Source organism: Dipteris shenzhenensis, chromosome 26 (genome assembly GCF_047967505.1).
Source record: "Dipteris shenzhenensis isolate YYH24624 ecotype China chromosome 26, Dip_SZ_1.0, whole genome shotgun sequence".
Taxonomy (NCBI): domain Eukaryota; kingdom Viridiplantae; phylum Streptophyta; class Polypodiopsida; order Gleicheniales; family Dipteridaceae; genus Dipteris; species Dipteris shenzhenensis.
In genome coordinates this window covers 24,479,813-24,551,901 of record NC_141621.1, presented here as the reverse complement: position 1 = coordinate 24,551,901, position 72,089 = coordinate 24,479,813, and the positions used below count along the sequence as shown (strand labels likewise).

At 44.9% G+C, this 72,089-nt stretch overlaps 2 protein-coding genes across 2 annotated transcripts; one reads left to right on the top strand and one right to left on the bottom strand.

Moving 5' to 3' along the window:
- Positions 1-12,684: 12,684 nt before the first annotated feature.
- Positions 12,685-54,222, bottom strand: LOC147884861 (uncharacterized). Its single transcript, XM_087397755.1, has 5 exons — positions 53,375-54,222; positions 52,967-53,170; positions 23,702-23,887; positions 14,368-14,664; positions 12,685-13,997 (listed from the first exon to the last, which is right to left on the bottom strand). The coding sequence occupies exons 1-5, from the start codon at positions 54,158-54,160 to the stop codon at positions 13,161-13,163; spliced, it is 2,310 nt and encodes a 769-aa protein (XP_087253881.1). The 5' UTR covers positions 54,161-54,222; the 3' UTR covers positions 12,685-13,160.
- Positions 54,223-64,220: 9,998 nt separating this feature from the next.
- LOC147884860 (cell number regulator 13-like) lies at positions 64,221-64,595 on the top strand. The gene has a single exon (XM_087397225.1). The coding sequence runs from the start codon at positions 64,221-64,223 to the stop codon at positions 64,593-64,595; it is 375 nt and encodes a 124-aa protein (XP_087253351.1).
- Positions 64,596-72,089: the final 7,494 nt, after the last annotated feature.

The following is a 72,089-nucleotide window of genomic DNA, read 5'->3' as shown; positions in this document are numbered from 1 at the left end:
CCCTATGAATAATTTCACTAGTACAAAAGGATGGGTAAAAGATGTACTCTATGTTCCGAAGCTCAGCAAGAACCTCTTGTCAGTAGGTCAAATGATGGAACACAAATATCGAGTCATCTTTGATGGAAGAATGATAGCTTTATCAAAAAGTTGAAACAAGGCTTATCTGCAGAGTTTAGCATGAAATATCTTGGACTTATGCACTATTGTCTTGGAATTGAGTTTTGGAGAGATTCAGACAACACCTTTATGAGTCAGCTGAAATATGTTGATAGTCTCCTAAAGAAGTTTCATATGGTAGATTGCAAGATTATAGCCACTCCCATGGAACAGAGTTTGAAACTTACAAAATATTTAGAAAAGCCTACAGTGAATGACACGTACTACAGGCAGCTCATTGGATCTCTTTTATATCTAACTATCACATGGCCAGATATTTGTTATGCAGTATTTTCACTAGCATAGTTTATGTCAAAGCCAAAACAGTCTCACTGGAATGTAGCTGAACTGAGATACATTTGAGGTACAGGACAGTTTGGAATAGAATACAGAGTAAGTCATCCAACGTTTCATGGATACTATGATAGTGACTATGCCGGAGATCATGAGACCAGGAGATCCACATAGGGATATGCAGTTTTCCTTGGTCATGGTTGTCAAACAAACAACCAACTATTTCTTTTTCTTTAACTGAAGAAAAATATAGGGCACTCAATACTACAAGTGCATGTGAGGCTATATGGCTTAGAAGACTATTGTAAAAAATAGACTACTTTGATGAATCAAAGCCAACAACAATATACTGTGATAATTAATCGGCTCAAGCATTGGCCAAGAATCTAGTATATCACTCCAGGACAAAGCACATTGATGTCAAAGAGCACTTCATCAGAGAAAGAGTGTTACTTGGTGACATCACACTACAACATTGTGATAGCAAAGAGATGCCATGATGCAAATGAAACAGAATCCCAAATGCTAGTCCCTGCAAGAGAGAATTACACCAAATACCAGGTGCACCCAAATGTGTATGCCACAATAGAGTGAAATATCACCAAAACTCAAAGCTCAAAGCATCAAAAGATGCATCTAACTCATGTGCATATACTATGCATCCATATGAGCAAATCTGGCCCAAAAGAAAATGCCAATAAGTGCCAAATGACTCAAGCATAAACACAGTCCACTGGCATATGCATCAATAATATCTCATCCAAGAGAGCATAGCACTATCAGTGCATCACCTGCAATGTGTCAAAGCGGTCCCTCAGCATAAAATAGCATCCATGTGCAAAGTGTCCATAAAAAATAGCATCCCACAAGGCAATTTGGGCCTATCAGCGCATCCAATAAGGACCGCAATGCATCCAAATGGCCTACAAATCATCCACTGCAACCAAATGCACTCCACAAATGAGCACACACTGCTCAAACTACAACCAGAGTGATCTACATAAGGTATGCTCAGGAAATCATGGTCCCACGGTAATGACTGCTACTGAAAATAGAACCTGAGATGCCTCAAAACATGGGCGCCATTGCATAATCGGACTCAACAAGAAAATTTGCAAATATCTCTCTTCTGCCAGAACTCCAAAATCCTAACCGATGAGTGAGAAATGGGAGTCAACACTTATCCACTGCCATGTGGCATAAATCTAAGGTTTCAAAACCTTAGTATGAAAAATGCAAAACAGAGAAACGAAATCGAACACACAGAGATCTATAACTTTGAAAACCCTCCACCGAATCGCGCAAGAACTAATAGGTAGGGGTATTTAGGCGTCCGAAATGCAATGGGACAAACGGTTTTGGAAACCGTGGTCTCAATCACTGGGTCCAACACACGAGCTGAAAAACGTTTTTTGAAACAGAGCTGTTTGTAAACTCCACCGAAGTGCGAATGATGAGCAACATAGAAGTTTTAGGACCTCCTGAGTCCACCGGAACTGACAAATCTACAAATGGTTGCTCCAAACTTGAGTTCCAACACCCGGGCAAAAAACGTAAAAACTGACACAGTGAGTCAGAAATCCAATGAAATGATCCCAGATTCAAGAATAAAGGTGTTTCCAAGCTCCTGAAGTGAAGTGAACACCAAAAGCAATCAATAGTTGCCTCTACAAGTCAATATGGAGTCTCTGTCATCGAACGGAACAGGGAAAAGTTCAAAAAACGACTTTTCTTTGAAAACTCTTAACAAGCTCTCAAAACCACTTCGCAAAGCCAAAGTAACTTTTCCAAAGGTTCCTCCAAGGTCTCTACACACTCGGATGCAAGTAAAGTCACCCACAAAGCTTCCCACATAGCTTCTCCTTCCTCCCACAGAGTGTTGAGCTTCCAAGCATTCACGCACACTCAGCTAGATCACCCGGGCTCTGATACCAGTTGAGAGTGCTCTCAACGAAAGCAAGAATGGAAGAAGGAGAGAGAGAGAGACAAAGAGCCACACAAGTTTTGGTGGGTGCAGAACCACCCTAATCTTCTTTTTCATTCATTTATATATGTGTTTGAGTATTGTACATAACCGGGGTAAAGGCACAATGACCTTTAACCCCCACAGTTTTGTCAACAACATTGTGATACCAAAGAAAACTAATTCCACCAAGTAATGGCAAGATGCTTGCGAAATAGATATCCATGAACCACAGGAGGAGATAAATCCCCTGAGCACCACTGTCAAGGCCCAAGAGAGAGCACATAGTCCCAAAAAGCTTGTGAGATTCAATCTTCCCAAAAGCGGGAGAGATGCATACTTCATTTCTTTGAGCTTCTTCTAGTACTTTTCACAATTTTTGTTTTGAAATCCCACCCAAGGTGAGGAGTACTCTCGTGTTAGGTATGGAAATATAATAATCTCACAAGCTTCAAGTCTCCTATCTATGGCTTCTGCTAATGATCCTAGTCGATTACTGTAAGACAAATGGCTTGCTATAAGGCAATGGTAGTTCGAGGCCTGTCATCTTGAGTTGATAGATACTTTTATTGAGATTATTTTATTTAGGAAATGAGGATAAAGACAATCAAAAACAAAGCCCAACGTATAATGCCCCTTGAGGATGTAGATCCAACCCCTAAATCATGGACATGAGAACTTCTGCAGATGTTGGGTCCCATCAGCTTCAGATTGTTTGTCATGTTCAAGATTCGAGCAAATCATGATAATGGAGTATGAGGCCAAGTGGAAAAGAAAGCAATGCTAGATAGCCATATTGAAGGATTCAATTATGCAACAGCCAAATGGGCAACTTAACGATCAAGAACGACATCAGATAAGTAATAAAGTGGCAAGATATCTTTTCATGGAGACATCTGGGATGGATACTCTTACTATAAATGACATATTTAATTGTTTGTGCTCTAATCCATCTCCTACATGTTTACAAGATAAAACTTGGGAAATATGAAGCTCAAGTCCATGAAGCGATTATGCGTAGGGTTTAGAACAGCTTGAGCATGGTGAAACAACCAAAGTCCAGTGATGAGATTTTTGTCAAATGACCTAGCATGGTTATGTTAATGAATGTAGGGTCAAGTGAGATACATTAGTTCAGTGTTCGTGTAACATAAAAAGCATTAAAAATTCATCAAAGGAACTTCTATGCAGCCCAAAGTAGGCTTAGTGGATTTGTAGGTAATTCATTGCCTTTGGATACATGTCAAAGGAAGGGCCAGATCAGCTCAACCAATATTAGTGTGTATGCTCCAATTAGCCCAAGAGATTGTTGTGAGTGCTAGATTTCTCTTAATTCAATTATCTCTAATGACAATTGGCTTTTGAGTGGGGACTAGAATTTTATGGAGTCCTTAGAGGACTAATCATATCCTAGTAGGGAGATTATGAATGCTAAAATGAATGCCTGAGAGGGATTATGGTTGGAATTTGGCCTTGTAGATTGCGTGGAGATGGATCTTGATGGTTTGAATAGGTTCTCGTGGTCCAATAGGAGAAAGGGGATGAATTTAGAGAGAAGTTGGATAGGATGTATGTATCTAGAGAGGGGTGGTGGCTTTGTGCTCCAATGAGGGGAGAGTATCTTACTAAAACAAGGCTATCTAATCATGTTCCTCTGATTTGTCGGTTTAGTCTCCAAATGAAAGTTCCAGGAAGATCAATGGGTGTGCCATTTAAGTTCAACAAAGAAAATTTATCTTCAAAATCCTTTTGCAAGAGGATAAGGAAAATCTAGACTCAATCCAAGACTCTTAGTTCTGATCCCATTACTAGATGGGGCTTGGCCATCAGGGCAATACTCAAGGAAGGCATGGATTAGGATAAAAGAGATAGAATGATGAAATGGAGCTTGGAAGACCTAACTGATCTGAGAACTTCTCTGCATAAGGTGGTTAATGAGTCAAAGGATTATTTCATTATGGATACCCATCTGACTGAATTGGAACAAGAACTACAGCATCAGAGCTGGAGGAAGTTGATAATGCCAAAATTCAAAGCAGACATGCCTTGAGTTGGGTGACTGTTAGAAAAAATTATTTTTTCAAGCTATAAAGAGTAAATGTCAAAGGGAGACTATTGATAGGGTGATTGATGCCTTGGGTAAGATTGAAACAAAGTTTTGGCACATTACTGAGGTGTTTAAGGCTCATCTAAGTGGACTGGTAGGTGCTCTTATGGTGCTAGATGAAGACTAGCCGGCAGAGGGTGTTGGCAATGGGAAAGGATTGCTGAGTCTTAGAGATGGCAATTAGCTTGGCCTTTTACAATGACGATAGAGCTATGGGAGTCTTTACTGAAGATGAAGAAGGATCGGGCCCCGAATTCGGATGGTTTAACTTCAAAATTCTTTGTTGAATTTTGGGAGGTGATGAGGGATGATTTGGTTGAAATGGATAATGCTGCTATAGCTGGAGGTACCTTGTCTGAAGATGTCAATACTGGCTTGATTAAATTGTTCCCTAAAAGACATAGTAAAATTAATGTTGGTGACTAGAAATCAATTACCATGCTAAATACTTCATATAGAATTCTAACAGAGGCCCTAGCATTGAGGATTAGGGAGATTATTGATAAGGAGCAGTGTGGCTTTGTGAAAGGAAGAGATATATTTGACAATACCCCTAACATTATTATAGCTCTGGATTATGCTTGTACCTCTTGGTAAAAAATTCTTCTTGTTGGCGATCTTGATCTGGGTAAGGTTTATGATAGGATTTTATGGGAGTATTTCCCAGCTGTGATGAGGAAATTGGGGTTTAGTGAACATTTTTCTAGAATGATAAAGATGCTATTTGGTAACGTGTCTATTGCTTTGTGCCTTAATGGGGGTGTGGTGGGGTTCTTCAATATAACTAGAACTATCTATCAAGGCTTCCCCATTGCCCCATTGCTTTTTACCATCACCTCTGTGCCTTTGATTCTGTTAGTAAAATAGGCTACTACCTCGGTCTAATTGGAGAGGGTGAGTAATTAGTATTACAATTGTTTCCAGAAGACCTGATGAATTTATGTAAGGAAATTCCAACAAGTCTGGATGCCTTAAAAAGGATTATATTGGTCTTCTACAAGGCTTCAGGGTCTCTCTATAGCTTGTCAAAACCATTTACTCTTAGGTGCTTCCTCAATCCACCTTGGATCTTGTGCCTGTGTGCAATGGATACCTCATGGTGAGATAGTAAGATCTTTGGGTGCACCCCTTGGTTTAGGCTTCACATAGTTAAATAGAGATTCCTTAGGTTTAAGGAGTAGATAAAGGCTAAGCTTAAAGGTTGGCATGGTCTAGCCCTAGGCTAGGATGCTAGGGCTCTAGTGGTAAGGCATATTCTATCAGCTACAACTACATATGTTGCAACAATATGGAACTTTTGAGATAGCCACTGGCTGGAAGTGGAAATATGCTTTCGAGCCCTTTATTTGGGCTGAGGAAGGGGGAAACAGGTGACAAAATATGAAGACGAGCGAGGAGAAGAGTCGAGATGAGGAGAGAGGGCAGAACTAGAGAGCACACCATAAAATGACTAACTGTACACTAGATTTAGTTGAAAATGTAGAATATATACAAACCCATTTAGGGTTAGGGTTAGGGGATCTAACCCTTTCCTTTATAGCACTCTATATGTGTTTGTGCTATGCACATGTAATCACATGATGTTTAGCATGGTCTCTCAACACCTTCCCTCAAGATCAACATCATGAAGTAGGCCTTCCCTCAAGATGATGATTCTGGGGAATCGAAGAAGGACTGAGCATTACATTCCATCACACGCCTTTAATGGCAATGTCCTTCCTCTACATTAAACCAAGAGTTTGTCGATGTTTCTCAAAAATCTCTTTACCGAGTGGTTTGGTAAAGATGTCTGCCCTCTTTCTTAGGACTTCCCCCTGAACTGTGATCTGCCCCTTTGCACATTTAAGGCTGCATCTTGCTTGTTGCCATCCATAGACTTCCATCTAATCTCCTCGGCTAACAAGCTACTCACAACATCATCAAACTTTAGTACTCCACCAGGAGCGGAGTTACTGACAGCTGTAAGAAAGGTATCCCATGAGGGTGGCAATGAACATAAGAGGAATATTGCTTTAGTCTCTACATCAAATTTCATTTTCTGAGCCTGAAGCTGGCTGAAAATAATATTGAATTCATTCAAGTGAGAAGCAATGGAGACCCCTTCTTTCATTTGCAACTCAAACAACCTCTTCATGAGGTAAACTTTATAAGAGGCAGTTTCCTTCTCATAGGTGGCACATAATTTCTTCCACAAATCTTCCATAGTCTGCTCATTTAATACTGTGAAATAAACTGACTCTACACGATGAAGTCTACTAGTAGACTTTGCTAATGCATCCAACTCAATCCAATCATCCTTAGACATATCTACAGGCTTATTAGCTTCAACCCCTACCAAGGGTTTAATCTGCTTCTTTTGAATAAGCACATCCCTTATCTGTTCTTTCCACAAAGAAAAATTTGTCTCATCAAACTTTTTAATGCTGAAAAACTCCTTTTTAGCCATGGAAGAGGATGCCATGATGCAAATGAAACAAAATCCCAAATGCTAGTACTTGCAAGAGAGAAATCACACCAAATACTAGATGCACCCAATATGTATGCCTTAATGAAGGATAGTGTTACCAAAACTCAAGGCTCAAAGCATCCAAAAATGTATCTGACTCATGTGCATATACTATGCATCCATATGAGCAAATATGGCGCAAAAGAAAATGTCAACCCACAATGACAAAACACAGGAAAATATAATGCCAACAATAAGAGCCAAGTGCCTCAAGCATAAACACTATCCATGGGCATAAGCATCAATAATGTCTCATCCAAGAGATCATAGCACAACTTGTGCATCCACTGTAATATGTCAAAGATGTCCCTCAGCATAAAATAGCATCTGTGTGCTAAACATCCATCAATAAAGCATCCCACAAGGTAATCTAGGCCTATCAACGCATCCAACAAGGATCACAATGCATCCAAATGGCCTATAAAGCATCCACTGCAACCCAATGCAAACCACAAATCAGCACACATGGCTTAGACTACAACCAGAGTGATCTGCATAAGGTATATCCAAGAAATCACAGCCCCATGGCAATGACCGCTAGTGAAAATAGAACCTGGGATGTCTCAAAACATGGGCATCACTGCATAATTGAACTCAGCAAGACAATCTACAAATATCTCTCTTCTACCACAACTCCAAAATCTCATCCAAGGATGGAGTAGGAGTGAGTCAACCCTTGCATTTACTTGCAAAAAATGAACCTTGGGAAACTTAACCTTAGCCAAAATGCCACATGGCAATCAATGAGAAGGTCTTGGAAACTTTGAGAAATTTCCTTCAAAGAGACGACGAAAAAACACAGAGAATCACAACTCCCTCGATTTTTCACAGAATAGCAAGCAGCTTTGTAGACATATGTTTTAGGCAGTCTCGAATCCAACAGTACAGACAGCTCTCCAAATGGAGGCCCAAATGTTGAGTTTCCACTCACACAAGAAATGACGGAATGAAGACCTTGGAGTAGACAGAACTTCATTACAGCTTCAGAACTTCACGGAATCGGAAGTAGCTTCACAGGTAGAAGTTTTGGACTGCTCTGAATCCACTGGGAGTGTCTGAACTGCAAATTGTGGCCTGGATATAGAGATCCAACACATGAAATCCACGAAGGAAATTGAATTTCGTCACTTTTTGTAGGAGCTGTAACTTTTCACTGGAAACACAGATGACAAAAATGTAAAATGAAAAATGAAGTACTCAAAGTCTTCTATACCTTTGCTTTAGATCTCAGGGTGAGATTCAGCTTCTAGAGAAAGAAATCTTCATCACAAGACTCTTAGGTCTAAAATAGATTGTATTTTTGCCTCCAAAACCACCTGCTGGCTTGCAAAAACCACTTAGAGAAGTTTCCAAAGGTTTCTATAAGGTCTTTGCACATCAAGGTGTAGGTAAAGATACCCAACGGAGCTTCTCCTTCCTCCCACAAAGCTGCAACAGTAGACTTCGGGCTCCAGGCTCACACTCGGGCTCAGCTAGAACACCCGCACTCTGATACCAGTTGAGAGATCTCAACAGTGGAAGTGGAATGGAAGAGAATGAGAGAAAGGAAGAGCCAAAAGAGAGAGCCACACAAGTTTTTGGTAGGTGCAGAACACCCTAATCTTCTATGCCATCCATATATATATGTGTTTGAGTATTGTACATAACCAGGGTTAAGGTACAGTGGCCTTTAACCCCCACACTTGTCTTAGTCCATAAATCCTTGAGCATCTCCTTTGGTGTCACCAATTGTTAATCTACCATGTGAATTCAACTTCTCCAACTTGAGCTACCATTGGAATTCTTTTGGGATTGTGGAACCTCCATCAATGAGCACTCCCTTAATCATGTGGTTCTTGACATTGGTGTTGGTCATTGGAACTCATCATCCCAATCTTCATCTCATTCACTCTACTCCAGTGATCAATCTACCATTGGTTGCTTTGCTTGCTAGGAAAACTTTCTATAGTTGGACGTGATTTCCAATAATTTTCCTATTGAGATCATTACATTTCTTCAAAATCTATTCAAAGCTACACTGATCATATTCTACTTCAGGAGGGTGTCTTATATTTCCTCATCACTTTCTAGCATGTCTCTGCTTCATGTTAGGCCTGACTACATTCTACCTTCTCCACATGCTTATTCATTTGCTAACTAAATTTGATCTCTTCTCTTAGCTCTACCAAAGGATCTTTCTACTTCAATGTCTTGGTGACCTCAATTGCCATCTTCTTCTTTCTTTCCAACAAATCCCTACCTCTCTTGGCTTCCATTGATGCATTTGGTCCTATGTTTCTTGTGAACTCTTCATCATATTTTCTTCAATATTGGTGATTCCTAAGTTGTATGCCCTTTATAGCATGCCTACCTACAGTTTTCATAGTCTATAGCTCTTCTTCCAATGACCTTCCTTCCCATGCAGAAGCCGCATGCAATATCAGCATTCTTAGGTCTACCTATTCGATAGGGCCTTTTTCCCTTGCTTTCTATTTGGTGGACCTCCGTTGTGCATTTTTTTTTGTTGAACTAGCACTCCTTTAGTCGTGTGGCCCAAACGATTGCATATGTTGCAGTATCATCCTACCTAACATGACCACATGTCCATCACTTTGCACTTGGTGCACCAAACTTCTCCATTTTCAAACCTCCTCTTATTCCCATTCTTTGGGACGATTTTTTAGCTCCACTTTTTCTATCTTCATCATGCCTTTTTTGAAAGTCAACTCGTCTCCTTCATCTTTTTTGTCCACACCAATGAATATCACTTTTTGGGTTCTTTTGGTTTCATTAATGACCCCCTTCTCAATCACAATTTTCTTGTGCATGAATTCGTCATATGTCCTTATTGGATTCGTAATCTCCATGTTTCCAGACTTTGCAGCAAAGGTGAGGCAACTTAGTAACTATGAACAAAGTGCCATTTCATCATCGACAATCACCATTTTGTCCTTGGAGGTTACTAGCTGATTGGTGCACATCTTCGTTCAACAATTTCCAACAACTAGGAGGCACATAAGCCGTAACCAAGTACTCTAGCATGACAAAGCAACAATTCTTGTCACACCAAATATACATAATCTCTTTAAGTTTTTAGAGATTGCCAACAAAAAGAAAAATAGATGTTGTACATAGACCCTGGATATGTTGAAATTACACAATTTGAAATAAATTCAAAGTGACAACTCGTGACATGTAAGAGAAAAATTAGTCAGGGCAAGCTTCAAAATCATAGGTGAATGCTAGAGCAAGTAGGCGAACAAAACTTACATAAGCATAAGCAATACATGCCTAGTCAGTGTAGACCACTCAAGGTGCAACACACACCTTGATGTGAATTATTGCATTAATGCAAGAGCAGATATACGTCCTTGTCTGGTCATCTCTTTAGGAGGGTATGAAAAGAACCAAAACATTGATTTTATCCATTCAAACAAGCAGAATAGATTGAAATCATTCCATGCCAAAGATCTTTCATATGTGTTCTCTAACTTGTGCATTCTCGACAATGTTTTCTCTATCATCACTTGTGATGCCTCTCCAACCACATGCAAGAAATCGCAAGCGTGGGTCAGTGTTGTTGTTCTAGAAGGCATAAGTAGTGGAGATGAGGACAACGTGGAATATTGATGAACATGTAATGCCATGGAGGGATTCGATGATGTTCAGTGCTTAGTGAGGAGTGAAATGCACATTGTGATGGACCATCATAAGATATGCATTTTTCTATGCCAAGCCTTGCTCAGTTGTGCTCATGTTTCTTTTGTTCCGTTGCACTTGTAAGGCATAGTATGATTTATCTCAATTTTGATTGTGGGATGGTAATGTCATGATATTTTGCCTGAAGAATAGAAGCTCACCATTTATCTTATGATGGCCATGGAAGTACCTCTTTCTTTCTTAGCGGATATCAAAGGTACTTTAATACATGCACATCAATGAGTTGTCTTGAAAGAAATGACAAAGCAATCTCATGCAAATTTTGTGAATAGTCTTGTGAATTGGCATGTGTAAATGAAATACATACACATCAATGAGCTATCATGAAGTAAGTGACAAAAGGAAATCTTATGCAATAATTTGTTAATGGTTTTGTGAATTGTCTTGGCTAGCAAATTAAAAGTCACGAAAAAGAATCATTAACAATGTCATAACACAAAGGTTTTGCACGCACATGCATTCACGCATATTGAAAGAAGACAACAACAAAGATCGTAAGTGAGCTTCCATAGAGATTTAAAAGGTTTTCTATACACATTTGAAAAGGGGCAAGCAGAGGTAGTACATTTTAGTTTACCTTAGGAGTGGAGCCCAAACCTGTCACAATTAATATCTATCATCGAGAAAGGCAACAATTGAAAAGCACCACATCTGAGATCAACAAATGAGAGAAGAACAAAGCTCACAAGTGTATCATAGTACGGTATTAATGAAATAAGCTTCCATTGAGAAGGTTTTCTATGCACATTCTAGCAAGGGTAAGTAGAGGTTCTCCATTATAGATTGAAGCTCAAACTCGTCATTCATCAAGGAGTTCAATGATTGAAAGCACCATGCCTACGATCAACACGTGAGAGAAACTTGTAACGAGAACCAGCCATCACAACACCTACCCATACATTTCCAAATGCCATTAGATCTAAATAATTATCCATTTAGGAGGTTGATGCTCAAGAAAGAATGGTAAAATGGGTACCTCTAAATTAATTAACATTCTAATTTTCATTCCTTGTAAGCATGTTTTCAACTTACAATGAATCTTGCACTTAGATCTACATAGATGAATCTCAATTGCTTGCTCCTTGATTTCGTCCCATACTTCTCAATCTCGACTTGTGATTTCCTACCCTTGTTGATGACTTATCTTCTCATAATATTTGAACATGCCACCTCAATATCATAATTTAAGGTCATCTCTTTAGGAGGGTATGCCACAATTTTGTCATCTTGGTTATTATTTAGACAAAGTAGAAAGGAAGAGGAAGGAGACATGAAGATCAAAAGACATTAAGGAACAATAACATCCTTTTATATAGTTCATTAGATTTTTTGTACATATTGATGACTATGAAAGAAAACAAAGGTAAGAAACAAGACGACTTTAGTTGCTGTTTACATGAGATCTTCCTTATTTTCTTCATCCCTAATTTATTTTATAAGTGAGGAGTCTCGATTCCACAATCACATGAAACGAGTACACGGAGGGAGTATGGTGAGGAGAGTATGATGATCATGAGCCATTTTTACATCATAGCACAAGCTAGGGACCTTAAAATGCCATCCAACATGGCTTTGAACCACACCTGAACACACCTAGTGTCCATCGTAATCAAAACAGAACAAGAGCATAGCGAAGTCTGCTGTGCTTCTGTACATACAATGGAAAAGCAGAGCATAGAAACATACTTATCGTTTCCAGATTTCCACTAGACTGTGAAGATGGCTAATTTGGAATTTGGGGAGATGAGTGAGGACACGTTTAGAAATTTCTAATAAAAGCAATTTTCACTTCCTAAACTGAAGTCACAGCAAAGAGTAACATCACAGCAATCATACAGAGGAACTTCCACATTTTCGTAATTACATTAAGCTACTTACATACAAACATTTTCAGAAATTCAACTTTCTATGTGAAGCAAAGAATGAAGAAACATTGCGATAGTGTCCTCGTAGGAGTCATTTATACATGTAGAAGACGGAAAGTTTTCATCCGTTTGCATCCAGAGCTGCATATGCCCAAACGTCTTTCCAAAAAAAGAAAATCTTGTAAAGAAACTATCAAACTTGAGCATATACACTATTGAGGATGCTATCTTAAATCCTTGGTAAATTCAAAATCTTAAGGGAGATTTGAGTATATACTCTAATCAAATTGGAGAACTCTACATTGCCACATCTTATCCTAAACAAGGCAAATAAGCTGATTGCCTCATTTATTAAAGTCTGCAAATTTCTTTGCTCCCGTGAGAAATGAAGATGAGGAAACAAAAACCCTCCCCGACTTGATCCATTAAATTTAAGGAACAAAACCCCAGAAGCATTGAAACTGCAAAACCAGCTTCTTGTGCACAGCAAATGGACCAATTAATTTCCACCAATTTGCAATACAAAAATTGGCCAAGATGATACAAGTGATCAGCTATATATATACTTCAGCAATCTACAAGACTCAAAGCTTGCTTGACATCATTCCCAGAAATCCACTTTAATACATCAGGTGCACTAGCTTGAAGCTTCTTGGGATCTTCTGCTGACTCCACAAAAGGAGAGCCAAGTTCCCCCAACATTGAGCATAAAGCCCCTTTTAAGCCCCTCATCTTGGGTTCTGAACTCTCACCCTTAACAACCTGAGGCAAAAATTCACCATCTCCAGTAATAACTACCATCTTAGTGTCATCCAGAAGGTCTTTGTCAGCCATTCCATCAATGTCAACGAGCCAGTCACAGAAAGCAACTTTTCCACCTCCAAAAGATAAACCCCTTACATCAAGTACCCATTCCATCTCATGCAATTGAGGACGAGTATAATCAGCAAAGACCTCCCTTGCCTGTTGTAAAATTCTTCTGGCTGTTCCTTTAAGACCCTTTTTCCAAAAGCAATCGAAAAATGCGTTGTAAATAGAGAACTTGGCTTCAAGGTTATCCATCTCATTCCATTTCTCAAGAAAAGATGTCACAATGTCTAGACGCTCCGGCTCCCCCTTGGGGTCTTCCGTATTGCCAAGGAAAAGAGATGTTAGCAACTTGCAAACCTCAAACATACTGTCTTCAACAGCCCTTGCTAGCGGAGTCATTTTACCCCCTAGAGCTCCAAAAGAGCGAATCAATAAACTATGAGATGCAGTATCAAGATTAAAACCTCCACTTTCCATTTCCTTCAGTATATCAGCTGCATGACTATACCAACTCCCTTCCACATAAAGTGCCAAGACTGTCCCATAAGCTGTTTCTGTCATCTGAAGCTGAGACTTTCTCATGGCAATATATACCTGTGCCACAAGATAAAACAGCTTGAAATCAACAATGGTCATATTTTCCATGCCCACACCAATCCTTCTCTTTCTTTTCTGAGGGAAAAAACAGGCATCTGACAATAAACCAGGGCAAGGAAACAATGCAAATGAGACCAAAAGAGCACAAGCAGCTTCTCTTTTTTTTCAATGCTGCACAGTATAGTTAAAACTATCAAGTTATCCAATTGGACCCCAAATTGTTTTCACCTACTTAAAAGAGTCATGCATGAAGCAGGAAAATTTGTAAATATCACAATAAACTCTACTTTGGTTTCTCAATATGAAGTACACTGTGATGTAAAAGACCTAACAGATAATTGACACAAGTGAGGGCAAGAAATAATACCTGATGTCCAATTCTCGTCCAGTTGCGCTTGGTATAGCAATGAATCATGGTTAGGTACGTGTGCATGTTTGGTTGAATCTTCTGCCTCAACATTCTTGTGTATAATTGCTCTGCTTTGTCAAACCTTTCAACTTTCACCATAGCTGAAATGATGGAGCTGTAGCTCACAAAATCAGGCTTGAGGCCACCACTAGAAAGTTCCCCATATACTTGGAGTGCTTCCTCGTGAAGACCTTGCTTCCCATAACCATCTATAAGCATGTTGTAGGCTATTCTGGATGGTCTCATCCCCAATACCTGGAAATTAGAAATAATGTCAATATATCCAAATTCCTACACTCGATGTCCCAAGATCACTGCAAAGCACATGACTGGCAACATGTTCTAATAATAAATCAGCATACCTTCAAAGAGAAATAACCGACATGCACAGCATTCACCCTACCTTCCACTTCTACATAGATCTCGTTTATGATGACTGACAAATATTTAATTTCATCATAGACCCAACAAGATAATGGACAGGCTTGTGTGGCTCTCATTCTGCAAGGCATCATTTTTTATATTATTTATTCCTTGCTCACCAGCATCCACAGTCAGGATCGATCCTCCCTTAGCTGAAGCCAACTTCTTTATCAACCAAAATCTAGTGCCTTATGTATTTTCTTCAGTGGTATATAAGGATGACTCACAACCCAGTTCCTTTCAACGCAGCAGGTTGTACACACTAAAACTCCATCATCGGGCAATATACCGATCCAAAGATCTATAAGTGCGTGATCCCAGCTCCTGCAAATGCTCCCACCCCTCCCCCGCTCCCGTCTACCCCCCCCCCTCGCGCTGCGCGGCCCCCTCTCCCCTCCCCCTCCTCTCTCTCCGCCGCCTCCCAGCTCGCAGCCGCCCGCCACGCATCCTCCACCCCCCTCTCCTCCTTCTCCGCCCGCCATCCCCCCCCCCTCTCCTTCCTTCTCCGCCCCTCCGTCCTCTCCCTGCCTCCCTCCCCTCGCGTTGCACTACCACCCCCCCGCCCCCTTCCTCCCCCTCCCTGCCGTTGCGCAACGCTGCCACCCCCCCCCTTCCCTCCCTCCTCTCCTTTCTTCCCCGCCCCCCCTCGCGCTGCGTTGCCACACCCCCCCTCTCCTCCCTCCTCTTCCCCGCCTTGCGCTGCGCTGCCCCCCCCCCTCCCTCCTTTCCTGCCCCTTCGCCATTCGCTCCCTCTCCACCGCCTCTCCTCCCCCCGCTTCCCCATACTTCTCCATCCCTCCCTCTTTCCTCCCCCGCCTCCGTCCCACTCCCCCCTCCCTCGCCTCTGCCATTTCCTTTCCCCTGCCTTTTGGAGCTTTCGCAGTTTGTCGATGCGGTATGGTGGCCGTGAGCCCGGAACTGGTGGCCCAGACGGACCCCCCCCCCTCCATCAGCCTACCGCATAACACTGACAGAGCATCACGTCTCCTTGGTGAAGCAGGCCGCCACTGACTTCTCCCAGATGTCCGTTTATGGGAGAGTCATTGGCTACGCCCCTTCACGAGCAGACATCAGGGACTGGCTGCAGTCCACCCTCTACCTTGAGGACAGCCACATTGAGGAGGTCGCACTCATGGGACGTGGTATCTTCTGGCTCAAGCTCTCCTCAGCACAGGCTGCGAGCGATATGGTCAGACGGTCCCCTACTTCCGTGGGTGGGAAGATCATCCTTATGGTCCCATGGTATAGGTGTTTCAGTGTAGCGGACTTCGATGCCTGCTTCCGCATTCCTCGCCATCTAGTTACCCTCATTTTCCCAGGCCTCGCAACAGAGCTTTGCACGATCATCAAGGACCTGGGGGCGCACTTTGGCTGGCTCATGCAGGACACCTTCGTTGATGCGGCGGCAGCCCAAGGGGTGCCACGTGTCAAAGTGGCAGTCCTAGATCCGCAGAGTATCCCCTCAGAGTTCGAGATTGAGACCGACACAGGTGTGGTGACGCAGCACATTATGGTCACTGGTCGCCCAGATCAGTGTCTGAGATGCCATGGCTTCGGGCACCAGGCGCGCTCCTGCCCTCACTTCACGAGGACAAAACCTCAGATGGCCCCCATCTAGGCAACTCAGGATCCCCCCCGCCAGGCATCGACACCCCCTCCCGAAGGGGAAGGCTGGACTGAGGTCAAAAGAAAACGGAAAGGAAACAAAACAGGACCAAAAAAGCCTTCCCATCTACAGCAAGAGACCCCTGTGGTCACCAATCAGCAGCAGCCCGGTAAGGGGAAGGAGAAAGGAAAGGAGAAGATCAGCCAGCCTCCCCCTCATCCTTCACCCCGCCCCCCCCCCTCCCCCCCCCTCCTCGGTCCCCCTACCTCCCCCCCCCTCCTCGGTCCCCCTACCTCCCCCCCTCCGAGATACCCCCAGCACCTTTGGTTTCAGCCCCCCTCTCTCCCTCGAGCATGATCCCGAGGGAACCTCCCCTTTCGCCTGCGCTGCCTGCGGCCCCGAAGCCAGCACAGACCTCCTCCGTGCCTATCCCTCCTGGCCCGGTGAAGGGGAGAGGCCCTTCCCCGTAGATTGCTAGCACCACTCCAGCTTGTTCGACAGCCAGCACCCCTCTTTCTGGTTCAGACTCCTCATCCTCGTCCCCACACCCAAGGGCAACTCCTAGAGCTCTACCTTTGGAGTTTAACCGAGCAGGACCTTGAAATTATTTGGATGCAGCGAGTATTGGCTCCTTCCCTGCATGCCTAAACATCAGTATCTTCTTCCTCTGAAAGTGGGCGGAGGGTAAGGTGTCCGTCCTTGCCCCCCATGATGGTCCTAGCTATTCCTTCACTATCACCAGTGACGGGAATGAGCAATGGACGAATGAAAATGTTTGGGAGATGATTCGAGATCAGTCCCAGGAGCAAGTGCAGGATTGGATCGGTAGTAGAGCAACGGAGCTTCTTCAGCAGCAGTGGAAGAAGGGTGACGTTCGTCTGAGATGGCGCCACAACGCCATACGATTCCGCCTTTTGGTCATCATTCGACCACCTCTGGAGTGGATCTACGCGAAAGGGCTCCGCCCTTGGAGGACCTCAGAGGTAGCGGGCTTCTACAGTATTTCCCTGGCAGAGGCTTCAAGTTGGTTAGAGAGAGCTTACCACCATGGGACGAAGGGCCTCTCCCCTCTGCTGAAGGTTTTAGAGGATGGGTCCGATGATCCGGCCTCTCCTTCGAAACCCTCACAGAAGCGCCTTCGTCTGCACACTGGACATCCTCCGACCACCTCGACATCGACCGCAAGCAGACAGCTGTTTGTGGCCCATCTCCCCTCTTCATGAGTATACGCATTATCTCTTGGAACGTCAACGGGTTCCACTCATCGGGAACCCGCGGCCCCAAGAAGATGGTGCTCAGACAAGAGCTCCAGCCAGCCTTGGTGGGAAGGGTAGATGTGCTCCTATTGCAGGAACACAAGCTTTCGGCTTCTCAGACCAGTAAGTGTGGGAAGGTCCTCACAGGACACTCCCACACCTACTGGGAGCCTTCGATTGGCGAGCAGGGGAGGAGCGGGGGTGTCTGTACCTCCATCGACGCTTCTCTAGTTCAACATGTGTGTGGTTTTGGCACCTTGATCCCAGGACGAGCGCTTTGGGTGGGCTTGAATATTGAGGGATCTTGCATCAGCATCCTCGATATCTATGCCCCGACCGACCTCAGACGAAGAGCCGCTTTCTGGAGCTCTTTGACAGACTTTATTGCCAAAGATGGATTCTTGGATTGTAGAAGGGGACTTCAATAACCTTGAGACTTTAGAGGATCAGCAGGGACGGGGCCCAGAGTTCCTCGATATAGCTCAAGCGGAGCAGGCGGATTGGGACTCCTTGTTCGCTGTGGGAGGTCGGGACAGTTGGAGGGAGCCTTCCTTTTGTAGATGGACAGGGAGTCTGGACTTCTCTTGGGGTTACAGGAGGGAGGGAGGCAGACTTCTAGAGCAGTTGGACCATTTCTATGTCAGCGATTGGGCGCTAGGCAGAGGTGGAGAGTCAGGAGTGGTTCCAAGGACGACCCTCTCTGACCATGCCCCAGTCATCCTAGTCCTGGACTCAACCTCTCACTCCTTACCTCCACGCTCGTGCTGGATCCCAGACTCCATCTACTCCAGAGCAACGGTTCGCAGCAGGATAGTGGACCTGTGGGAGCAGGATTGGGACCCCTTGGAGGATATGGCAGCTCAGGTAGCTTAGGTTCTTGCCGAGTCTAGTCTCATCTGTCAGCAGGAGGCGATTCAGGTCAGGCAGCAGTGGTGGGCAAAGGAGAGGGGTCTCAGACGAGATCTTGCCTCGATACAACGGATGCAGCAGTCTTCTCTAGGCTCTGAGGAGCTCAGACGACAGGAGGTTAGAGCCCGAGCCATGCTAGAGGAGATCACCCAGTGACGCTCAGAGTTCTTGTTTCATGCTTCCAAGTCCTTTTGGGCTAGGAAAGGCGACAGGATGTGCAGAGAGTTCTTCAGGACTCATGGCCAGAGGTCAGCACGGGAACAGCTCCGATCTCTTAGAGCACAGGATGGTAGTGTCAGGACAGATCAAGACGAGGTACGAGACTTGGCGACAGATTTCTACAGATCCCTGTTCCAACAGAAGCCCCCAAACCCTCGTGCCCGCCGTTACAAGGAGGAAGTGTGGAGGTATACACCGTCGCTCGTGCAACCTAGCATGAGTGAAACCCTTCTCGCCCCTTTCACCGTGGCAGAGATGTAAGGATGCGGTGAGCGCTATTGATGGGCTGAAATGCCCAGGTGAGGATGGGCTCTCTAGAGCTTTCTTCACCACCTTCTGGGAGCAGATCCACCAGCCCTTGCTCGCAGCCTTCCAGCATATCTTCTCCAACGGACAAATGCCAGAGAGCCTTGCAACAGGCTTGATTTGCCTCATCCCCAAAGGGGGGGACCATCAGGGGATCAGACAGTGGCGCCCTATCACCCTCCTCCCGACTGCCTATAAAATCCTCGCCAAGATGATCAATAGTCGCATCCGCCCCCTGCTACATGACTTGATCCATGACACCCAGACTGGTTTTGTCCAAGATCGCAGCATTTTGGACAACATTTTCACATTCTCAGAGGCGACGGAGTGGGCCCAGCACGGTGGCCAGCACCTTGCCATACTCCTCCTTGACTTTGAGAAGGCGTACGACAGGGTAGACTGGTCCTTCTTGGAAGGTATACTCTCTCGGTTCGGTTTTTCGAACGAGTGGATCAGAGGTGTTGCTAGTCTCTACAGATCGGCCTCCAACCGGGTTATCATCAACAGCAGGTTGGGGGAGAGATTCACCCTCGAGCGCTCGGTGCGTCAGGGCTGCCCGATTGCGCCCTACCTCTTCCTATTTTTTGCGGAGGCCATGACTCACTTCCTACGAGCCCGTACCACTGGTCTTCGAGGGATGCGCCTCCCTATTCGGGACGATGCAAAACTTTTGGACTCCGAGTATGCAGACGACACGGCCCTGTATGTGCAAGATGATATCGAGTCACTGGAACGAGTGAGACTGTCTTTAGAGGTTTTTTGCCTAGCCACTTGGGCAAAAATCAGCTGGCATAAGTCAGTTGGTTTTCTTACGGATCCGGGAGCCAGCTCACAGTGGGGTATTTTCTTGGGGTTTCGCTCAATCCCTAGAGGACAGACGACACGTTACCTAGGATTCCAGGTAGGTCTGGATATCACGTCGGCTCAGCAGTTCTTACCGATCCTAGTCTCCATACGACGGAAGCTAGCCTTCTGGAGCACAGCTCGGCTATCTTTGGCAGGCAGGGCCCTTGTGATCAATCAGGTCCTTCTTGCCACCGCTTGGTACGTGGCATCTTGCTAGTGTTTCTCGAGATCGTGTGTAGCCCAGCTGAGGAGACTGGTGCAAAACTTTCTTTGGTCTAGCTCAGATGGTTCCGGCACCACCAGAGCCTGGGTGGCCTGGCAGAGGGTCATTCTCCCCGGGTGTGATTTTTTGGTGAGCTTTTTGTCATGAGCTTTTTTTCAATTTTCATGAATATTGCGAGCTTTTCATTCACCTGAGAGAGAGAGAGGGGGGGGGTCATGGAGTGGGGTGGGTTGAAAGTTTGGGTTGTGGTTGCAGTTAAGAGGAGAGAGGGGGGGGAGGGGAGATAAAGGAAAGGGGGGTTTTTCCTTATATGTAAATTTTTATTTCACTTGAGTCTTGACTCTTGATTCTTCATGCTTTACATTGGTCTTGACTCTTGACTCTTGTTTTTGGTCCATGGTTTGTTCTCTACAGGATTGAGCAGATCAAGGCTATATGGAATAAGCGATGGGATTGGTTTCACAGACCAATTCATGCAGTAGCACATGCATTGCATCCTCTATGGCAAAATGAGGAGCAATATGAGAACACAGAGATGATGGCTTCATGACATACATCAGGGCGGTGACCCATGGTGATGTATACATGCAGGGCCGTATAGGATTGATCTTTTGGCCTTCCGCACCATACAGGGAGCTTTGGTCAAGAGAGAGCAAGCCTTCGAGAGACTCGGTTACAACCTGTCTCATGGTGGGAGAAGAATGGGAATTGTGCTCCCACATTGATAATTCATACACTCAAGTTTGAGCCACATGCATGGTGCATCATGCAACATAGTATGGTGTTGAGTTACAACTTACATTCTATTTAATTCTAATTTCTAAATCCTAAATTCTAATTATGTGTGCAGAAACGCCATTCAAGTGCTCTCTCAGCATTGCGGTTCCGGTCCATGTGAGAGAAATTGGAGCACTTGGGCACTCTTCCATACAAAGAAGAGACATAGGTTAATTACCTCTGAGCTAGAGAGGTTGGTATTTTGTTATTGCAACCTCCAGCTCCTTGAAAGGAATGCCAAGACTCCGGAGCCTTCTCAGGTGAATGTGGACAAGATCGACATTGAGAAGTTGAAGTTCATTCCAGAGATCCCACAGGAAGAGCGCAATATGTACTCCTTGCTTATGAGGAGTTGACAGCATCGACCCGTACCACTCACTCTTCCACCCGCTCTCAGAGGAACTAGAGAGGCAGTGCCTCCACTCACACTTTGAGGATCCACGGACTAAGGGGATGCTTTTTGACTGCTTGGTCCGCCCAGCAGGGATGTATGGCAGCCCTTGCTAGGGGCCAAACTTATCGGATACAGAGTGCGCTCATGTAGAGTGGGCTTGTGTAGAGCGGCTTCATGTTCTCATGCTATCACGGATGATCCGCGGTAAGCCATCCGTCCCTCACCAGATCATTCAGACTGAGTTCGGATCATCTCCATTACAGCTAGAGGCTGCATTTCAGGTCATCACGTATCTGTACTGAGTCAGGGAGTATGGGGATTACACTTCTAGGCGCAGCAAGCCACCATGGTTGGCACTATCCTCCTCTATGGCTCTCTCAGAAAGAGGGGACCGGAGATGCTGGTATACACACACAATGAGATGGTTTGAGCAACTAGGGCTCCACATGGATAGACTCCCTCCCTTCCAGTACAATATGGATGCTCCGTTCTCTCCCCTCATGTCACATAAGGTCAACCAAGTCATCCGCAAGGATCTCTTGCAGCTACACACATTCTCGACCTAGTTGGGACCGAGCGAGCTTCCAGTGAAGCTCAGCTTTTACAAGGATCATTGCTTGCATATCACAAAGGAGGGGTTCATTGACCCACCATGATACACGTAGATCCACTTACCCCACTCACTGAGGATCTCTATTTGGCAGTTGTGGGTCTCTTCACATCAAGAGCGGCAGAGCAAAGAGCATACCCAAAGAGAGGCGCATATGCACATTGTGCGACGCACAAGAGGTCAAGACGGAGAAGCATTTCATCTTCAGGTGTCATGTTTACTATGAGATCCGAGGGCGTTTCTACTGCCTCTTCAGAGATCGCTTTGGGGTTTTGACCCAGTTCCTCTCCTATCCAAACCAGAGATGCTTGGCGGCTTTCATTCATGAGGCAATCAGACACCGCGAGAGGCTACTTCGATCAAAGAGACAGGGGCAGACTTCTCACATGGCAGATACCTCTCAGAGCTCCATCACAGAGTTCTTCATGCCAGATCACATGGACCCCCACGGGACGAGACCTAGACATGATTGTGACCCAGAGCCAATGACTCTTCAGCTCAAACAGAGGGTTGACACGTGGATCACACTTGGGAATATCCCCTCCTTGGTCAGAGTCGGAGCCCCACCGACAGGGGTTCCTGTAGCCCTTGTTAGGCGCAGAGTATGACCAGAAGACGTCACAAGGTCACACCCATGAGCGGCTGACAACACTCTATTGCCGTGTTCATGCCTCCATTGCCCCGTCCATCCTAATGAACTAGACGATGTTGGTGATGATGATGATGAGATTGATATGTAGTTGACCATTGACATGACTATGTTGTACTTAGTACTTAGTACTATCATTTTGCATTTTTTTGCATTATGCATTGGTGTGGATGCTCTTATTAGTAGCTCCACCCTCACAGTTCATTTGTACCGAGATTTTCACAGTCCCATAGGCTTGCGAGGCTTTCTGCGGACGTTAATCTGTCTCTCTCTCTCTCTCTCTCTCTCTCTCTCTCTCTCTCTTTTTGACGAAGATGCCTCGTGTCCAAGGAGAGCAATTTACTCCCACGATTATTGTTGGCAAAGATGGAGCACCAAGTGTGACGGTGAGAAGCAATTAATGTGGCATGGAGTTGGGAAGAGGAATTCAACAATAGAGGCTTATTTTGAGGATTGCACATTGACAACACCTGATATGGCTCAAGAGTTTACAGTAGCCATTGGCACATGAGGTTTAATAGACCCTGCTCCAAAGCGACAGAGGCACAACTCCACTTTATTCACCATGATCCACAAGAGGGATCTATACTCACACTAAGAGCCCATGCATAATGAATTCTGAAATCTTGCCTTGGATTTGAATGTTCCTCAGGTCCTTTAACGCTCTTTTTATGTGCTGTTATTTTAAAACCTAGACACATACACATTCTATAAGAAACCCAAGGCTACAAACTAGCTCTAGTTTGAAACTTTACCAAGCCTTATCAATCTATCAAACATTAGGCCATTCGAACATTTAAAAGTGACTATGGGTTCTGCATTTTGCAATGGGGAGAGATATGCACAGTTAAAGCTATTCTATTTCATGAAATTTTCTGCCTAAACTCTTCACAAAAGTTAAAACACTACAAAAGACAGATTCCATTACAAAGCAGATGTTCTAAGAAATTGCAATCCATTTCTTACAATGACTTGAAGAAAGAAACAACCTCCATTTACACTTGAAGTTGAGCAATGCTTGAACAATATTGTGCCACAATGATGCACCACTTTAATGATAGAAAGGTGGCATACCGATTTGTACTTCAAGAAAGTTTCACGTGCTTTTTCCATCAAGCCTGCTTTGCAATATGCATGAAGCAAATAATCATAAGCACTAGCGTTTTCCTCAAGACCCAACTTTTTCACCATTTGCAACAGTTCTAAATTTCTTTTATAATTTCCTGTCCTCCCATAAAGTTGCATTAGTTTTACTATGACCTGCAAATGCAACAGCATTCGAAAAATCATCAGCAAATTTCAATTTTCAATACTTTCAGATCCTTGAAAGGCCAAGCACTAAATGTCTTTATCATTCACTAAATGCATTATCAGTTGTTGACATGGAGTAACAAGCAAATCCAATGTACCTAACGAGAAAAACAGCCTCTCCTGCATAATATGATAAGAAATTTTTGAACAAAAGTACATTTATAAACAAAACTATATATCAATTGTCTTTAAAATCTGGAGCTTTTGCCTCAAATCTGCTCTTTGAGAACAAAGAAGTTGACATTTAAAAGAACTTGGAGGAAATGCGAGGTTTTCACTTTCTTTCGCATACATTTTGGGGCTTAAGCTACAGTTGCAGCTATTTGAGTCTAGTGTAGACTCGGTGCAATTTTTACACATATCTAAACACAGTGAGCTAGATTTTGGGGCAGATGCATTGGGGTTTGGACAGGAGAGTTGGATGGCACCAAGTACTCCTTGTGGAGTTTTCTGGTCAAAAATATGTTGGTCACAAAGAATTTATGGGGATGTGTTAATGGGGATGAGCTTTGTCCTGTACATATTGCAACTGTCACACCTGTCAAAAGTGGAAAACAAGCTGCTAGACAGCAAACTCTAGGACCTGCAGCTCCCACATAACATCAAAGAACGTGGGATTCAAGTGATGCTCAGGCCCTAGCTCTATGTCAGTCAAGAGTGATCCAGCCAGATATACAAGCTACCAAAAGAATATATTTCCATCCAAAACTATGGACACAATACAAAAGAGAGAGGGATCCAAAGTTCCACGAAAGCGTGGTCCTTTGATCACATCTCGGCCCAATGCCAACACGTCGATGAAGTTGCCCCAGCAGCTCCCATGATGGAGCCCGCTAGAGCAATTCAGTGTCCATTCCGGTTCCTGGCTTTTCAACCAGTGGCTCCTGCTACTCCAGGTCAGGTCCTGCACAAGCAAACCATCATGGTACACAGGTCCATCCACAGTAGCACCCATTGGCACCACCACCTTCAATCATGTTCCCGCCTTCGAACTCGAACAATCCAAACGCCACGATCTTCGAATTGTCCCCCTCATAATGAGTGAACAACCTGGAGTCTCCCAGGCACCATGCTCTGAGGGTCTGTCTCAACACATCCTTCCTTTGGCAAGGTCCGCAACAAAAGAACCATCTCGAGAAATGAAATCCCAAGAATAGCTCCAAACAACTTGGACGACGAACTCTCACTAGGCTCTCAAGCAAGTACTCTCCTGGCTTCAGTACACCTTGTCCATCATCTTCCAACAATCTGTGTCCGAGATTTGAAGAAAGCACTCAAGCTTCCCCTTCTGCCTTCGAAGAAGGCCCATTCCTTCCAATCCCGCATTACCTGAGACAAATGAAGCACATATTCTCTCCACAAGATGCTATATAAAGGCTTAAATTAAGAACATCAAGTGCATACCAGATCGTCGTTCTGCCTATGTGCTTGCTATGAAAGCAAACCATGCACCTCATCACACATACTAATAACCTGTGCAATCCTGTACTGTCCCCTTCTGAGAAACAGCAACCATCTCAACATGAAACCCTAGGTCACTCCATGGAATCCACCCTCGTGTCTTTATCAACAGCCACGCACCTGGAAGATTCCAAGCACTCCATGTTGTCCTTGACAAGGTCTCTGACTCCCCATCGGCCCACATCTCAATGTCAGACATCATCACTATGGTTTCTAGGTCGGCATATCATACCTTAGTAACACATGGAGATGTCACCAAGAACTGTTCTTCGATTGCCACATTAGCTTTGGCTTTTGTGTCACCATCTGAATCTGAGTCGGACTCCTTGTTTTTCTAATCCGCCTTCTTCTTTTTGCAATCCTTCGCAAAAAGGCCTGGCGTGTCACAATAGAAACACTTTTTCTTCTGCTTCTCTTCTTGGAAGTGTCCTCGTCATCTCCAAAGACATCCTTATTGGGCTTGCCACCGTTTGTCATCGTTGTTGTTGTTGTTGTTGTTGTAGAGCTTCTCCCTAGGTTCTTCCTGGAGCAGTAATGGACCCAACTCCTCAAAAGTCAAAGGATTGGTTCTCCGTCTTGCTATCACAGTCGTAACGAAGCTTTTGAAACTCCAAGGCAACCTCCCCAATACCATCAAGGTCAACTGGCACGAGTCCACCTTTTGACCAACACATGCTACCTTAACCTTCGTCAAGTGGTCATGTACCGAATCTCCCTCATCCATATCCAAGTTGTAGAGCTGATGCTGAAGAAGCAAGATCCGAGATCTGTTATCTATCTCATACAGATCCTTCAAAATGACCCACGTCTCTACTGACGTGTCGATCATCTAGATGTGAGCAAGCACAGAGTCCGCCATAGTACCTGTGATCGATGCCAGGGCATGAGCATCTTTATCTTCCCAAGCTTCGAGCTCCTCTCCATCTACTACTAGTATGGGTATCCTCCCATTGTTGTCCACCACATCCTTCGGCTTTGCCTCTGCTCCCGTTGTCAGTTTCCACACTTTTCAGAGCCACTAAATGACTCCGGATCTTCACCTTCCAAATAGGGTAATTTGTCCCATCCAATTTCCCCGACTCTCCAAAGTTAGGGATGGTGAAAGAAAGAAATCGACTAGGAGAGAAGGAAGGGAGAGAAGGGGCTGAAGAGGCTTTTGAAATCGACATTTGCGCTGCTAAACCACATAGCAAAATCGATAGCAAACTCAAACTTCTGTAGACCAGAACTCCATACGCACCTGACTGAACTTGAGTCACACCCTTCTCACAAGGGCACTGTCCTCCAGTTGTGGAAGTCGATTCCTAAGAGCCTCTGAATCAAGGTCGTCCTTCAGTAAGGTTCCTGCCTTCAGGCTCCCACACTTGTGAGCCTCCTTGGGCTATGATACCATGTTAGAAATCGACCAATAGAGGGTACGCACAGTGGAAGACTAATAGAATAGCCCATGAGCTCACACAGTGTGTGTGCAGAGTGGAATCACAAACTTCTTAAACTTATGTGCTTCAAATAGATGTGCAGACTCATCAATAGACAATGATCCAGCCAAATATAGAAGCTACCAAAAGAATATATTTCCGTCCAAAACTATGGACGCAATACAAAGAGAGAGAGATCCAAAGTTTCACCAAAGCGTGGTCCTTTGATCTTACCAAAAGGTACTTCTACAATCTGCTGGATATCTCTAGAACTTGAGCCCGTGTGCTCCACCTCAAGCATATGTAGAATCTCCATCCAGATCTCAGCTTCTTGCTGCCCTAAGAGACAGCCAACATTACCAACCCTAGTAAAGCTCAGTCTGCAGCCACTCTCTGGTCTTCTCTGCCTCCTGGAAGTAGGCCTGAGGGTGTGTTAATAGCTGCTACTGCTGCTCCCCAATTTGCTGGACTGCTGGATGCTATGAATGAGGCACTAGGCCTTCCTTTTACAGGCCCCAAGGCCTTGCAAAACAGCCGACTGGAGCAGGCCTCCTGGCCAACTCAGTCTGCAAGAAAACCACCCCCACCAGCCCTATATTTTGGGCTGTGGGCAGCTGCTCTTGGACTGCATGCCCTCTGTATTTAAATGGGGACCCAGCCCCCTTGTTTTGTGTGCCAGTTGAGTGGCTGGCCCCCTCCACTCCCCCCTATATATGGGGCTGTGGGCTAGGCCATATGGCCGACCAGATCTGGACGACCAGCCAGCTCCATGACCCTTTATAAGGGCAGGGTGCTGCCCTTTTGCAGCCCCTCTCTTTGCTGCTTCCAGGCCCTGCTGTAGGCTAGGCCGGCGCATCCCAGGCGCTTCTGTCCCTTTCTGCTACTCCAGATCTGCCCCCTTCCAAACCAGTTCCATGCTTTGTACTTGGCACCATCTGTTGCAGTCCTTTTCTTGTGTGAGGTGCTGCCCATGTGGCAGCCCCCTCTCTCTCTCTTCTTTGGGCATCTTCTGCCCTAGTTCTCCCTCCCCGTGCTCTTCTCATTTAGGGGCTTAAAGATGGGGAGGTGTGGGGAGGTGACCTTTCCAACACCTAGCCCCTCAATCCAGACACAGATTTCAGCAGTCAGGTCCAAGCTTCCACACTGTTATTTCCAGCAACCAATCGCCTTAGTTCAGGGCCAGCAATAGTGCAACCGATCCTCAGGCGCCTAGTTTATCAAGAGGCTCCTGCAGCGGTTAGGGGAGTTTTCCATGGCTTTTTGTACGCCATTCTGCCACATGTACAGACAGTAGATAGTGCGCTTTCGCCAGTATTTATAAAGCAGAGTACAGTAGTTAGGGAGATCTCCGGTGTCTTTCCATATTGGCATTCCTCTTTTTACTATGTTTTCTGCCCAGTGAAAATGAATCAGGTTGCAAGGTACAGACCCTCCGTACAGATAGAGGAAGGGAATACTATTCAAAGCATACCTGGCAGAAAGGGGATAAAGCATCAATGTACCAGATACATCAGTTGCAAACATCTGCCTCATAAGGTTTGGCTTGAGATTGTCATGTATACAGCACACATTTTCAATTGGTGCCCTAAAAAGTCCTTTTTTTGTTTTCAAAGAATGCCCTAAAAAGTCTTGGAAGACTATCACTCCATTCAAGGCCTGGTATGATTTAAAGCCTAAGGTTGACTATGCCAGGACTTTTGGTAGCCTTGCTTACGTTCGTGTGCCTTCACAAACAAGAGGCAAACTAAATGACAAGGCTTTCAAATGCATATGCAAGGGTATCGTTTCTTTGATCCATGCAAGCAGAGGATCCTTGACAGTAGAGACGTGGTGTATGCAGAAAAGTCACCTCAGCCACTTGTTGAATTCAGCAAACAGATGAGACACAGCCCACAAATATGTTTGAAGGTTTACTTCCATTATGTTAGAAATGAACCAGACTAAGGGTATCCTGCAGACGAAGACTGATAGAGCATCCTAGGAATTACACGCGGAAGTGTTTAACTACGGAATCCAAAACTTCTTTACTTGTGTGTACTCAACAAACATGTGTGTACATGCAAGCCAGTAAATGGACAATGCTCCAAGAGAGATATAGCACCAACAAAGTATATATTTCCGCCCTCAATTGGACACAACAAAAAATAGAGGTCTAGAGTTAACTCAACAAACATGTGTGTACTTCTTTACTTGTGTGTACTCAACTAACATGTGTGTATGTGCAAGCCAGTAAATAATGCTCCAAGAGAGAGAAAGAGAGCACCAACAAACGATAAATTTCCGCCCTCAATTGGACACAATGAAAGAGATAGGTCTGGAGTCCCACCAAATTGTGGTACTCTGACCTTACCAGTTGTACTACTATCTCCTTGGCACTTCTAGATCCCTGAGCCCGTGTGCTCCTCGTCGAGCTTCTGTAGATTTAGTCTCCATAGCCTGATCCCCGCACCTTACTGCCCTAAATGTCAGCCTCGGTGTGCAGCCCTACCAAGCTCTCTGTCTACAACTCTTCAGCCTTCTCTAGACCTCCTAGAGCAATTGGACACAATAAAAAATAGAGGTCTAGACTCTCACCAAACCGTAGTACTCTGACCTTACCAACAGTTGTACTAAGCTTCTGTAGATTTAGTCTCCATATGCCTGATCCCCGCACCTTGCTGCCCTAAATGTCAGCCTAGGTGTGCAGCCCTACCAAGCTCTCTGTCTACAACTCTTCAGCCTGCTCTAGTGCTGCAGATCTGATGCTCCAATCTGCTGGCCTTGCTGCTTCTCTAGTGGATAAAGAATGAGGCCCCAAAGGCCTCCTTTTATACGGGCTGGTAGCTCTCCAACCAACCGACCTGGTAGGGGCCATTTTGGCCGACTGAACAGCCTGCCCCCACCAACTATACTCTGTAAAAACTCCCCTAGAAAGGGCACACATACTCAAGTAGAGCTGGCCCTGCCTGGCCATGTGGCAGGCAGCCACAACCTGATCTAGGCCCTGGATCTGGTCCAAATCATCTCCAAACATGTGCAATCTCTGTCTGCTGTAAGGTGTAATTACACGAGTGGTCACACCTCTTAGATGTGCCTTACCAATTCTCCTTAAGACCCAGGTCAACCCTTAGACCTTAGGTACTAGAATTTCTAAGGATCCTTGACCCTTATCCCTACACTTTAATTATTATAATCCCCTTTTTATCCCTAGGCAATGACCCATAACCTAACATGACCCTTTTTCCTTCCTATCTCACTTAATATGACTCTGATTTCAGAGCCATCTAAACCAGCGTTCTTCTCTTGACTAATCCTATTGATTAGCATACTAATTTGGATACTACTGGGTACTCATGTCATGACATTCCCTTTCGCTTAATTTTTAGTTGTCCTCTGCTAATAACAAAAGAGGGTTTAGCTCCTATCATGGATAGTGTTTGTGGACTACTTGCTGATATAACCACTGGAAGTTTCCTAGAGTTCTAGGATCACCTTTATCTCTTTACTTCGCTGCCAGAGTGCTTGAGAACTGCTCCAGACAGATTCGCCTTTTTGCTTGTTGCTGTTTCAGGGTTCCCAAAGCGTTCAGATCAATCATAATCTCCCCAGAAGCTCTCCTACTACCTCAGAATCTTCATATCCTATTGCCTTGTTGCAGCTAGCCTTTCTATGTGCCAACAACAGCCAGGGTTGGATGTTTGCTGGTCTTTGTCCTGCCAGGACTCCCTTGAAGGGTATCAAAGCTGCCAGGACAGACTAGGCTGATTTGTTTCCTACCAAGACTCCATTGAAGGGTATCAGAGCTGCCAGGTTAGAACTATCAGCCAGAATCGGAAGAAAGATTGCATTGGGATATTGCACTGGACTGGGATGCCTTCCTAAAATTGGAGATGTTTGCATAGCAGGACGGAAGTGCCCATGAACGGATTATTCAGCTGGCTATTTTTGGTTGGATGCACAAGAGTGCTTGTACTGTATTTTTTATGCATCTTGAATAAAAGATAAAGAAATACCGAAAGGGGCGCTAAGTTTAGGGCCCATCTCGTGTCTGGTGTAGGACGAGGACGTTGTGTTCGAAATTATTTTGGTTTGCTGTAGGATGGTGACACCCAATGCCAACTCGGCGATGAAGTTGCCCCAGCAACTCCCATGATGAAACCCTCTGGAAGAATTCAATGTCCATTCTAGTTCCTAGCTTTTCAACCAGTGGCTCCTACTTCTCCACATCTGGTCCTGCACAAGCAAACCATCCTGGTACACAAGTCCATCCAAGGTAGCACTAGATGGTACCACCATCTTCAATCACATTCCCGCCTTCGAACTCAAGCAATCCATATGCCACCATCTTCTAGCTGTCCCCCTCATAATGAGCGAACAACTTGGAGTCTCAAAGGCACCATGCTCTTAGAATCTATTTCAACCCATCCTCCCTCTGACAAGGTCTGCAACAAAAGAACCATCTTGAGAAATGAAATCCCAAAAATATCTCTAGATAACCTGAACCATGAACTCTCACGGAGCACTCAAGCAAGTACTCTTCTCGCGTCAATACACCTTGTCCATAATCACCTTCCACCAATCTAATTCCGAGATTTGAAGAAGCATCCACACTTCCCCTTCTGCCTTCGAGGAAGGCAAATTCCTTCCAACTCGCATTTCCCGAGACACATGAAGAGCACATTCTCTCCATTATAAAGGCTGAAATTAATGACATCAAGGACATACTAGAACATAGTCTTGCCTGTCATGGAGGCGCATACTAATGACCTATGTAATCATGTAATGCCCCCTTTTGAATCACAGCATCCATCTGAACTTGAAACCCTAGGGCACTCCATGGAATCCACCCTCTGGTTAGTATCAACAACCGCGCACCTGGAAGAGTCCAAGCACTCCTGTTGTCCTTCACCTTCACAAAAGTCTCTTACTCCCCGTTGGCCCACATGTCAATATCAGACATCTTCATTGTGACTTCTAAGTCTACATATCTGACCTCAATAACACGTGGAGATGTCACCAAGAACAATTCTTCGATTACCACATTAGTGGTAAGCTGTAGCTTTTGTTTCACCATGTAAATTTGAGTTGAACGACTCCTTTTTGTTCTTTTGATCCGCCACCTTCTTTCTGCAATCCTTCGCAAAATGGCTTGGCTCGTCACAATAGAAGCACTTCTTCTGCTGCCTCTTCTAACTGAAGTGTCCTCTTCATCTCCAAAATTATCCTTCTTAGGCTTGCCACCACTAGGCTTGCCCTATCCTTTGTCAGCTTTGTCCTTTTCCGACAATGCCTTTTCGTTGTTATCTTTGTTATAGAGCTTCTCCCGGGCCTCATCCTGTAGCAATAATGGACCCAACTCCTTAAAAGTTAGAGGTTTGGTCCTCTGTCCTGCTGTCACAATCTTAACGAAGCTCTTGAAACTCTGGGGTAGCATCCCAAGTACCATCAAGGCTAACTAGCTTGAGTCTACCTTCTAACCAACCGATGCTAGTCGATCCCTCACCCCCTTGACCTTCGTCAAGTGGTCATGTACTGAATCTTCCTCATCTATATATTACAGATCTATGTGGGGGGACTGATTTTAAGGGCTAATAATTTTCTTCTTTATTAGCACTGGAAGTTTAATGATACTGGAAGTTAAAATTGGATTCCTTGCCACAGCCATAGCAGTCCTGTCTGTCACCAAGAATGGTAGTGTAAGGTGCCAAGTCACAGAGATTGAGAATTCACGCAAACAACCAATTTGAAATTGGAGAAGTATGACATTTCTCTATTCTTTTACAAAAGAAAACACTTCCAAAAAGAAGAGAGAAGCTCCACCCCGCCGCCCGTGTGCTCTATCCAGTATCTCAATCGCAGTCTCATTCACAATCACAATTTCAATCTTAATCGAAGATAGAAGACGAATCACAATGCCAATCTCGTGATCCGTGTCTCGGAACCTTGATCCTAGTCCCAATCTGATTCCTTTGTACGGATCTGCATAGAAATCCACGATCTCTCTAAACAGAAGCTACTCCTTTCAAACATCGGCCCTTTTCCCAAGTGTGGATCTACTTTGGAACTCACTTTTAAAAAATAGATCCACAACCTTGATTTAGAAAATTTTCTTTTTAAAAAAATAAATAAAAACACTGGAAATCTGCCATCTTTGAAGACCCATATCTCCCACTTGGTGAAGAATCTGAAGATAATAAAAAAGACTACTTCCGACCATTTTACGATTCTCTATAATTCATGTCTTCATCTCAGTTTGCCAAAATCCACCGTTCAGGGCCTCAAATCTGCATTTTAAAACTCGACATGGAATTCTAAAATGCTTCTCCACAATTTTTAAACCATTGTTTCACCTTCTAAACAATTTAATGATGTGAATTATAGTGTATCAAAACTGTAGCCTGCTGAACAGTCTACAACTTTCTCATACAAACTTTCCTCAAAATGAAAACCATATGTATTTGCCTTCCTTTAGAACAACAAAAAATCTGAATTTGTACGATTGGATACATTCTAGTCTTACAAAGGCATATATATAACATACAATAGAAAGGAAACAAAGTGTAGTGAGGTGAGGCTTCATAGGTAGGGGGTGTTTGGTAACACTCACGAAGATCTCCAAGCAACCTCCTTAACCATACACAATCTACTGTGTAGCAAGGTAGAGGTGGCAATAGTGGGTTGTCTCCAAGTAACCTCCTCAACCATACACAATCTACTGTCACAGGTAGAGGTGGCAATAGTGGGTTGTCTCTTACTTATCCATGATTTGCATGACTTGCCAAGAAAAAACAATTCCCACTGGTTTCGGGTATCATTATCACCTGTCTAATCTGAATCATTGAAATTATATAATTGCAAGCTGGCCCCCTTCTTGGATAAACAAAAACCAAGATTTTATGTATTCTGTAGGTATTGGAAAAATAAACTTAACTACTTCCCAATGCTTAGTATTGGGACTGCGCATAACTTGCTGGTTTGGGAAACAGCACATTGAATATTAGGTCTAGTGTTTTACAGGTATATAAGATAGCCAACTGCTTGGCTATACATACCCATGTCATAGGCTCTCCTGCATCATAATTACTCAACTTCAGCCTGGGTACCATAGAGTATAAATGGGCTTTCAAGTTCTGGTTCCTCTTGATGCTGAATATTCAAAATGCAGAAGTACCACTGCAGTGCCTCTTCAGTATCTCTTCATACTCAGAATCCTCTTCTGAATACTTAGCTGCTGAAATCTCTTTATAGTAACCTGCTCAATAAGCTGAAACATATTCTCAACAAACTGGTCAGTATTAAAACAATTCTCTCACCCAAGTGTTTCATTGAACTAGGTAGAGCTTGGCTATAGATGATATTGCCATGGAGAACTACTTAGTCTATAGAAACTACAAACCTTCAATCTCTTTTTTCTTTTTAACTCTTCTATTTCAGCCCTATTCATCCTATAAGATGCTCTACATGGAGGAGAAGATTCTTTATTCTCTTTCCATACTCTACAATGAATATGCCTGCTCTCTATTTAGTTCACACATCCATACACCAATGTTGGCTGAATGGATAGCATTTACTCTTAGTTCTACGTTCACCGTAGAGTCTTGAGATGAGGAGATAGAAGCCTCACCCTCCTGCTTGGATGCTTTGCCTTTCACTTTGACAGAATTTGTTTTGGCAATTTTGGCTAATAGAGTAGGACATTTATGCCATGGATGCCCTGGCTTATGTTTCTTACATCCGAAACATTTACCCTCCTTAATTAGCTTTTTCTTCTCATCGTCAGTCATGGAAGGAAATGGTATCCATCCAGGACATGATTGGCTGTTAACATTTTGTACAATGGCTTTCTCATTTCCTTTGTTGAAGGGTTTACGAGGATTCAATTTCCTCTTAGCAACCTCAGCCAATTTAGTGAGGTCTTTCAAGGTGGTTGGGTTGAACATTTCAACCTCATACCTCACTTTCGAGGTTAGGACTGCTAAATACTTCTTCCTTCTATCATCCTCGCTCTTCTCAGGTAACTCTAAAGAGAGTTTCCAGAACCTAGCTATAAATTCAGCGTTACTCTCGTTTTCAAATTCACTGAACCTTTCCCAGCAGATGGCCAATTCTTCTTCATGCCTTGGAGGCATGAAAGTGGCCTTAAGCTGCTCTACAAATTTGGACCATTGAAGAATAGGCTCTTTTCCCGTTTGTGATAAGGACCACCACATTAAAGCATCCTTTTGTAGATGCAGTGTGACAAAAGCAAGCTTGTCGTGATCAGTCTTATCTTGATGGGTGAAATATAGCTCAAAATGGCGAATCCAATTGAGGATTTTATATGCCCCTCTTGCTCCATCATACTTTGGGAACTCTTTTCTCTCTCGTGGTTGGAATTTAGCTCTCTTTGGATTATAATCCATATGTATGGGATTTTGAGTTAAGGGCGTAAACTCAGCGCCTTGCTCTTGGATGGACTCATTTCTCCCTTCATTTCTAAAGGAAATCTCCCTATCAAGAGATTCTTGAAAGAAATTTCCTTCAACAACAAAAAATCTAAATTTGTATGATTGGACTTATTCTAGTCTTACAACGGTATATATATTCTTGAAGGAGAGATGAAGGTAATTCTATACGTGGGTTATCATACTCAATATGTGTAAAACTCTCATCTACATTATCCTCTTCAGGAGGAGGTGATGGTGTTCTCTCCCTATGTCCTCCTGGTAGTGGAGGAAAAAGGACAAGTTCATTATTAAATATCCCTCCTCCTTCCATTCTTTCCTTTTAGTAATACAAGAGAAAATGGCTTGCTGTAATTTCAGAAAAGGGGTTTATTTTACAACAAAAGTCAAGTGTTGTAGAGTTGGTGGTACTTAATCCGACTCCCACTTCGCTTGTGTCGAAAAACTACTTCTAGGGGATACTTGATGGGTGGATCACCCCCTTAAAATCTTGTTCCGATCCGACTTTCCGTTGGAGAGAACGGAGGGGGTCTCTTTTTCCCACGGTTTAAGGGTTTTAAGGGTCTATTCGCACGGGGGGATCACCCCGTTAGGACACCCCACATGTCCAAATTCGATGCCGTCTGAAGCAGTGGCTCCAGCTCGACTAGTCATATCTACTCAAATGATCCATCGCCATAACAAATCGATCGATGTCCATCATAAATACATATACATGTTACACCATTGGCATATAATATATAATAATGTTTTAATGTCTACTAATCACGGATTAGTGATTTCTCTTGTCATGACAGCAATAATCCGTACACTGCCCTGCAGCAGCCCGTACAGTGGCTGACGTCATTGCGCCTTCGTTCCTTGATGGAGATGCTGTGCAGGTCTGCTCTGCTCTGTCCTTGACAGTCAGCTGGCCATTCTCTGCCAGATCTGCCCTCGAGGCAAGCTTCCTTCTGCCGTGTACTCTCCTTTCTTTGTGTGAGGTGCTGCCCATGTGGCAGCACCCTCCCTCTCTCTTTTCCTAGGTTCACCTCCCCCATGCTCTCCTCATATGGGGGCTTACAGATGGGGAGGTGACCATTCCAACAGACCAGGGCCAATGATTGGCGTTGACAGCCGACCAGGGTCGGCCAGTCTGCCCTAAAAGAGTATAAAAGGAAATACTATCCCATTCATTTCAGCATTCAGCTCATGCAGTTTAGTCTCCAGTAGTCAGCCTCCATTCTCAGCATTCAGCCCACGCAGCAGTCAGAATACCACAACAAGTCTGGGATTCATCCCCAGTCTTGCATCCAGCAGTAAGAAATACCATATACCTTTGTAAGACTAGAATAAGTCCAATCATACAAATTTAGAAATTTTGTTGTTCTAAAATCAAAAATCTACAAAGGAAAAAAAAAAAAAAGAGAGAGAGAAAATGAAAGAGAAGAAAAAAGAGGTAAACAAAAACTTTTATGAAAAGCAAAAGGAAGACGTCAAATAAACAGTGCTTACTAAAATACGTCAAATAAACAATAGAGAATGAAAACAAGAAATAAAGAAGAAACGAAGCAGGTGACTTAAGCAAAAATAAACAAGCAAGTCAAGAAACAAAAACTTCCAAAAAACTAGAAACTCTCTCTCTCTCTCTCTCTCTCTCTCTCTCTCTCTCTCGTCGATGGCCATGACTTCCATCATTTCTTTGGATCACAGACTCGTTAGGGAAGACGATGTTCCTCATATTTCATATTATACATTTTGTATCTAGGTTTTGTATCTAGGCATTTTTGGTACTCTATTTCATTTCATTTTGTATCTAGGATTTTTGTAGCCATTTTTGGCATCTTAGCTGTATTACGATGAGGCCACCTAGTTGGCGCATTGTTGATGATGTATTTTCCTTTCGGATGATTTTGTGTCCCATCCCATTCAACTCAGCATTCAGCTCATGCAGTTTAATCTTCAGTTGTCAGCCTCCATTCTCAGCATTCAGCCCACGCAGCAGTCAGCATACAACAGCATGTCCGGTATTCATCCACAGTCCTGCATCCAGCATTGATAAGCAGCATTGGGAATGTCACAGATTTACAGTAGAGGACATGGACTCGGCTCGCCATGTCCCCCGTTCTCTAGTGATGCTTCGCTTCCCCAGGCTCTTGAGGGAATACAAGGCCATCCTTCCTTCCATCGAACAGGCATTTTGGCACAGTATTAGAGTATCCTGCGGAGTCGGCCATGTTTGTAGTGGTAGATGATGGAGTTCCTCTTCTCCAGTTGGTTGTGGAGAGCCCGGAAGCACCCCGAGAGGTGATTCTCTTCGAGACTCTCGAGCGAGGTACACTTCGTCAGAGACTGGAGGTCTTCAGATTACCAGACCAATGTCTAAGATGCAGACAGATGAGGCACTTAGCCCTTGATTGTACGTGAGACGTGAGCCTGGCCCCTTCCTCCCTTCATGAGACACAGGGACAACATAGAGACGCGGGGGGCAGCTCGCAGGTGCTCTCCATACACCGAGTATTTCTTTCCCTATCCTATTCATCTCATAGTCTAAACTCAACTTGCTATGTGCCTAGGCCCTACGTGCCTAGGACGTATCCTAGGTGCTCTCTTCAAGGTTCCTTGACCATTCTCCTGCACTTTAATTATTCTAATCACCCTTTTACCCCTGGGCAATGACCTATATAACCTAAGATGACCCTTTTTCCTGCTTGTCTCACTCAATATGACTCCAATTTCTAAACAGTTTGAACCAAAGTTCTTCTCTTGACTAATCCCATTGATTAGCATACTAATTCTCTTAAGACCCAGTGCCTCCCCTGCTAGACTCTACGTTGCAACCAAAGTGCAACCCCTTGACTCCCTATGGAGGACTTCCAAGCAATAGATCTCCTTGTCTTCTTGACATGTTGAACCGCTTTTGCGAAACTTGAGACCTCTACCTTGTTGTGCTTGAGAGTCTTGGCCTCTAGACATCTATAAAATTAGTCGAACATTTCGTGTAGTGCATTGCTTTGTGCGATACCACCCCCATGCCTTGTATTCTTGAAGTAGGTTGCCTTTGCTCTGTAGTGTGATTTCTCCATGCCTTGAGTATTCCAAGTGGACAGAGACCCCCATTGCTCCACAAACCACGTTGCATGTGCATAAAGAATATGCTATACAGAAAAACATCGTATTAGAAACATAAACCGACTTAAGGTTAATGCACAAAATTTCAACCTAAGGAGGATTACCCCATGTAATGCATATTATGTGACTCCCCCCATGCTTCTACCATCAATGATATGAACTCTCCCAATGATGTCTTGAATCTCTCATAATAAAGCTCATCCATTTGATTCCTCATCCCCTTGAGCAAAACACAAGGCATTGTTCATAATACAAATGCTCACCCTCTCTAGCTTATGCTCTTTTTGAGCTTCATCCATTTTTATAAGAAATACTAGCTTGCCATCTATACAATGAAACAGAAATACAGTACCAGTATTGACATCGGAGCTGCATCAGTAACAGCCTCAACATGCCCTACTACCACCGTACCCTTTATGCCTCCTCACAATGCTCCTCGTTCTCGTCAACCCTAGCCCTCAACCAATCATCCTTCCCCTCTACAATTGGTCTCACTGCCGCTATCTCCCACATGTCCCAATACACTGTCAGTCTTTTGCCATCCTCGATACTCTATCCCTATTTCCTATCCCACTTACTCAGCCCTCCTTCGTACCCTATCCATACCAGTCCCATCAGATACCCCTAATGGGCATTTGGGAGCACATTTTGAGAAGTTCCCCTAAGTTCCAAACAGCGTGTGCTTGCATATTCAGCCTCCAATTGTAAGTTCACATGGTACTTGTTGGATATTTCTCAAATGGTGCCATGAGTACTCAAAGAGAGGTATCAGTGCTGCAAGCTGAAATGTAAGGGAGAGCAGGCAAAGGAGAAGGTGGCAAAGAGAGAGCAGCAAGGAAGAGGGAGGAGGAGAAGCACGCCAGGGCAAGATAAAGAGGAAGAGGAGAGTAGGGTGGTTGGTGCAAAAGGGAGGGAAGGAGCTGCTATTGCAGGAGGGGAGAGTTGCTGTAGGAGGGAGGAGGGGAGAGGAAGAAGGGAGGGGGAGCAAGGTGGCTAAAGGAGGAGAGGGAGTAGGGCAGCTGGAGAAGGAGAGGAGAGGAAGGAGAGAGGAGGAGGAGGAGCAAGAAGGATCAGAGCTGCTGGAGGAGGAGGGGAGAGGAAGGAGGAAGGAAGAGGAGCAAGAAGGAGGAGGGAGAGGAGGAGGGAGGGAGAGGGGGAGCGACGGAGAGGGAGGGAGGGAGGGAGGGAGGAGGAGGGTGAGGAGTAGGGAGGGAGAGAGGTGGAGATAGAAGAGGGAGGGGGAGGGAGAGGGAGGGAGAGAGAGAGGGAGGGAGGGAGATTCGAAATTTGAAGATTCAAATTTCAGAAAGTTGCCCCCTCCTCTCATTGAGAGGGAGAGGTGGGCTCAATTGTGGGATTAACCCACCTAGTTTGGGCTGGTTAGGCCTCCTTGGGACCCTCCAATCCCCTTGCATTAGTTCACTAAGAATTCCCTAATCCATTCCTTATGAGGCCCTTTTGAGACCCCAATTCTCCCCTAATGAAGATTTACTACAAGGCCAACTAAGAATTCATCTTCATTCTTCTTGGGTTTATCCTTCTTTAAATCCTTCGGGAGGATGGAACCTAGTGACCCCCTAGACAGTTGTAGTAGTAGCGACAACAGCACGAGCCCTAGATCCCTTGGGGCGAGCCTTCCGAGGCAAGGGGGACCAGGGTGGGTAAGAAGAAGCAAAGTAAGTGGGCTAAAAAGAACCAATAGCAGCATGCTAACTGCAAGATGCGAGCATCAGCAGTTGCTCAATCTCGGGGAGATCAGGTTGGCAACCCTAGACAGATGGGCCACGAGCTTCGGAGAGGAGGCCCTTAACTTCAAGCCACTTTGTAGACTCTATGGCCGCAAGAGCAATAGCAGGAGCACATTCCAGCAGTTTTTGAAGCCTTAGGGACCTCTACCCCCTAGATTTTCCCTCCCTCGACCTCAGAGGCCTCATGCATCCATGCCGCAGTGGGCAGTGACAGATCCTTCTCAGTCTCCTTCCCCGTCCCCTTCGGACCGTTTCCCCCTAACCCCCTCGGACCTGTAGACTGTGCCCCCCCTCCCCCCCTCTACCTCCCCCCGCGCCTTCCCTCCCTCCCCCTTCTCTCACTCCCCACGCTGTGATTACCTTCACCATTGGCTCCCACCTCCCTCCATCGCCCCATCGCACCTGATAGCAGTAGACTCGTCCGATGCCCTCTTCCTCGCGCACCCCTTCCGAATCTATTGCTGACCCCCCACCCTTGAGCAAGGGCAAGGCTAAGGCCACCTCGCTAACCTCTCCATGATAGCAAGTCAGCTCCCCTGGCACGTAGGAGACAGTTTCTTCATAGGCCTTTGGGGAAGAGGGAGCAACCGGCCAATCCTTGGGTCACTGCTTGCAAGCTGGGTTGCCTTTACCGAGGGAGTTCTAGACGTTGGGACCGTGGAACTATTTTGAAATCCTAGACACATTTCCCATGCCCTTTTAACTGACTATCCTGATCTTGCAGCCCTGAAAGGGGGTATTAGCGTGGTAAGATCCCGCACCCATCGGGTTCGGGTCCTGCGGTTCGCCTCCACAAGTGTGGAGAAGTGGACCCTGGAACTATTCAATGCTGATGGAGCATCAGGTGTACCATATGATGGATGAGTGGATGGGACTGCAAGGGATGGACTTGTGGTTCTCCCATGGTGCCTTGATGCATTTCCAGGTCGACTTCTCTTCAACGAGGCCAGGATTAGGCTTAGTAGTAAGAGTGATTTGTTTGCCACCTAAGGTTGTACTCACCTAGCCTCATTATTAGATGCTCCAGTAGTGTGCCGACTTGTTTGGTGTAGATGTTTCTTTCATGATGTATTGGGCACGGAAGGTAGGGATTGAGCCAATGGTGACCTCGGTCCGATGGCGCACGGATACAGATTACTCACCCTCCAAACCTCCTTCTAAATCGCAGAGATTTGGTTTCCTGAGCAAGCTCCCACACATAGGTGCGCATTGTTCTCGATCGCCCCATCCTAATGAGTTTGACTTTGGTGAGTTCGAATGTGCATGGGCTTCTTGACCGTGCGCGTAGTCAGCCGCTATATTTGATTCTCCGCCAAGAATTGCAACGAGCATTGGTAGGCTGTCTAATTGACTTCCTCTTGATTCAGGAACATATGTTCTTGCCGTCATACATCACATGTCGACACCACCTCCTCCCTGGAAGGGGCCCAAAGGTTTAGTCTCCCGCAATCGGTAGGAGTGGCGGAGTATGGATTTCAGCCTCTCACGATGTGGCCTCAGAGACATTTGCTCACGGGGAGCTCGTACCATGTGTGTAGTGTGGATGGGTATTCAGACAGGTGAGGCCTGGATTGGTATCCTGACTGTGTACCCACCTGCTTCCAGGAAGCACCATCCTGCTTTTTGGCAGCAGCTCACAAAGTGTCTCCCAGAGGTTGACTCTTGGATTGTTGGAGGTGACTTTAACAACCTAGAGTTTATGGAGGATAAGCAGGGCGAAGCCTCTTTTGTAGAGATGCTAGCCGTGAAGAGGAGCACCTGGGAGCAGTTTATTTTTGTGATCAATGGCATGGACCCATGGTGAGAGCCTAAGTTTATGAGACTTTTGGGTAGCCTTCAGTTCTCTTTTGGACAACGGCGACATGATGGGCTGTTGGAGCCCCTAGATAGATTCTACATAGGGGATCCTCAGAGGCAGCTCCACCGCCATCTTAGCAAGGACTACGAAGTCGGATCACTCCTCGACGGTTCTTCACTTGGAGCAACCTCGCTACAGACTCTCCCAAAAGGGGCTCCACATCCCGAATGATCTTCTCAAGGAGGTGGAGGTACAACAAGAGATAGTGGAGATTTGGAGACAAGCCGAGGAGGGACCCATAGAGGGCTAGGGGCATGGGTGGCTGGTACGATTCAGCAGAGTAGGCAATAGCTCGTGTCTCGGACGTAGATGGGCTCTTTAGGAGCGGGAGAGAGCACTTCGTCGAGACTAGCATCCATATAGAAACTCAAGGAGTAGGATTCGGGATCCCAATGGCTCAAGGACCACTTGGAGTGTGAGCAGAGTTTTTGTACCACTCATCCTAGGCTAGATGGGTCCAACAGGGGGATAGGATGATTAGACAGTTCTTTCAGACCATAGGACCATGGTCGGGAGGGCTTTAGCTTCAGGGGCTCCAAGACTCGCATGGACTTATGCACACGGACCCACAGGAGATACTTGAGCTGACCATAGACTTTAACCGCCAGCTGTTTCAATCGGAGAAGACGTCGCCTATGACTTTCCTGGCTAGGAGGCAAAATGGGAGCATGTTCCTTCAATCATCACGCAGAGTTTGAGCAGACGACTGGAGACACAATTTACCAACGAGGAGATTTGGGAGGCCTTGTACGGCCCTACCGATCCAGTAGTGCCCTAGAGAGGACGGCTTGACCCCGAGCGGGGAGCATATTTGTATCCCACTGAGGTTAGCCTGTCAGGAGATTTTTGACTCGAGCTCCTTCCACATTCTTTGAGCAGAGGCTGGATTTGTCTGATCATGAAGGGAGGAAAGAGATCAGATATTCGCTAGTGGAGACCGATCACCCTACTCAACACGGCTTACAAGTTCTTGGCCAAGGTATCGAGCTACAGTTGAGACCTCACCTACCAGACATCATCCATGAGACAAACATATTTTGTTCAGGCGCGTAGCATCTTGGACAACATCTTCACTTTCTGGGAGGTAGGAGATTGGTCCAGGAAGAGTCACAGCCTCTCGCCATTCTTCTTTTGGATTTGGAGAAGGCATATGACAGAGTAGAGTGATCTTTTTTGGAGGGTACCATGCAGAGACTTGGGTTCTCAGAGAAGCCAAGTCTCTAGAGGGGTTTCATCTCTCTATGCAGGTAGATCTAGTCAGGTGGTCTTGGGGGCACACATGAGAGGCCTTTCCTCTTCCCCATTAAGTGAGACCAAGCTGCCCTCTTGCCCCCTACCTATTACCATGCAGAGACTTGGCTTCTCAGAGAGATGGATCAGAGGGGTTTCATCTCTCTATGCGGGCAGCTCTAGCCAGGTGGTCATTGAAGGGCACACAGGAGAGGCCTTTCCTCTTCCCCATTCAATGGGAGCTGCCCTCTTGCCCCCTACCTGTTACTCTTGGTAGCAAAGGCCCTAGGTTACTTTCTGTGCTCCCAAGCACTTGGCCTCACAGGGAGTAAGGCTTCCAATCCACCAGAAGGAGGAGCTTCTAGACATTGAGTTTGCAAATGATATGGCCCTTTATATGGAGGGCTCAACATCCAGTCTAGAGAGGGTCAAGGGGGCCTTGTCCATTTATTGTGAGGCTTCCAAAGCTTGCATAAACTGGACCAAATTTGTCGGTTTCTTCACAGGGCTTGAGGAGATCTAGAAGGTTTGAGATTGGGGGAGTTGATTTTGTCTTTCACTGGATCTCGAGCGGGGAGGCGGCGAGGTACTTGGGCTGCCAGGTTGGCATTGACATTTCAGCAAAGCAGCAGTTCAGCCCTATCCTAGAGTGCAAGCTATTGTATTGGAGCTCAACCAATCAATCTCTCACTAGCAAGTAGAGCGTTGGTGATTAACTAGGTCCTTCTCGCCACGGCTTGGTATATCGCCTCCTGTTGGTGTTTCCATCGGGGTTGCATAGGGCAGCTACGACACTTAGTGCGAAGCTTTTGTGGGCAGAATCGGATGGGACGCGTAACACCAGAGCCAGGGTGGCTTGGCGGACGGTGATTATGCCACAGCTGCAGGGTGGATTGGGCATCCTTGATCCAGAGATGCACTACCCTCACCCTAGGAGCGAAACCATTTAGGCTCCTCCTTCAGCGGAGGAGCTAGCAACCATGGCAGTGGTCTATACATCGAGCGAATACCACTAGCAGAACGGGTGTAAAAGATTCTTGCAGGTCATTCCTTGCAAAAACGCTCTCACCTTTCGGCAATCACTCTCAAACATGAAGTACGGCGCTCCCAAATGGTGTACAAAGTAAAAACGATGCCCTGCCAAATGGCAACTAAGGTAGCCGTCAGAAAGACCAGCTGGCCTCCCATCACCTGATTGCACCGAGTGACCCAAATGTTCCAAGCAGTAATGCTGGACACTGTCTCCCAACGGGATGGCATAGATGCATCTTAGAACTCTAGACCTGCTGTCCATGTATCTTGTATGCCGATCAATCAATAAAGCGTGTCCTAGAAGCTGTTTTGTATGGTGTCTTCAAGCATTAATAGAAGTTCATTTTCTATGAAAAAAGAAGAAATACTCGATGTAGGGGTCACAAGGGCACTGACTGCAGCGTGAAGGTTGTAGGAGGGCCTAGCAAAGAGCCATAGTGGCCTAGGTTCCAACAAAGAGGGCAGAAACGAAGAAATTGAAGAGAACCACAGAATTTGGCTCATTACACTTGGTATGGAGCGGCGAGATCCAGTAGTGAGAGCGGCAGGATCCAGAGCAGGGACAGGAAGAGAGAGCGAAAGGAAGGCAAACAAGAGGAGGAGAAAAGAGGCAGCCAGCAACCAGGGCTGGACCAGCAGTTATACAAATAGGGAGCACCAACAAGCAAGTGCTGCACGGGAGGCTGGCTGGCACACGCATGATCGCAGAGAGCGGCATGTGTACGACCATTGAGCGTCGGACGGGAGACCAGTGCGATTGCAAGAGGAGGACATCGTTGTCGAACAGGGAAGTCACAAATTTTGAAGTCTGACATTCATTAACCCGATTTTCAGAATTGAAAATATGAGATTTGCAAATCCGAAATCTGTGACCAGCAAATTCAAATCTCTTTGAATGAATTCCGAAATTTGCGTGTTGACTTTGAAATTCCGAGAGGCAACATGCGAATTCCTGAAAATGTAGGCTGGCCTTGAAATGTTGAGGTTTGCAAGGAAGGCTTTTTTTCGTAATTCCTTGCTCTTTGTACGGGGAACGGGGTGATAAACCTCCCCCTGCCCTGCCCCGCCTCGCCCCCCCCCCAAACCCCCTCTCCCAACCCCCAAACCCCAAAAAAAACACTAAATGGCTCCGTGCTTTTTTTGGAAATAGATAGAGTAAGAGTGTCATACACCTGTTTGAACCTGAGCCTCCCTCCTCACAAGGACACAATCCTTCAGACGTCCAAATAGATCCCCCGGAGCTTTGAATCAAGGTCGTCCTTCAGCAAGGTCCTTGCCTTCAAGCTTGACTTTCAGTGAACTTCCAATTAGGGCTCTGATACCATGTTAGAAATGAAGCAGACAGAGGGTATCCCGAAGCAGCAATAGCAGAGGACTGATAGAGCGTTCCAGGAATTCACGCGAAAGTGTTTAACTACGGAATCCAAAACTCCTTTCCTTGTGCGTACTCAACATACATGTGTGTGTGTGTGTAAGCGAGTAAGTAGACAATGCTCCACCAGAGATATAGATCCAACCAAAATATATTAACGTCCGACAAGACACAATACAAAAGAAGTCCTGAGTCCCACCCAATCGTGGTGCTTAGTCCTTACCCCAAATGGTGTTGTCTTACTACATCCATGGCACTTCTAGATCCCATGTAGACTTACCATGCATGATCCCCGCATCTTAATGCCGTAACTGTCAGCCTAGGTGTGCAGCCCTTCCAAGCCTTGTCTGCAGCTCCTCAGGCCTTCTTTTTCCTCTCGGATGTAGGTTTAAAGAAGGCTGCTCTGCTGCTCCAATCTGCTCGGCCCTTGCTGCTCTGATAGATATGGAATGCCCCAAGGGCCCCCTTTTATAGGGGCTGGTAGCTCCCCAGTCAACCGACTTGGGCTGACCCATCAGCCTGCCAGTCGCGACTGGCCTGGTCTGTAAAAACTGCAGTGATTGGGCTCCACGTAGCAGGCTGCCACTGACCCAGGCAGTCCCGCCCATATCAGTTCTGCTTCCTGTCAGGGACTTTTCCAGCCTCTGGATCCTCTCCAACAGCTCCGTACATGCTGACGTACAGGCCCGTACAGTTATTGACGAGACCTGCCAGGTCATCACATTGTTGCAGGCTGTATTCCCTTTGCCAACCAGTCATTGACAGCCATGTGGCACCATAGTACCCCTGCTGTCCACCAGGAAAGCTCTGAACTGCCAGGTGCTTTCTTGAATCTGCTGCCCACATGGCAGCCCTTTGCTTTGTTTTTGTGTTGTGATTGCTGCCCACGTGGCAGCCAAAGTACTGCCCATGTGGCAGCCAAATCACCCTTTGGTTCAACCCCCATGCTCTCCTCATATGGCGCCTTACAAATGGGGAGGCGACCACACCATTTCCAACACCCCCTCTCACCGACACATCTTGGCTCGATCCCAACCAGTTGATAAAGATGCTCCAATAGCTCCCATGGCATAGCCCTTTGGAACATTCCAGTGTCAGTGTCACTCTAGCCTTCTTGGCTTTTCATCCAATGGCTCCTGCTCCATAGGTCCGGTCTATACAAGCAAAACCACATGGGTACACAAGTCTATATTTGGTAGCACCAGATGGCACCACCTTCTTCAGTCCTGCACTCGCCTTCAAACTCGTCCCCCTCATGATGTGTGGACAGCCTGATGTCCTCGAGGCACCATGCTCTCAGGGTTTGTTTTAACCTGTCCTCCATCTAGCAGGGTATGGAACCAAATAGCATACTCGAGAAATCAAATCCAAGTACGAATTCAGATTACCTAGACCATCAGCTTCCATGTGTAGCCCTGAGATGTCCCTCTCTAAGTCATAGCATCCATCTGACTCTGGATGTCGAAGAATCCTCCTTTGTGTGAGCGAGACCAGCCAAGCACCTAGATGGCTCCAAGCACTCAATGCTCTCCTTCACCTTCACAAAGTTTCTAACTCCTCATCTGACCACATCTCAATGTTAGACATCCTTACCATAACACCAGGATCTGTAAACTTTACCTTAGCAACACCAAGAGATGTCACCAAGAAAAGCTCCTTTGTGACCACCATATTAGCTTTAACTCCTCTGACTCTAAGTTGGCCCCCTTATTCTTTTGATCAGCCTTCTTGTTTCTATAATCCTTGCAAAATGTCCTATCGCATCACAGTAGAAGCACTTTTTCTCTTTCTTCCTTTTCTTTTTGTTGTCTTCATCTGAAGAGTCTGCTCCATCATCAAACTTGTCTTTCTTGGGCTTGCCTTTCCTAGGATCACCCTTACTCTTGCCTTCGCTCGTCTTAAATATAAGGGCTTTGTCATCGGTTTCATCGTATTTCTTCTCCCGAGCTTCTTGCTGAAGAAGCAATGCTACTAGCTCCTCGAACGTCATTGGCACCGCCATCTGCGTTGCAATCATCGCAGTCACAAAACTACTATAGCATGCCAAGCAATAGCCTAGCAATCTTTGTTGAACTCGTCCCTTCACCGACTGCTGCCAGCTTATCCCACAGCACCTTCATCTTGGTGAGGTGATCCTGTACTAAATCCCCTCATCCATGCTCATGCCGTAGAGCTCTGTCTTGAGTTCCAAAATCCTCGCCTCATTGTTGAGCTTGTACATGTCCCTCAAATGGTCTAGGTTTCGAAAGAACAGTCTGCCGTCTGTGTGAGAAACTACCGCATCAGCTGTAGCGCCTACAATAATGGCTAATGCCTCCACATCTCGAATCTGCCAGGCTCTCACTAACATTGGATCTGCTGGTGTAGTCACCAACAACGCAGTCGTTGTGGCTGGAGTCACCGTGGGCTGAGGCATAAACTACTGCCCTGTCACAATCTCCCACAACTCCTTCAACACTAAATGGCTTCGGACTATCATCTTCCGCAATGGGTAACTAGTCCCATCCAACTTGCCTGTGTCCCCAAAATGAAGAATAGCATATCTCTACGCCATGACAACAAATTGAGAAGAGAGAGAGTAAAGAGCATCGTACACCTGTCTGAACCTGAGCCTCCCTCCTTCCCACAAGGGCACAATTCTTCAGACGTTGAAGTAGATTCCCTCAAGCTTTGAATCAAGACCAAGGTCCTTGCCTTAAGCTCCACTTCCCGTGAAGCTCCCGATCAAGGCTGTGATATCATGTTAGAAATGAAACAAACAAAGGGTATCCTGCAGCGGACGACTGACAGAGCGTTCTAGAAATTCACGTAGAAGTTTTTAAGTACGGAATCCAAAACTACTTTCCTTGTGTGTACTCAACATACATGTGTGTGTAAGCTAGTAAGTAGACAATGCTCCACAAGAGATATAGAACCAACCAAAATATACGGGACACAATACAAAAGAAGGCCCACCAAATCGTACACCTGTCTGAACCTGAGCCTCCCTCCTTCCCACAAGGGCACAATTCTTCAGACGTTGAAGTAGATTCCCTCAAGCTTTGAATCAAGGCCAAGGTCCTTGCCTTAACACTTCCCGTGAAGCTCCCGATCAAGGCTGTGATATCATGTTAGAAATGAAACAAACAAAGGGTATCCTGCAGCGGATGACTAACAGAGCGTTCTAGAAATTCACGTAGAAGTTTTTAAGTACGGAATCCAAAACTACTTTCCTTGTGTGTACTCAACATACATGTGTGTGTAAGCTAGTAAGTAGACAATGCTCCACAAGAGATATAGAACCAACCAAAATATACGGGACACAATACAAAAGAAGGCCCACCAAATCGTGGTCCTCTGTCCTTACAAGTTACCCCAAAAGGTGGTCTTACTACCTCCGTGGCACTTCTAGATCCTCGAGCCTGCGTGCTCCTCGTCGAGCTTTTGTAGACTTTGTGTGTGATCCCCGCACCTTGCTGCCGTACCTGTTAGCCTAGGTGTGCAGCTCTTCCACGCCTTGTTTGCAGCTCCTCAGCCCTTCTTTCTCCTCCTCGATGTAGGCCCAAAGAAGGCTGTTCTGCTGCTCCAATCTGCTCGGCACTTGCTGCTCTGGTGGATATGGGGCCCCCTTTTATAGGGATTGGTAGCCCCCCAGCCAACCGACTTGCTAGGGGCTGTAAGCCCCAGCCAACCAACTTGCTAGGGGGGGGGATTTGGGTTCTGAGAGATGGCCACATGGGCAGCATCATGGTTGCCACGGGGGCAGGGATCAGATAGAGAAAAGGATGAACAAGGGGCTGCCACATGGACAGCAACAAGGCTGTCATGTGGGCAGCACAATCAAAAGAGAAGTACCCGGAGCCATCTAGGAGTGTGGATCAACACTATGGATAAGGTGACTGGCAGAGGCAAGTCCAGCAGCAGATTAGTGGCTGCTTGGAGATCCAGAGGCAGGAAAAGTGGCATCAGCATGTGCGCAGCATGTCAGGGCAGGACCAAGGCCTAGAGCATGGGCCAGGAGGTGATTTTGATGGTGACTCATGGTGGGATTGTACAGGGTAGCAGGCGCCTTAATGGCGAGATGAATGGCGGGGACTGTGGGTAGGCTCATGGCCTGCAACAAGCCCTAGAAGATGGTGGGGGCAGGCAGCAGCATGGTGTTGGGCAGCCTCTGCATGGCTGCCACGTGTCGAATAGCGCCGAGTGTAGGGGGTCCCAATCCCCTACCTCCTAGCCACGCTCTTCCTCTAGAGCCTCCCTAAAAATCCCGGGAGGGATACTCTGGAGGTCTTCAATTCAGCCCATATATACAAGAACTTCAAGCATACAATATTGATTATGGGATTAATCCCCTTCCACTAATACCCGTGTAGTGAGCGCATGAGACCCTTCATGAATTTCCACACCCACAAGGAGGTTGGCCCATATTCCAACACCCCCCATGGGCCAAGCACCTAAGAACAAGCATTGACCAAACCAAAGGCCTAGCGCATACAACCAAGGGTAACTATGGACAAACCGCATGGTAGGTCAAATCAAAGACCTCCCAAAGTGCCTTCAAAGTCATCGTTACTCCACAACAGCAGACAGAGCCACTGGTGCAAGCAGCCGCCACTGGAAATCACATTGCACTAAATACAAGACACGGATCACGACACTCCGTGCAGGGTCGTACTAAAGAGTTTGCTGCGAATCACAACACTCCGTGCAAGGTCGTACTATGGGTCATCACATCCCACAAGCAGCAGAGTCTGATGGAACAGTCGGCTCTGATACCACTGTTGGGCAGCCTCTGCATGGCTGCCACGTGTCGAATAGTACCGAGTGTAGGGGGTCCAATCCCCTACCTCCTAGCCACGCTCTTCCTCTAGAGCCTCCCAAAAAATCCCTGGAGGGATACTCTTGAGGTCTTCAAATCAGCCCATATATACAAGAACCTCAAGCATACAATATTGATTATGGGATTAATTCCCTTCCACTACACGGGTATTGAGTGCATGAGACCCTTCATGAATTTCCACACCCACAAGGGGGTTGGCCCATATTCCAACACATGGGTCGGCCAGTACAATGCTGGTTGAGCTGTTCGAGCCAGCCAACGAGGCCTGGTTGGGCAGACCGTAGGTTTGGTACCCTGCATTGAAGTGTGGGCCAAAGGCTCTAGTTTTGTGGACCCCCAGGTCGGCGGGGAGGGCCAAAATGGCCCTGTTTGGTCGGTCCATTTTGAAGGGCGTTTTCCCCTATAAAAGGGGCCCCTTGGGGGCGCATAACATCATCCAGTAGATCAGCAAGCAGAGGAGCAGAAGGAGCAGCAAGAGCCACATCTTTGGGCCCACATCTAGGAGCAAGAGGAGGGCCAGAAGTGCTACAGACTTAGTTCACTTGGGGCTGAAGCCTAGGCTGTCTACCAGGGCAGAAAGGTGCTGAGATCTTTGGACAGAGAGTCTACATACGCTCGAGGTGGAGCACACCAGCTCAGAGGTCTAAAGGTACCCAACAGATAGTAGGAGAACCTTTTGGTAAGATCCGAGGACCACAATTTGATGGAACTCGGGATCTGTCTTTTGTATTGTGTCCATAGCTTTGGACGGAAATATATTGTTTTGGTGGATTCTATATTTGGCTTGGATCACTGTCTACTTGCTAGTTTACACAACACATCTATGTGAAGCACACTAAGTGAAGAACTTTGTGATTCCACCCACACCACACCACTGTGTGAGCTCCTGGGCTATTCTATCAATCTCCGCTATGTGTACCCTCTGTTGGTCGATTTCTAACATGGTATCGGAGCCTCGATAGGAGACTCACAAGTGTGGGAAGCTTGAAGGCAAGGACCTTGCTAAAGGATGACCTTGATTCAAGGCTGTAGGGAATCGATTCCACGACTGGTAGATTGAGCTCTTGCGAGAAGGAGGGCGAATCAGGTTCAGTCAGGTGTGTAAAGAGTTCTTGTCTACAGACGGTGGTTTTTGCTTTTCGATTTTGCTATATGGTATAGCAGCAAAGATGTTGATTTCTGAAGCAGATGCCTCTTCAACCACTGCTTGTTGTCCCTCCTCCTCTAGTTAAATTCCTTCTTTCACTATCCCTAACTTTGGAGAGTCTGGGAAACTAGTGGGACTAATTATCCTCTTTGGAAGGTGAAGATCCAGAGTCATTTAGTGGCTCGAAAACTGTGGAAGCTGACAATGGGAAAGGAGGCGAAGCCGGAGGATGTGCTGGACAACAAGGGGAGGATACTTGTACCCGTAGATGAAGATGAACTCGAAGCGTGGGAGGATAGAGCTCTGGTCTTGATCATAGGGACTATGGTGGACTCAGTGGTTCCTCATATCCAGATGACTGGATATGACACATCAGTAGAGGCATGGGCCATTCTGAAGGATCTGTATGAGACAGATAATACATCTCAGATCTTGACTCTTCAGCAGCAACTCTACAATATGGATAGACCCATAGCCCTGTTCACTACAGCCCTAAATGGGTCACAAAAGAAGTCACTTGTGGACTGCACTATTTAAGGGTTGGGCATCACTGCAGTCCCAAAGAAGGAACATGATCAGCAAATAAAATGGGGCAGTTCTACACAGCCTTGTGCAGCCGCATAAAAACCCTAACCTACATCTACACAGGCTGAAGTCCATTCACGACATTAACTACTTGTAGCATACATCCATATGCTTGTAGCATACATACATATGTACATAAACACATACATACGCACGTGCGTGCACGCATGCGCGCAAAAAAACTCTCATTTTTGTCTTATCTCACACCCACTTTGCAAACATGGCAAAACTTTGGGGTGGATTCACTATCTTCATTGACCCTTCCCTTGCAGGCACTAGGAGTTGAAAGGGAGAGTAACGTTTGCCACAAGGAGTAAAAAGCATATCCCCTGAGGGCCTCACAAAAAATAGAGGCTTAGCACATTTTCAAATGGGCTAAAAAAGAATAGGAACTTGCCGCAGGAGAAGGCGGTTTAAAAGAACCATTTCTATCAAAAGAATCAGCACTGCATGCATCATCGTGCTCCAATGAAGTACAATGAGGTGATGCTCCAACATTGAGAGTAAGAAATGCCATAGCCACGAATACTTGCAATATGATGTGTGATTATCACACGCAGTAACAAGCATGTACTATGCTCTATTCTACATGTGTACACTACGTTATAATTGACTCTGGAAGCGTGCATTACTAATTCGGAGAGAGATGACCAATCAATTAAGAGAAACCACACGCCAATAGGGTTGCAAGTCCATACTCCCCCCCCGAAAAAAAAGCACACACCAACCCTTCTTCCTTTGAAAATAAGGCATGCTTTCTCCTTAAATTATGAGGATCAGAAGATTACGCTTTACAATTACATGGAAAGCATGAGTTAGCGTGCCTTCAAGTCTGGAGTGTGGCCCGCACGTTGCATATCTTCGAAGATCTTTTCAGCACCTTCGGGGTCCTTTGCTCTCCAGTAAGCTGTAATCAAGTTTTTGTATGTGCCCACACCACATGACAGACCTTCCTTCGTCATGTCTTCTAGAATTTGCGTTGGCCTCTCCAGATCAGGATTCTCTCCATGTAGATAGGCCATTATAAGCTGTCACGAGAGACAGTACGTTAATCCATGCTTTCAATATGAATTTCTTCAACAATCACAATAATGAGGAATAGAGCAGTTATGTTAGCGCTAACTTTCGCAAGCAATAGTACTAAACTTTTTCAAAATCAGGCCGCCTAAAAAACGAATTTCGCTTCAACAATCGCATGCAGAAAATAAAAGCTTGCAGTTAAAGATGATAACCCTCTGATATGTCACTTGATTAGGTTTTATGCCAGTTTCCTCCATGTGAAGTAGGATCTTCGACATTTCGGTTACCGATCCTTTGTCTGCATATGAGGTGAACAATCCATTGTAAAAGGAAGCATCGGGCTGAATTTCTGCCTCCTTCATCTGCTCTTGCACCAAATCTATTTCTTCGTTTCTCCCATGCTTTGACAATACAGTGACCAGAGTAGTGTAGAGTTTCAAGTGAGGAGAAGCCTTCCTCTCTGTCGACTTAATGTTTTCTGCGCTCACAGCGGTCAACTCACTGTTTTCTGCGCTTCCTGCACTATCTTCTTCGCTCTCTTTCCTGTCGCTCCGCGACAGTTGATCCCAGACTGCGCTTTTCTCCCTCAAGAAGGAGAACACCTGCCACGCATTGTTCCAGTCCTTCTCACCGGTATCTGCGAGGACAACGTTCCAATCATTCAAGGTCAATTTGTCAAGCCAAGGCTCCAGAGTGGAGGGAATGTCAGAACCGGCAGAGAGCTGGGAGAGCAAATCCGACAAATGAGAGTAGCGTTTGGGGAGGACGGAGGGGGGGGGGGAGGAGACGAGGGGGGGGGAGGCGTCATGGACGGTGGCGACGTGAGGGATGGAGGAGAAAGAGAGGGAGGGAAGGGAGAGGAGGTCAGAGAATTTGAAGTGGCAAGAAGGGAAGGGAGGTCTGGAGGCAAGCAAGGAATGGGAAGGGGAAGAAGGGGGGAAAGAGGTGGTTCGAAAGGAGCTGGCCGTCGCCATAGCCACTGCTGCACAGTGTAGCATATCTTCTTTTATGTCTCCCTTGGCTATGGAGACTGCGAGCTCCCCCTCCTTTCTTCACTATAATATAACTCCGTAGATATTGGTCCTCACTTTGAATGGATAATTTGCACACTTCACTCTGCCTCTTTCACACTACCTCACCCCACTCTCACCCCGGTTTTTATCCTCACCCTCGGCACATGAGGAGAAATTCCTCCGATTGTCAGCCCTTCACGCAGGATCTAGCTAAGGTGGCAAACGGAAGGCCAAACCTTGCCTGACCCTTGCAATCAGACTACACAGGCAGGCAAGGGTCACGTAAGATCCGGCAACCAATGAAATGCTGCCCTCAACCTCACAGAAGACTCCCTGAGCATGTGGTGTGCTCGTAAATCCAGCAGGCACCTTAAATCAGAAATGAAATTGAAGACATACCATGTGCCCAAGCTATCTGCTCCAGCGTTTGCGGTGAATATTATGTTGCCAACGAGAAGTAGTTGCATTTGCTACATTCCATGATCCTGAGTAGTAGCCAGGATTTCCCTGAAAAACGAGCCACTCTTGAACCACATTCGAAACTCGATGCCCGCAGAGTGCAGCCCCATGCATGGTCGCTTGGAGGTCACACGGGCCCCACACCGCTCATAGCTTGTTCAACGACTCTACATTCAATCAGGCTATTGATGTGAGACAGATAGCTTGGGCACATGTGTGGCTCTGGCTGCAATACGTTAGTGTACTTGCCTATCGGCATCACGAGCACATGCTTGCCCTTACCTGACAGAACCTTATCAGAGGTAGGGGCACATGTTCCGTTTGTAGAACAAGACATCATTTTGCAGGAAGAGAATGAAGTGGCAGCAAGCTATTCCTATGCAGTCCAATTGCATAGGTCAAGCAACAAGTTGCCTTCTGTTTGCATTCCGATTGGCACATCCTGGAATCTTTACTTGTTGGACCCTAAATCGTCGCATGCGCCTATCCCAAATATCTTGCTAGATTCTAAACCTTTTTTGTATAAACTTCTGGCCCTCGAAAGGTCATGATTCGTGAAACACAAAGGCCTCCTTGGCTTTCTAAAAGCTTGGCTCCACCAAATACTTTCTGTGAGGCTGGCATCCCCCCTTAAACTTGAGCGACCTCTCCAATTCAGCAATTTCACACTAACTTTCTAGGCCGAGACCATACCCGTGACCAATTCTGAGCCAACTACGCAAATTGGAAAATCTGAAAACAAATTTTCATACCATATAAGGCCTAGCTACCAGGAGCCCACCTCTCTACCTTGGCCTTTCTCCATAACTTCCACTCACGGAACATCTTCCTTGAACAACCACGGAATACATGACCTGGCACATGTCAGTACCTAACCCGTCGCCCTAATTAATTAATGTCAGTCAGCTATCTCGCCAGTCAAAAATGTGTTGACCCGGTGCCAGTTTTTTGTCGAATAGAGTGCAATCTTATTTTAAGATTCTCCCTTTAATTTATGTAGAATTGTTATAAGGTAAAGAGTGTGTTCTAAAAACTGTAAGTATATTCTATATTTTTCAGTCTAATGAAAAGTTTTCAAATTTATAGGTGATTTAACAAGTATTAGGATATGTTTAAATAAATGAGAAAGGAGTAGCGTAATACATTTGTTCCTCCTATTTGTTTTGGCCCATTTTATTTTATGCATAGGTTAATCCTTAAGCCGAAGTCTAAGAGGGGTGCACATTATAATTGAAATTCAAGAGGGCAAGATAGCTCTTCCCCAAAGGTTCAAGAAAATATTTGAACCCATAATCTTATATTTCCCACATTGACCTGTACCACTAGGTTGTACCACTAAGCTATAGAGAAGTATAACGTCTCTAAGGATAACCATAATATTATAAGCGGTCCCTCCTCCCCCTCCCATTTTGGCATATCCCTTCCTCTTTAATGCCCCCTTCATAAGTTGTCCCTCCCCCCCTCCCCAATCTCAAGTGGCTCCCTCTTTAGTTGAACTTCTCCCATCCCTTGTTTATCCCTTAGTTGAATCATGGCCTTTCCTTCTTCCTTTTCATCCCTCTTCTTTTCTCCACAACTAATTAATAGGAATTTCCCATTTTTCAATGTAAGGGGGTACATTCTAGATTTGTTGCTTTGAAAATAATAGATATTATGATTCGATGAGGCATGTTAGGGTACTTGCTTTGGGCGACAACATCATTTAAACGTTATCAATATGTTATGAAAAATTTAAAAACACAAACAAGCATAATGAGCTCAACAAAATACAAAACAATGCAAAATTTTTGATTTGTTGTCATTTAAAAACTAGTGGGCTACTTTAAATAAATATAAAAGAAGTGGCATATTTGAATTGGTTGCTTTATGGGGGGCTTTTTTTCTTTCTTAAATATGGAAGGGAGTTGGGTTTGTCTTGGATGGTAAATAGATTTTTGTTTTTAAATAAAACAACTGAGTATTCTTGTTTTTTATGACATCATCAAGTATATTGAATATGGTAGGTAGGTGAGTTTTGACTTGGATGGTAAATGGATTTTGTTTTTTAATAACATAATCAATTATATTTGCTTGTGATGACATCATCATGTTTATGGTGTGGTTGGAGAGAGAGAGAGAGAGAGAAGAGAAGAATGTATTACCATCCACGAGGGGACATATATGACCCATGGAACCCATAGAGTACGGAGTACAAAGTCTCCCCCTCCTTTTTTAAGAAAGGGGATGCGGATCACTAATGTATACTAATGTGCAGCACCCTCAAGGGTCACTCTACATAAAAAAGTATGTTGATGAAGCCCCTTAGGCGAGACAGGGTAGTAGATGATAGAACATCTGCAAGTCAATCATGGCCGTCTAAAAGCTCCACAAAGTGAGCGTGTATGTTGGCATAGCATAGACACACCATGATAAAGTGCTCCTCTGTCTCTGTAGCCCACGTGTCATAGAAACGGCACCACCTCTCCTCACAAGGGATATGTAACCATGTATCTCTCTCAACAGCCAATGAGTGTGATATCAGCCACACCAGAGCAATGTGTTGCCTGTTATGCATGGGTATCGGTTCGTGTATGTATGCCTGAGCACTCTCCTCTATTTGTGTATAAGAATCCCAATAGTGCGGGTTGATGAACTCACAATAGTATTCAAACTTGGTTCTCTTATTAGTAGATGCACCCAGTAGGTCCGTTCGAAAAGTACTCATGTCCACACCTTCTGGCCATATGTCTAAGTAATGATCCGCACCCCACCTCATGAACCAATCATGAATATCCAAAGCCAACCAGAGGATAGAAGTTTGCTTTTATGATTCTTTTGTGGTTTAATTCTTTCCAGCCAAGCCTTTTTTGGCAATCTATCATCATCCATTTGTTGCACCTTAAGCAGATAGCAGAGAACCCTCTCCATAGCATGAAGCTCAATTGGGTGGCAGCCCATCTCTACAAGCAAGATGGAGTAGGGGGTCATGCTCTTGATGCCCAAGTGCCTTCTAAGAAATGACCTTTGCATTTTCTCAATATCATTCAACGTAGACATGGAGATGTTGCCACCCCAAATCTCAACCCCATATAACACTATTTGTAAGACATATGCATTGAAAAGCATATGGCATACATGCCAACCCCTAATATCATTGTGGCTGCAATCACTCTCAAACAGGTAATATTTGCCACATCGAACATCTAATCGGTGCTCCACGCATTGAGAGCATTTGGGATTTGCAAGCACATCAATACCAAGATATTTAAAGGACTGTAGCATCTCTATTTGTTGCCCCTCATATTATATGACTGCAGGGTCCTTTGGCTGCTTTGTTTTGACCACCATAATATTTTGTTTTGTCTACATTGACAACCATCCCATTATCGGTACATAAAACTTTCATCACCGTCATCCGTTGTAAAGTGGCTTATTCATATGCAAGAAGACCACGTCATCTACATAAAGGAGAAGCGTTTTTTATTTAAAAAAAGGAGAAGCATTATAGCCAAAAGTCCTATTTTGGGGAAATCAATCCCCTCCTCAAATCACAATCTCATTGGCCATCTCCTCTAGCCAATCAATACATAACCCAAAAAGTGTGGGGGAGAGCGGGCACCTTGCTTGAGACCCCCATATTGCTATCAAATGCTTCTGACATTCTGTGTGCACCTCTAAGTTGGCATATCACTCTGTTGTACACTAGATAAACACCACTATGAATTTCTGTCAGGACTCCCAAGTGATACATCCGTTCCCATAGCTTATCTCGCGATATCGTGTCAAAAGTCTTCTGGAAATCAACATAAGTAGCAAATAATGAGATCTGCCTTTTAGCCGGTATTATAACAGGAAGGATAAAGAGAGAGAGAGAGAGAGAGAGAGAGAGAGAGAGAGAGCTAAGCAACATGTGCCTCAGAAGGTTAGATCTAGATTCTTGGCACATTTCTGGTCTAGTGAGGAGCCACAAAAGATCGCTTATTTCTCTTGGATGGTTGCCCATAAGGGTCTAACCATCGGCCCATGGTTGGACCAAATGCATGTAGATGGATAGTGTTACTGACGGATCCCTCATTGCTTATGGACATGTTCTAGAGCATAGAGGATCTAGTTGGGATCTCTTGCAATCATGGCTTGAGTAAAAAGGACTTAGAGGGATTTCACTTGGGGCATGGTGGCCTAGTTGATAGAGAGGGTAATGCCTTCCCAATCGATGAGTTCTCCCCAGCTTATAGGATACATAGATAGAGCATCCTCACAATTGAGCTACACGTCAACATCGACCCCACATGCTCAGTGTCATTGACTCTGCTCTCTAGAGGACAATGTGTGGGAGAGAATGGCCAACATTACGGCATGGAGGGATGCTGGGATCTAGAGAAGTTGTTGAAATGCATGAGTGTCAAGGCTTGGCCTACCAGTCTATTCTATATTCTCATGCTGCGAGGGATTCGCTAGTTGTATAGTTCTCCTCCCTTGTTGTTAGACCCTATTTCAGAGCTAGTTTCTTTGTTACATTTCCTACAATGAGCGCCTTTGAGACTATTGATTTGTATGGTTGTTTTACAAGCATTAATAGAAAGTTATTTTCTCTAAAACACACGCACACACACATAGAGAGACAAGGAGAGAGTAGTAGCAAATTTGTCTTTTGAACAGTCTATATAGTACATGAGATGCTTGAAGGTTGTCATCAGTGGTGTTAATGACTATGTAGGGTGATTGTTATGAGAATGGGTTTATAGTTTATATGATTACATGTGTTGCTTTGAACTTGTAGGGCATAGTATATTAAAACTCCATGTAGATGCCAACACTCGTTGCATTTTTTATACAATTTGTCAATGTGAAAATTGTTAGGTTGAAGTTGCTTAAGGATGCATAATTCCTTTTTTGTTGGCCATTGTATGTTCCTCCAATGAGATCAAGAGTTGCAACTTTGGTCCTCTTTGGCTCTAAATAAATACATTTGGTGTCCAATTTATTTGTACTCCTATGTTGTGCAAGTGGTTCCCTTCACAACGTGTGTGTTATTTATATTTGTATTTAAGAATTCTATTCTAGTGATTGTATTACCATCTTATTTTGTTGTTCCTTTGACTGTAGTGCATTCCATCCACTAATCCATGTCCCCTATTTTAATTTCCTATGCAAAGCTTGATTACTATGTTTCTTCTTTTAGTTTTAACACTAGTTTGGTAGATGAATAAAACATAAAGTGTCTTTTTCAAAGTTCCAATTTTTTTATATAAAAGGTTTGAACTTCTACACAATGTAAGTACCGTTCAAGACATATTGTTGACTTGTTCAAGAATATGGAAAAATACTTTTATAGAAAAAAAGCTATGACAAAGCCTCCGTTTCCTTTGCAACAATTACATGGTTGCTATTTGGACTCATACAAACCATTTCCTAAACAAAATTCAAGCATATAGCTCTATTAACACATCTACTTCAATTTTTAAAAACATAGTTTTAGTATAGAAGATAAAATTGGGTGGAACTTTCAATATTGAAAAATATCATATGGTATTAAAAAATTGAATAAATATGTGCATAGCGTAATTGGATATAGTCTACTCAAAGTTATATACCTATGAAACCTAGATTTAATAGACATAACAAAAGTTTAAACCTAAAAACTTTTGTTTTACATAATACAACCTCAATGCTCATTTTTTGACCTTTGGATTCGAAAGATCATAGTCTAGTAAAATGGTGTGTATATGGCATTGAAACTTTTGATATCTCATATAATGCTCTTATATTACTATAGGGTGCAAGTACGTTAGTGTGCTATGCTTTTTAAGATTTTTAGCATGTATCAAATAGCATATGTAGTTAGCACTTGAAAGAGAATATATTTTGGCTTTGAAATTAGAAATCGTAATCATGCAAGCAAATGCACGTACAAAGTCAAATCATGAAAGCTTTTTGTGTGTGCATGCCTTCCTAATCCAATTCGAGTTTACTCTACAACACTTTTAGTTTCAAGACAACGAAGTTGCCATTTTGCAAACAAGCGTCGAGTCATGAAGCCCATGGGGCCCGCCAACAGAGGGGAGTGGGGGAGGTGGGGAGAGACGACGTCTTCACATGAACTTCACACAAAAAAAAGCTCAGATGCTGAGAGAGACTTAGGCTCGTCACTCCCGCGAAAAAGGCTCAAGCATCCAGAGCATGCAGGAGGAACAAACAATGTTTCGACTCAAAGAGTGGACTGTCGCTCTTCTCCACTAGGACAAAAGTTGTGCACCAAGTAGCGTGTAGGAACAATTGACTCTAGCTCTTCGCCCACTACAAAAAAGGGTAAAATTTGACTCTCCTTCGGAGACACACATGAGGTCTCCTTTAGAGAAGGGAAAGAGCTCTTCAGGAGGCTTCGATAGGATCTCTCTCTCTCTCTCTCTCTCTCTCTCTCTTTCTTTCTCTGTGTGTGTGTGTGTGTGTCTCCATCCCCATCTTTTAATTTTCACCTTTGATAATTTTGCATGTTGCATGTATGCAGGCCGTTGGAAATCTCCCAAGGTGGTATATTTGATGCAATGCAAACTCTATCATCTAGTGGAGGAATTCAATACAGAATATGGCCTTGCCATGGAAGGTTTTGATCCTAAATAGTTGAACTGGGAGTAATTGACCGACTTCGAGTGGTTGAGTGTTTTCAGTTATGCCAAGGATCATAGTCAGTATTAGATCAAATGCAGCAGCATTCGAAGGGAGGTGTATAAGGAGTTGATGTTATTTCATCATAAAATATATTAGAAGAGCCCTCCCACCAACATGGAGATAACTACTGCATTTTGTGAAAGAGTTTGGCCCTATAGCGTTGTTGAGTGGGTTGGCCATGCATTTCAACTAGGCAGCATTTACTGTTCAATATTTGGAAGACCTGTGAGATAAGGGATACTATGGCAGCCATTTCAAGAGATGGAGGATACGTAATGAGGACTTGCTAGAAACCAAAAAGTTGTTTGAGGACGTAGTGGGCGATGAGGAGTACGTACCATCAGATGGCATGGCTACCACCACAACAAATACTACAAAAGCCACAACCCCCTCTCATGAAACACCTTGTGAACCCTTGCAGATGAAGGGAGTATGCCATGGTAGGTCTCCAATGCCCCAACCTAGTGACTTGGACAAAATAAAGGACACTGTTCTTTATGCTAGGGGGATCTTGGGAAAGGCTCGGGAGGAGGTCATAATTGCACAACATGAATTAGAGGCTGCAAAGATAGCATAGGCCAGTAGCAGTGATAGGGTGAGCCCAGCTGTCACAATGCTAAGAAAGAGGCGAAAAGAAGCATAGAAGGAATTTTGCTGCCTACCAATGAATGTTGAGGTTGTTGACAAGAGGCAATTTGCACTTGAGATGGTCATTGACACTGTGAAAACTACTCTTAAAACACTTGGGGCCTCCGAGACAAAGGATCTTCACCTAGAGGACAACAATGTTACTGTGCTTTAGGTTACTACTAGAGACTTTAAGTGTGCATAAAATAGCAGCATTTTATGTTTATTAGATGCACAACTAATATTGTTGTCTCCTCTTTTATAGATTGATGTGGAGTTGAAGGAAAGAAAAGTCAAGAAATGTAAACATCAATTGCAGTTGGTGCTACAGATGAAGAGGAAGGTCCAATCATCAGACCCATCAGGCATCATCACCCCCCTTTATAATGTGGCTATGGGCACAGTTGTAGCATCTGTAGGAGGTCGTGTGCAGATGTAGCAGAAGGGTTGCACCACAGTGGATGCAATGGTTGTGGCCTATCACTTGAGTTTGATCAGCATGTTGCCATGGTCATGTTGCCTTGTAGGCATATGTATCACTTTCTATGCTTTGCGTGACGACGACTGCTTGCTCGCTAGGGACTGCATGCAATGTTTCAAGTTGAGGGCAAAAAATAACCTCTAATTGGTTGAAGGATGGCAATCAAAGGGTCTTTAAAACACCAAACAATGGTGATTAATTATAAACACCACACTAGTAATCTGATATGCTTTGATATGGGTGCTCCATCTTTGTACTACATGGTTTGATATGAGAAGTTAGCTATTTCTAGCATGCTTACTATGTGACATTTATTGTGCTAACTTACCTAGAACTCTTACAAATATTGTATGGGAACTAGCTTCATTGTTGTGATTATTCTATGATACCTATCTCTAGATTATGCTAACTAGCAGCTCATTCTGTGTAGATGCATTGCTAACTAGCAATGTAGTTTATTTTTGCTAACATTGTATGCTAACTAGCACTTGTTGTTAGTATGCTGATCTAGCGCTATAGTGTGCTAACTAGTAGTATAGATTGCCACCTAGCATTGTAATATGTTAACTAGCATTATAGCATGTGAACTAGTACTGATACTATGCTAACTAGCATTGTAATACTATAATTGGCATTATTAAGTACATGCTAATGAGCATTGTAGTATGCTAACTAGCACTATAGTATGCTAGTCAACAACTGCTAGCTAGCACATGCTAGTTAGCATGTTAAATATGGGGTACGTCTTTTCTCTGAGCGTCTTGGTTTGAGCACATTTTTCTGAGCATGGCCTATATTGTGATTTCATAGACAATTTTATCATAACATCACACACCATTTAGTCATAAAACTACCCCAAGAAGACACTATATACATTTCTACCCCACAAAGATGTCGCTAACATCACACACCCTTTAGTCATAAAACTACCCCACAAAGATGTTATATACATTTAATTACATTTCTTTCCAATAGTATTTAGGGCTTATAAGATCCCTTTATTCACAAAACTACTTTTCATGTCTACTTCATTTCAACACCCTCCACCTATATCATCCATCATTCATACTATCATGATAGATAGTGATTTATCGATGAAATGATTGCAAGTCACATGGTGAAGAATTTAGGGTGCAAATTTGCATGCATCTATGCCGAAACATTTATTAGTTGCATCAAGGAGATACTTTAAGATTCAATTCACCATGATGATCATTTGTACACAACTCATAGTTTTGACATGCAAGCCTTAACTAAGATATGACATGATTGTCACATCTCTAGCAAATAGAAAAAGTTTTATGAAACCAACATGCTCAAAATTGAATATGCGATATTGAGATTAATATTCATGGTGGGTACTCACATGATGTACTAATAGTTCTTCAATATAATTACTACATCTCTAGCAAATGAAATAGGTGCAAGACACCACAAAAGTTATGCATGTTCAATACTAGGGCATCACAAGCAAAATGAATTGCTTGAAGGGAAAAACTCATGTCAAATCACTAGACTCAATCTTCTTTACTGATGTCATCCACATAGATACTACAATGATGCCTCAGTTGAATGAACATCAATCATGACACATACTACTGCTTGAGTGAAAACAAGGCTCTCAATTAACAATGTAAACCATCAAAGACAAAAGAAAATCTTGATTATCTCCATGCAGCAAGGTGAATTCTTACTTGTGACTCATAGAATCTTCCATGTAGCTATCATTTTCCACAGAGGAAGCATTATGTTTGTGGCCAGAATTTTCTCATTAGTCTGTTTCTGCAGGAGCACGTCCATGCAATAGAGAAAGACCAACATGATTATACAATGGATGAGGAGGAGAAAATGGTTCAAGATACCATTCTGAAATTAGAGCCCACTGATGTAGATGCTATACTCTTGCAAAAATCACTTGCACGTAGCTACCCCGATCTTCCTTTTCAAGAAGCTCTTCAAAAAGAAAAAGAGAAGCTTCGAATCGAGCTACAACGCATGCAGGAGGCAATGGATCTTGATCAATGTGATGTTATCCAACATTTGATATATATCACGGATTCTGCAAACGCCTACTCTAAAAGAAGGTTAAGACTGAAGGATTCTGCACAAGATATCAAGCGGCGGGACAGTGACGGAGGAGATACTCCTTTGGAAAATTCCCTCTTAGATCCAAAGGTGCCATGCTACTCCCTTCAGGGTCAATAAGACTATGGAGGGATCGATGTACCAAGTCCTACCCAAGCGGCCCACAATCTTGACCCTCTGCCACTCCAAGTTCTCTAAGTCCACCTCTGTCTCCTTATTCATCTCCAAATCCACCTACAGTAGTGAGCCTCCCAATCCCATCCAATAGAAGCAAGACTGGGGGGGCCAAGAGACTTCCAAAAGAAGGTATTTGGACCAGTACCCTAGTCCATGAGAACTGTGCTAACTAGTAATGGAGGATCCAAGGGCTCTGTAATCCCTCCCACCAAACTCTCGAGATTGGGGGGGCCAAGAGACTTCCAAAAGAAGGTATCTAGACCAGTACCCTAGTCCATGAGAACTATGCTAACTAGGAATGGAGGATCCAAGGGCTCTGTAATCCCTCCCACCGAGAGTTTGGGATCGGCTCCTCAATCTCCTGCATCATGATGCCTGATCCTCGAAGATAAGAGAGAGCATGTATGTGGGCCTCTGTCTCTCTAGGAAGTCTTCTCCATGTCTTGAAGGATCTAGCCGTGGTCTCACTATGCCCAACTGATATGAGTCCCCTGCCCAAGCATGCGAGGCTCTGCATCTACTACAGAGAGCCCTTCCCTGTCAACAATAGAGCCTCAGAGAAGATCCACCTATAGGACTATTGCCACCTACTGTCCATCGATGCGAGATGTATTTCCAAGAAGCCCCACTGGAGAAGAAGCTTCTAGGGTTCCACCCTTGGGGTGAGGCCTCTCACTTACCAGCTTGCCTAAGAGGGCTCTACTCTACATCTATGGATCAATAATACCAAGTCCACCATGTGCCTAGGGCAAAATCACTATCTACCAAGCCACCCTGGCCCTTATGTTGCATGTGTTGTCCAATCCTGACTTGAGAAAATTCCAAAGCAAGTGCCATAGCTACCCATGCAGCCTCGGTGAAAGCACCAACAATAAGCAATATTCCAAGATGTGGCAAGGAGTACCTGGTTCACTACTAATGCTTGGCCTACAAGTGAGAGTTTCATGAAGCTCCAGTATAAGAGCTTCTGCCAAGCACTCTCCAAAACCAGACTGAACTGTTGCTCTGCCAAGATGTCGATGCCTATAGGACAGCCCAGTTATCTGGCCCTCTCGCCCTTTGGAATCCACCAAAAGCCAAAATTTGTTCACCAAATGTGAATATCTTGGCTTGCCTCCCTACTTGTGGTGAGGAAGCCATTAGACTTGGTCCAACTTATGCAAGCTCCAGAGGCCTCACAATAAATGGATAGTGCTCCTTTGACCCTCTCTAGACTAGCTATAGAACCGTCAACATAAAGCGCAATATCATTTGCATACTTCAAATCTAAGAGCTCCTCCTCTTGTCGGATCGTAGACTCATCCTTGTAAGGCCAAGTGCCTGAGAATGTAGAAAATAGCCCAGGGCGTCCACCACAAAAGGAAGAGATAAGGAGCCAAAGGGCATCCCTATCTCATTGAATGGGAGAGCAGAAAGATCTTGCCTAGATGGCCCCCGATGATCACCTAGCCGGAGCGGCCTATATAAAAAGAGGTGAAAATGCTCTAATCCATCCCTTTAAAAAATGGAGTCTCTGCATAGTTCCCTACAAGCCTCAACTCTGTCATATGCCTTCTCGAAATTGAGAATAAGGATAGCGAGAGGTTGTGCCTCCTTCTTGGCCTAGTTAACTGCCTCCTAGAAGGTAAAGATATTATCCAGGATGCTGTGCTCCTAGACAAAGCTGGTATGCATCTCTTGAATGATATCTGGAAGGTAGGGTCTCAGGCATAGGCTCAAGACGTTAGCCAAGATCTTATAAGCTGTATCAAGGGTAATCGATCTCCATTATTAAATATCTTCTCTATCTCCTCCCTTCAGAATCAAGCACATCCAACCTCTGCTCAAGGAATGTCTAAGGGATCTTGAGTTAAAGATCTCCTTGCAGGGCTAACCAGAGTGGGGTGGAGAGGTGCTCCCAAAAGCAACAAAAAAAAGGTTAGGGTCAAACCATCCTCTCCTTTGCACTTTTGGGCTAGAAGAGCCTGTAAGGCCTCCTGCAACTCCTCATCTATGAAGGGCTCCTCGAGGTATCTGCTAAGAGTTTGTGAAACATTTGCCCCTGGGATTCCCTATGACACTATAGCTAGATCCCAGCTGACCATGGTCTAGAAAAACTATATGGTCATCCTGTCGCCATGTTGGACCCATCTGGCCCCATAGGAGTGGTAAGCAAACTTTGCTCTATGGACCTCCAAGTCCTGTAGCTCCAAGCATGCGCACTCTAGATGTTCCCTAAGCCAGGGACCCCGGGTTTTGGGGGATTCCATGTCTGGGGCTGCTCCAAATAAAGAACTATCGGTAAGTGGTCTAACATCATGGTTCCTACTAGAATGCCGATGGAGCCACCACAAAGTAAACCCTAGTCACCAATATAGAATTTGTCCAGATGCTCAAGCAGCCCATCATGCCATCTTTGGCCAAAGAAAAGCATAGGTTGTGCTTGGAAGCCTAGTAAACTCTGGCTCCTGCCAAGGATCCCTGACAATGATTGCAAAAATGAATTGCTCCCAAGTACTCACTGGCATCTCTACGAAAGAGTCTCCTTCTTGCTTATCCTCCATGAACTAAAGGTTATTGAAGTCTACCGCCACAATCCATGAGTCCACCTATAGGAGGAAATCTGTGAGCTGCCAGTAGATAGGTAGGTGGTGTTGCCATTGCATGGCTTGAAATGAGCTCGCCCTGTGCAAAAACCTCAGGGGCTAGTGAAATGCATACCCCACCACTCTTTCGAACTACTGGGGACCAGATCTTCCGGCCCCTCTTATGAAGAGGTGACGGCATGCTATGTCTACTATTGAGGACATGTGCTCTGGAATCAAGAGAAAATCAACTGGCCTACCTACCAGAGCTTGCTGCAATTCTTGGTGTAGAATTAGGTGTGGCTTGCTTGTGCATGGGAGCCTGCTCTAGGCAGCTAGATTTTAGTGGCTTTTCTAGGGGTTTAGAGGGTGAATAATCTGTGTCCATGCATCGACGAACCAACATCCCCACTGGCTCAATCACCACCCTCTCAACCCAATACTGCATAAAAGAAATATTTACACCAAAAAGGTCGACGTATCGCTGAAGCATCCAATGAAGCTGTGAAAAAATCATCTCTGATGGTAGACAGATCACACCTATGGCCAAGCTTGACCTAGGCTTTACTGGAGAAAAGCTAAGCTAGAAATACAGAGAGCAACCATGGGCCAACCAAAGATCCATAACCTGACATCCCATTCACTCATCCACCATTTGGTGTACCTGATAGTCCACTTCTCCATACGTATGGAGGCACAATGGAGGATCCAACTTGAGTGGGTGTAGGAACCCATCATGTTGATGCCTCCTTTTTGGGGCTGCAAGATCGAAATGGTCAGCTCTAGAGGCATAGGGTACGTATCCGGGATCTCCAAATATTTCCAAGGTCCTAGCTGCCAAAACTCCCTCAGCAAAGGCCGGCCCACTTGCATGTGGATGTCTGAGGACTCAGTCTCAAAACGCCTCCTCTCGACCGTATGAGAATAAGCTGTATCCTGTGTGCCCAAAGCACGACCTTGCAATAGATGGGGAGATGTTAGCATAGAAGATTTTGCATTCCCTTACTTACAGAAGAAGATTCCATTGTTTGTGGAGCGATGCTCGAGGAAGAGGCCTTGGGCGAGGTTGTTGCTGTTTGTGGGGAGGGAGAGGGGGTTGGCAGGGGGGCGAGTGATGGTAACCACCATAGGAGGGAAAGGCGGACACGGCTAAGGTGGGGAAGGCATAGAAGGTAGTTGTGGAGAGGGGGAAGGTGGATCCAAGGGGAATGGGGAAGGTGGCTGGGTGGAGTCTACCAATGTTATAGTAGAAGTTGTAGAGAGTCGATGCAGTGGTGGTACCTATAATCTTTGCGGCTCCCTCTCTAGTCTCTGAGGGGGCCAAGGGCACTGGTTCTCTGGGGGTCCCTGATGCTCACTTTTGGTTTGCTGTGGGTCCTATGGTGGGTGCAGAGTCTCTCCTCTAGAGGGGCTTGAAGAATGTCCCGAAGTCGAAGGCTCTCTCTCTGGGTCTCGTAGTACACCTATCTGTGGGCCATCAACCTAATCTCCCTATGCTTGCGCCGCTACCTATACTCTCCTCTTTACAATTGGCGCATTGCCATTGATTCTTTCTGGCCCATTTGTTATGCTGCTTTTTCCCTACCTTGCTCCACCTTACCTTTGAGGGATCCACCCAAGGGGTTTGGGACTCCACTTGCTGCCACACTGAAACTGCTGTTGTGCTTGCATGAATGGACTTCGATTCCCACCTCTCTCGTGTCTCTATGCTACCCTCGTGTCTCTTGTGAGGAGGGGTGCACCCTGTCAGACCTCTCATACAATCTCTGGCTAGGTGTCCCTTTTGCTTACACCTCAAATGCCATCTTGGTAGACTGGAGACCTCCACACACTGATAAAGGGTACCTACCTCCAAGGTCTTCAGAAGGATCACCTCTAGACATGTGTCTGGGCTCTCTACCATGGGTCTGAGTTGAGGGACTCCATCATCTATCACCATTGCCCTCTCTGACTCTAAAGGATACTCTAAAACTGTGCCAAAGGCCTCCCCTATGGAGGGGAGGATGGACTTGTACTCCCTCAAAAGCCCTAGGAAGTGGATCGTCACAAGAAAAAGGGGGACATGGTGAGTTGATTCCATGTCCTCCACCATGAATCCATGATACCAAGGGATGAGGTACACCAAGTGAGGGCACATGAGAATAGGACTCCTCTCCACAAGAGCAAGAGCAGCATACGAGGAGCCATGTTGGAGGAGGAAAACAACATGTCCATACATAGTGACCTCTTGAATGTGGTCACCATATAGTGCTAGGCTGGCCTAGATCCCAGTCCCTAATCTGTCTCCTTAAAGGGGTGAGGCCAACTATCCTACCTATAGCTACCCTGTCCTGAAGAAGGTTCACTACCTATTGTATCTACTTCTTATCTGAGGGTGAAATAAGGACTTTGATAGTTGTGGGATCAAGGGTGTTGCCATAGAGCCCCTCTGGCAAGACCAAAGGTCGCCACCAAAGAATTGTATCACTGGTATAAGCAATAAACTACACCTCTTGCCTGAAAGGTGGGAACTAGGAAGAAGAGGGTGAAGAGAGAAGGAAGGAAGCATCCGTGTGAGGAAAGGGAGAAAGAGAGAAAGCGCCCTTGGGGAAAAGGCCCGCCAAGAGCGTCACAACCGTGTCACCACCTAGAAAGGGCGTCTAACTGAACCCTTGAATAGGAGAAGCTCGGAGGTGATTCAGTAGAGGAAGGTTGAAGGGGAGCCCATCCAAGGTGCTTGTACAAGCAAGCTCAAGCTCACAATCAAGGATGAGAATGGAGTATACGGAGGATCTACTGATCCACTTGGGGCTTTGCCTTCAACAATTGAGCTTGATGGGACTGGTTGTGATTTCAAAAAAGATTTGGCTGGTTGGTCACTTCTCGATAGTCTCAATGCAAGAGGCTCGAGTAAGATAAGCGAAGAGAACGAGTAGCACTTAACACATCAAAAAAGCTACGGACAGTTTGAATGAAGGATGGCGAGCTTGGCGTGGGAGCAACTATTTTGGAGTGGATCACAACGTACAACTGGCTAGAGCTTGGCACGGGACCTTGCAAAGTTGGAAGAGGGGTTGGCGAGTACAATGGCCACAACCCGTGAGCTATGGCACAAACTGGTGGCACGTCGAGTAGTAGCACAAGGGGTCGTGAGCTCAGCTCACCCTCGTGCAAGACAAAAGTGTGACGCACAGATCTTCTTCTTGCTCAAGATGGCGAGAGCAGACCGAGGAGGTTAGACGGGGTGGGGGAGATGGGTGCAGTTTGCAGGGAGGTAGCATCACATAACATTACCTGCTCGTGATGCAAGTCTTGCGCCGCTACACTCAAGTCCTCCAAAGAGAGATGCCAGCCTGAATTAGTGCCAAGATGTGAACTCCTTGATTTTATAACACATGTTGCTATAATCTTTGGCTCTGCAACCCCCTTTCTAGAATTCCTAAAGGTTGGCAAACTATAAATATTCAAGGAATTCAGTTCAATTTCTTCAATTTAAAATTTCTTTGAGCATGGTTTTATGGATGAAGATAGTCGAACTCACTTAAGTTTGCTGCTTCTCGTAAATCATTACTTTCCTCTACTTGCAACAAGTATCATCTTGGTGATTATTGTGGGCAAGTTTCACGGCTCCCAAAAGGAAACACTTGCTAAAAAAAACAATTGAAACTAAGTATCATACTTGGTCCATCAAAATGAAGATGGGATCAATCAAGAAAGACATGTGGGAATAGTATCTAAAGCTAATAAGAACACTTCTACTTCATCAACCTAAAGATATGGCAACTTGGGTTACCATAGAAATGAAGGCACTTACCTTCCTTGTCTTTAGATTAGCAAACTCTCAAATAGATCAAGTGGCTTCAGCAAATTCTTCACATGAAGCTTGGGAATGACTTTGACGTGTATTTGGTAAAATAAATGCTACCTTTTGGTTGTTTTTTTGAAAGAACATATATCACCTTGAAATAAATGAAGGGGTGAAAGTGGACAAACATCTTGGCGACCTTCGTGCCTTGCTAGATCAACGTGCTAGTGTTGGAGTGGCTATAAGTGACAAAGAAGTTGTGTTGTTCTTCTAGTTAGCATGCTTGAGAGTTATGAAGCATGTGGGCCTGCCCTAGCAAATCAATCTACTTTAGCACTTAGGGATGCTACTGTTGATCTCATATTTGAGGAGACATGGATTGCTTCAAGAAATGATAATGGCAAAGAAAAAGAGAAAGATGCAAGCTCTTCAAAGGATGAAGAAAGTAAACATCTACGTTAGCAAGTCGCTACTCCACACACAAGCTCAAGATATTACAAGGAAAAATTTATCGCTACTCTACACACAAGCTCAAGATATTACAAGAAAAAATTTGTTGCTACTTCACACACACAACAATCTTATTTTGGTTGCTTTGGAATGTGCTTGTGGGATAGTACTTAGTACTAGCCTCAAAGGGGGTTCTAAGGGGCATTAGCAGCCCCAAGTAGTAGGGGGGTTTGGGGGTGGCAGCCCCCATAGTCGAGGGTCTAGGGGCATTCCGAGGCCCCTACCCAACAATACTACTTGTATAAGATCTATAGTTGGCTTTATAATACGATTATAGAATTCTTGAATTTACAAGAGAAAGTGCATGCTTATTAGCTTTTAAGTATCAAGTCTTTGTATTAAGCATTTATCAAAAGGCATGAATTGGATAAATGTATTGGTCCTTTCCTTCTTGAAGAAGAACGCTATAAGCATATGTGAAGTTTTAACCAAAGATTGACAAAGAAGGACATTTCCAAATTCATGTTACAAATTTGGAGGTGATCAAATAGTGTCTTTAATTAGCGTTAAGCCTTGCCTTAGTCACAACTGCCATCCTACAAAAATTATTTTTTATCCTTTAATGGAGCAAGAATGGGA

Excerpts from the sequence above, each read along its gene's own strand:
- LOC147884860 (XM_087397225.1), top strand. The coding sequence starts at position 64,221 with ATGGATGAGGAGGAGAAAATGGTTCAAGATACCATTCTGAAATTAGAG.
- LOC147884861 (XM_087397755.1), bottom strand. The coding sequence starts at position 54,160 with ATGCTACACTGTGCAGCAGTGGCTATGGCGACGGCCAGCTCCTTTCGA. Across the intron at positions 53,171-53,374 it reads ATCAAGTGACATATCAGAGG|CTTATAATGGCCTATCTACA; the intron begins GTTATCATCTTT and ends CTCTCGTGACAG. Across the intron at positions 14,665-23,701 it reads CTTTCTTGAAGTACAAATCG|GTATTGGGGATGAGACCATC; the intron begins GTATGCCACCTT and ends TCTAATTTCCAG.